We start from the raw sequence: 72089 nt of genomic DNA on the forward strand, positions 1-72089 counted from the left end.
TTTTTAAATTTTTTTTTCAACGTTTTTTTAAATTTATTTATGGGACAGACAGAGACAGAGCATGAACGGGGGAGGGGCAGAGAGAGAGGGAGACACAGAATCGGAAACAGGCTCCAGGCTCCGAGCCATCAGCCCAGAGCCTGACGCGGGGCTCGAACTCACGGACCGTGAGATCGTGACCTGGCTGAAGTCGGACGCTTAACCGACTGCGCCACCCAGGCGCCCCAATTTTGTTAAAATCTTAATACATACTGTTGCATATATTTATAAAGGATATTGGTTGATAATTTTCTGTTCTTATAATATTTTTAAAGAGTTTTAATATTAGAGTAACACTGGCTTCATAAAAGACATGTTCCTATTTCTTCAATTTACTCGCAGGCTGTGTAAAATTGGTGTCATTTCTTCCTTAAATGTTTGGCAGAATTCACCAGTGAAACTATCTGGGCTTGGATTCTTGTGTATGTGGGAATATGTATACCTGAAAAATCAATTTTTTTAAATATCAAAATATGTTTTCTATTTCTCCCATAGTGGGATTTGGTAGTTTGGGTTTTTTAAAGAAATCTGTCGGGGCGCCTGGGTGGCGCAGTCGGTTGAGCGTCCGACGTCAGCCAGGTCACGATCTCCCGGTCCGTGAGTTCGAGCCCCGCGTCAGGCTCTGGGCTGATGGCTCAGAGCTTGGAGCCTGTTTCCGATTCTGTGTCTCCCTCTCTGTCTGCCCCTCCCCCGTTCATACTCTGTCTCTCTCTGTCCCAAAAATAAATAAACATTGAAAAAAAAATTAAAAAAAAAAAAAAAAAGAAATCTGTCCACTTCTTCTAAGTTATTCAATTCACTGGCATAGAGTTGCTGTGGTATTTACTTTACTTTGGTATTTACTAAGATGTTAAGGAGCAGTAGTTATATTCCCTCCTTCATGTTTCTCTCCTCTTTCACATCTTGATCCTTTGGAGCCAACTTTTATTTATTTTTACCATAGTTTACATATTTTCTATTTCATTTAGGCTTCTCTTTATTTTTGCTATATACTTATTTTAGGTTATGCTTAATTTGCTCTTTTCTAGTTTTTTAAAGTAGACCTTTCGTTGTGTCTATTATAAATATTCAATGCTAGAAATTCCTTAAATCTGTTAACCCAATTCAGTGTACTTTTATTTTTTTAAGTTTATTTATTTATTTTGAGGTGGGGGGGAGGGGAGAGGAGGGACAGAGAGAGAGGGAGAGAAGAATCCCAAGCAGGCTCCCAATATGGGGCTCAAACTCATGAACCATGAGATCATGACTTGAGCTGAAATGAAGTCAGATGCTTAACCAAATGAGGCACTCAGGTGCCCCCAGTGTTCTTTTAATTGCATGTATTGCACTTTTTAATGTCTGGAAATCTAATTTGTGTGTTCACAAAATCTGTTTCTTCTGTCTTTGTGCTTTGTGCTTCCTTCCGCCTTTTTGAACATATGGAACATATTTATACAGGTTTTATAATTGACCTTGCCCGTTAGTCTCATTATATCTAATTTCTGGTAATGTTTCTATTGAATTTCTTTTTCTATCTATAGGTCATATTTTCTGACATCATTGTATGACTGGTTTAGACTGGATGTTGGATTTTCACTTCTGGTTATTAGATGTTGTGTCAGAATGAAGTTAGTTGGGATAAGTTTTATACCTATAAAATTACTTTTTTTTAAATGATTGGTCCAGAACAGTCTTTAATTGAGGGCTAATTTAGTTATGCTATTAAGGATTCTTACCTTATGTTTGGGGTTCTTACCTGATACCCCTTATCTTCCAGTATCTTTCCATTCCATCCTATGGGGAGGTAAAGTCGCCAAAGCCCTTGGAGAAATCCATGAACTATTCTGTGTACTCTTTGCACATGGTTCTTTCCCTGACCTTGGGTGGTTAGTTTTCATATATGCTCAGATCAGCACTTAGTCAAAAATCCAAGAGGAATCCTATGTAGATCTCTGGAACTCTTTTTGTGTGCATTTACCTCTTTGATGGTATGCAATTTCTAGCCTCTTCAAACATTGATTTCCATCTCCTCAACTTAATGAGACTAGAAGGCTCTGTTATTTCCTCTGCTTGTGCTACAGCCTTGAAAACACCATCAGGGAATCATATGGGTGAGATTGTTAGAATCTGCCTTATTTTTCTGCTCCCAGGAATCACATCCTAATGAATTAACGATGTGTTTTCATATATTGTCCAAGGTTTTTAGTTTAAGAGAGAAGTGAAAACCTAGTCCCTATTACTCTGTTTGGGACAGAAGCAGTGGTTTCAAGGATGTTATTTGTATCTGTCATCTACCTGATCCTTTTGTCTAATGTCTGAAAAAATTTTAAGTGAGAAATATGGGTGCTGTTTATTTGGTCTCATTCAAAGAACTCAATGATATCCCCCCAATTTGGAAATGTAAACTGTAGATAGTTTGTGAAAATAAAATTTTCACCATAAATTAAAAATAAGAGACCCTTAGTCACACTGTAGTATTTCAAATTTTGTGATAACCAAAACTTACCCAGACGATAAATGCACTTAGTTGTTTTGCTTTGAGTTAAGGTATTTATGGTTCAATATGTTTAAAAAAATTCTATTTTAGATTGAGAAAAATATTCTAAAGAAGTCTAAATATCAATTTGAAGTATAACAAATAAGACACTCGAGAGTTGCTTAAGGAAAGATACTGTCTGTCTTTGTAATATGGGCTGGACTCCATTGGGCTCATATTCACATGATATGTAAGGTTGGCTCGGGCACGGTTGGTTTAGAAGGTCTTCAGACAGGGAAGCTGGTCTCTCTTCCATGTGGTTTTCTTTTTTTTTTTTTTTAATTTTTTTTTTTTTTCAACGTTTATTTATTTTTGGGACAGAGAGAAACAGAGCATGAATGGGGGAGGGGGCAGAGAGAGAGGGAGACACAGAATCGGAAACAGGCTCCAGGCTCTGAGCCATCAGCCCAGAGCCTGACGCGGGGCTCGAACTCACAGACCGCGAGATCGTGACCTGGCTGAAGTCGGACGCTTAACCGACTGCGCCACCCAGGCGCCCCTCTTCCATGTGGTTTTCATCATCCTCTTAGCTAGTGTGGACTTCTTACATGGAAAATTGTTTCCAAAAATAGCAAAAGAGACAGAAGTCCAACGTGCAAGCTCTCTTCAGTCCTTTGCTTGTGTCAATTTTTCTGATGTTCTATTGCCCAAAAAGTTACATGGCCAGCGAACCTCAGAATTGGAGCAGGAAGCAAAAACACTATACAACCTTAGGATACATTTCAAATTTTTGTGCTCTTTTTTGTAACTTACCACATGGGTCATTATATTGTTTTCCTCTTAAAAAATCCTTAGTGACTTAGGGGCGCCTGGGTGGCTCTGTTGGTTAAGCATCTGACTTCACCTCAGGTCATGATCTTGCAGTTCATGGGTTTGAGCCCTGCATCGGGCTCTGCACTGGTGGTGTGGAGCTTGCTGAGGATTCTCTCTCCTCCCGCCCCACCTCTTCTCCACTTGTGCGTGTGCGTGCTGACTTGCTCGCACGCGCTTCTCTCTCTCTCAATAAATAAATAAATAAATAAATAAATAAATATCCTTAGTAACTTGTAATCACCTCCCGGATGAAGACCAACTTTGACATTCAAGACAATCTATGTCCTTGACACTAACCCCTAATCTCTCTCCTATGGACCAGACTCCAGTTCATTATTTTAGCTGATAAACTAGGCCCAATGTAAAAGCATCCATTTTCTTAGTGACTACATATGTTCTTGGGGTGAATAATGTCTTAACTCATCATGAAGCCATCTTTTTCAACACTTTTGGAGTGTACTTTATGATCATTCATTTAGCAGTATTCACCAGATCTCAACTTTGAGTAATTTAAATGGAGGGTGTATAATAAAGAAAATGTTTTCTTCTGATTTCAGAAGCAAATCATTTTTATAGACGTATAATTTCTCTTACCTCTGCCTACATATTACGTAGAGTTGGCCTAACCATGACTATGGATATTTATAATCCATAATAAAATAAGAAATACCTCTTTCACATAATATCCATTGCTACAATTATTTGAACAAAGTATGCCAAGCATTGTGTTAAATATACTACCTGCATTGGTTCATTGATGTCTATAACAATCATGGAGTATAAAAGTATTGTATGCTTATTCTTACAAATGAAGAAACTGAAGATAAGAGATGTTATCTAAAGTCCTATAAATATCAAATTAGGGATGCTGGGGATGGATCCTAGACCTCATTCCAGAGCCTGTGCTCATAACCACCAAGTCTTATTAACTTTGCCTGTCTCTTAGGCTGTATTAATTTTCTATTATTGTGTAACAAGTTACCATAAACTTATTCCTGGATTAGAAGACTGGGTACAGTTTAGCTTAGTTCTCTGCTTTTGGTCTCATAAGACCATAATCAAGGTATTGATCAAGGGTGTCTCATCTGCATTTCAGTGTCATCTTCCAAGCTTATTCATGTTATTAGAATTCAGGCCCTTGAAGGTAATAGGACTGAGGTCAGCATTTTCTTGCTGGCTATCAGCTCTCAGTAACTTGAACCCTTCCTCAGATATGACCCATGTGGTGCACTCATGGTCAAATTATATGGCATGGTTTGGTTAACAAACCGTAAAAGCAAAGTTTCTCTTTCTAAATATATAGATGGGGCAACTGGGTCAGTCAGTGAAGCGTCCAACTCTTGATTTTGAGTCAGGTCATGATCTCATGGTTCATGAGATAGAGCCCTGAATCAGGCTCTGCACTGATAGTTTGGAGCCTACTTGGGATTCTCTCCCTCTCTCTGCCCCTCCCCTGCTCTTTCTCTTGTACTTGCTTGCTCTCAAATAAATAAACTTGAAAAACATTAAATACATGAATAAGGACTTATGGACCTTTAAAACGAATTGATTTACTTTCTTTGGAGGGCAATTTGGTAATGTTTACCTGTGTTTACCTACCTCTTAAGAAGTTTTCTTACAGATATACTCACATATGTGTGTAAATATGTATAAAATAATTTTTCTTGCATCATGATTAATGGCAAAAGACTAGAAGCAACCTAAATGTGGGTAACAGAGAATGTTTAAATAATTTATAGTATATTTATATAATGGCATATTATATACCTACTGAAAATAAATGAATCATTATATGCTGATAGAAACTTTATACATTATAAATTGTTAGAAAAGGAAAACCCATGGCATATAACAGTGTCTACCCTCTTAAATGTTTTTTTTTTAATTTTTTTAACATTTACTTATTTTTGAGAGACAGAGGCAGAGCATGAGCAGGGGAGGGGTGTGGAGAGAGAGACACAGAATATGAAGCAGGCTCCAGGCTCTGAGCTGTTTGTTAGCACAGAGCCTGACTTGGGGCTCGAACTCACTAACTGTGCGACCATGACCTGAGCTGAAGTTGGACACTCAACCGACTGAGCCACCCAGGCGCCCCACCTCTTAAATGTTTTTTAAAATGATAGATAGATAGATAGATAGATAGATAGATAGATAGATAGGGTGCCTGTGTGGCTTAGTCCATTAAGTGGCCAACTTCCACGTAGGTCATGGTCTCACAGTTTGTGAGATCAATACTCGCATTGGGCTCTGTGCTGACAGCCTGGAGCCTACTTTGGATTCTGTGTCTCCCTCTCTTTCTGTCCCTCCTCCACTTGTGCACTGTATCTCTCTCTCAAAAATAAACATAAAAAAGTTAAAAAGGTATGTATATAAAGGTAAAAACATTTGTAGGTGTAATACTATTTCTTGGAAGAATAAACAAACTTTTTTTTTTTTTTTTTTTTAAATTTTTTTTCAACGTTTATTTATTTTTGGGACAGAGAGAGACAGAGCATGAACGGGGGAGGGGCAGAGAGAGAGGGAGACACAGAATTGGAAACAGGCTCCAGGCTCTGAGCCATCAGCCCAGAGCCCGACGCGGGGCTCGAACTCACGGACCGCGAGATCGTGACCTGGCTGAAGTCGGACGCTTAACCGACTGCGCCACCCAGGCGCCCCATAAACAAACTTTTTAAAAAAATGGTTATTTATTTTGAGAGAGAGAAGGTGTGTGAGCAGGGGAGGGGAAGAGAGGGAGAGAGAGAATCCCAAGCAGGCTCTGTGTTGTCAACACGGAATCCAATGTAGGGCTTAATTTCATGAAGTATGAGATCATGACTGAGCCAAAATCAAGAGTAGAACGCTTACCTCACTGAGTCAGCCAGGCTCCCGTAAGCAAGAGATTGTTTGTAGTAGTTGTTGCTTTGTGGAAGTAATTTGAAAAAACACTTAAATTTTACTGTAGATTTTTTTCATTCTCTTTTACAGTCTTTACCAAGTATATTGGTTACTATTCAAGTAAAGATGATAATACAAAACTTAAAAATGTTTGTTCAAAGTGCATCCAACAGTGTGTGCAGTGGTAAAGAAGAGGAACATAATTCAAAATATCTGTACTACAGGGGCGCCTGGGTGGCTCAGTCGGTTAAGCGGCCAACTTCGGCTCAGGTCAAGATCTCGCGGTCTGTGAGTTCGAGCCCCGCGTCGGGCTCTGTGCTGACAGCTCAGAGCCTGGAGCCTGTTTCAGATTCTGTGTCTTCCTCTGTCTGACCCTTCCCCGTTCATGCTCTGTCTCTCTCTGTCTCAAAAATAAATAAATGTTAAAAAAATATATATGTACTACAAAACAGTCAACAATACTTGATATGAGGCATGTGTAATTGATTCACAATGGGGCTGCAGAGAAGGTAGAAATAATTATCTTAGTTGGGGAAAGTGAGATGACTTTCATAAGATGACTTTTTAAAATGGAGCTTCATGTTAGAGATAAAGGAGCAGGCCAGGAAGTGAAAATAGTGTGGATGATGGAAAGACCTAGCAATGTGGAGCATGAAGCTGTGGATTAGGATGTAAAATTCTAGTTTAAGTGTTTACCCCCCTTGACAAAATTTTTACTAGAATGTTTAATATGCTAATGATTTTTCGATTAGAGTGGTGGAAATATTAAGGACGAGAGGAAATTTAGAAAGTGCTTGCTATATGTAGGATGCATGATGGAAAATAATGGCTTTGGCTGAACCGGACAGATACATAGGGTGAGGTAAGACATTGAAATAGGTGGGGAAGGGGTGCCTGGGTGGTTCAGTTCATTAAGCCTCTTACTCTTGATCTGGGCTCAGGTAATGATCTCACAGTTTGTGAGGTGGAGCCTCAGGCTGGACTCTGTGCTGACAATGTGGAGCCTGCTTGGGACTCTTTCCCTCTCTCCACCTCTCCCTTGCTCATGCATGTTCTCTCTCTCTCTCTCTCTCTCTCTCTCTCTCAAAATAGATAAATAAACATTAAAAAAACAGGTGAGCAGAGCACTGAATGGAAACATGAGAAAGATCTATAATCAAATTGTTTCTAAGTTAAAACCTTGACCTTGGGTTCAGAGTTAGCCGGTCTCAACCATTTGGATGATTGTCCCAAGTGCTAGCCCTCTGAGACTCAAGTGAGAGGAAAAATCTAGACCTTCACATGGGGCCTATGCAGGGACTGCTGCTCCTTCATTAGTTCAATGGTCCGAGAAAATTGGCAATCAGAGGAAGTGTCCCAAGGCTACCAATGTAGTTGCTTTCTACTCAATCTGCTGACTCTGTGACTGTTATCTTTGTTCAAGCTGTGCTTCTGGGAGTGCTAGGACAAACATGCCAGCCCCTGGAATTCATTGCAATCCAAGTAAGTACACAGATGGTGAACACATTCCTATATAACACAGGGGAAATGGAAGACAAAGTCTGTGACTTACTACAAAAGCTACAAATAAGGTCACCTCCAACAGGTGAGAAGAAGCTTTATTCCTACAGAAGTTGGTTTTGTTAACTATTAACTGGGAAATTGTATGGGATAGGATGATTCTCTGCTGTTACTTCAGCAAATGAAGTAACATTTTCTTGAAAATGATACCTTCAAGCATACATTTAATAACAGGTATAGTTAAAACATGAGGCTATCCATGGTTCTGGACATGATGAAACTCTTTTTGGAAAGTTTTGCAAATATTTTAGTCATATAACTTGTTTTCATATAGTTTGATCAAGAAACTATATGATATTAAAGATATGAATTTAACTATATGATATTAAAGATATGAATTTAACTATTAAGCTATTGTTCCTTGAACAGTGTGAGGGTTAAGGGTACTGACCCCCCACTTTACAACTGAGAGCCATGTGTCTTTGATTCACCGAGAAATTAACTGCTAATAGCCTACTATTGACTGGAAGCTTTACAGATAACATACAGTCCATAAACACATATTGTATATGTATTATATACTGTATTTTTACAATAAAATAGGAAAATGTTAAAATCATGAGAAAAATATTTACAGTATGATACTGTATTAAAACAATCCATGTATAAGTGGACCCACACAGTTCAAGCCTGTATTGTTCAACTGCAAATTTCAAAGCTGCAGCAGTAGTAAGTATGGTAAATCTTGCCTAAATTTCCATCTATTTTCAAAATTCTGTTTAGTCTATGATCATGATTTCCTCCTGAGACTGGCATGTTAAACTGAGATGTAGTTTCTTGCCTTGTAAGAGAAGAAGCTGTAATGCAATGAATGAAAACTTCATAGCTCCCTCAAAACACCTTAAAAACATTGATTCAAGTACAGGCTCTAATATCACACCTCTAGTAGGATGAAGAGGGCTTTAAATTCTTTGCTATTTATGTTAAGAAGTAGAGTCTAATTCTTCTTTGTATCTGATCTGACTTAGTGACATGTTTGAGTAAAAATATGTGAACAGAAGTCACATTCTGGAACTTCCAAGATCAGATTTTAAGAGTTTCCAGGTTCTACCCAGGCCTCTAGGATTACTTTCTAAAACCCTGAGAGCACAGGTAAGAGAAGCCCAAAACAGGGTTTTCGGCTGGCATTGTTTAGAGCAGCCTGTCCCATCTTCACCAAGATGCCGAGTGTTTGAATGAAACCACCTTGGACTCAAGCCAAGGTATTGACCAGCTTAATACCACAAAGTAACTTCCACTGCTACAGAAGATTCACCTGAGCTACATGCTACCTGAATTTTTAACCCACAAAATCTTGAGGCATAATAAAACAATGGTTGTTTTAAGCCAATGAGTTTTGGGATAGTTTGTTACACAGCAATAGATCATTTAGATAATGCTTACAATGTATGTGCTTACAGCTAGGAATACAGCTATAATCTGAAAATGTGTGAAGGTGATATTACTGATAAGGTTTCTGGGGAAAAAATGAGAAAGTAACACAGACTTAACTGTATGTGTTCTCTAATTGATGCTCACACCTTTCAGGAACCAAGTATGTTCATAATATTTATCCTGATTGAAGTCTCTGGTATCAGATACTTCCCTAATAATATGAGGCATTTGAGATTTTTTTTTTAATGTTTTTATTTATTTTGAAAGAGAGAGTGGGTGAGGACCAAAGAGACAGATAATTCCAAGCAGGCTCCACGCTTATCACGGAGCCTGATGCGGGGCTCGATCTCACAACTGTGAGATCGTGACCTGAGCCAAAACCAAAAGCCAGACGCTTAACTGACTGAGCCACCCAGGCGCCCCGAGATTTTTTTTTAAATCAAAAGCACTTACCTTTTGAACTTCCCTTTGACTTAGGGATAAAAATAATTGTTTCCCAAGAAGGCAATTTTAGGAATTGGCTGAAAAAGAATTCAAGGGAAAGATCTACTCAATTCTGAGAGTGCTTTGGTGTATCCATGTTATTCCATGGCACACTTCCAATTCAGTCACGATTCTGAGGGAGTTAAATTCATCTGTGCTGCTGATGTCTTGCTTCAAATTGTGCCACCCATTTTTTTCTTACTTTACCTCAGGGGCTTTTCTGTTGTGCTGCAATATTGCTGGCCCTGCATACTAGAAAATCCCAGAGTGTGGGGTTGTTAATGCTTCCAGATGGGATTCTTGAACAACTGAGGATCAGAGTTGGGATAAATCTTAGAGCTTCCCGCCCATCAGGTTAACAATTCCTGGGGCATTCTATATAATTCTAAGAGGTCCCGGCAGAATTGAAGTCTCCTAACTTACAACAGAAACCTTGTTAATGCACTACCTCTCCTGCTCTTTGTTGCATGTATGCTCTTTCTTCTTTTCCTTTTTCTTCTTCTTGTTTCTTCTCTTCCTTCTCTCTCTCTAATGCATACTTCTTGGAATCCCATAGCAAATAACCTTCGTGCACCCAAGTCCTTTCCTCTGCAATGTTTTTGGGGGAAATCCAAACTAAATGTCTTGACATGGCATTGTTTAGAAGATATTCTACTCCATTTGTCCTGGTTCTCTTACTGATCCAACATTCATAGGGCTTAAAGTGGAAACATTTTCAGATAAGAATGAGAATTTTTTATGCAGTTATTAGCAATTCTCCAAATGACAAGACACCTGCATTTCACGTTTCTGACTGAGGTTGACAGTAATATATACAGTTGGATTCCAGTTGATTAAATCTAAGAGGTCAACCTCATTAACATCTCATTACAAATAAAAAGCCTGAATATATACTTCTTGCTGTGTGGTTCAAGATGTAGTACATTGTCTAGGGCCACCACTAAATTTGATAGAATTAAATGGCAGTGTCATTCCAATGTAAGAATGGATTTAAGATAACACTGATAGGACATATTTTTAAATGTTATAAGCTTATTTTTTTAAATAACAAAAAATGAAGCATTGCATAACTATATCAACTAACATGAACACTAATAACTGGACTCTAATTCCATTTTAAAGATTTCATTTGAACCACAAGATTAAGATTATATTCACTCTAAAACCAGATGAAAGCCACTTTCTCCTTTGTGGTTACTATACTAACTTAAGGACAAGAGAAAGCAGAACAATTGTTCTGACCTGAAAAGAATAATGCCCACTCAAACACTGAATTTTGCAGCAAAAATGAACTCAATTAAAAATAGTAAAAATATGGCAAATGTGTCTTTTTCTGACAAAGAATATATAAATGCCAACTTACCAGTAAAGTTCAGGGATAGCCTGCAACTGACCCACTAACAGAAAACTCCTTACAGTGTAAATATTTTCAAACATGAAGGAAAACTTTCAGTATAAATATCAGAGCTTTCTATAAAAATAAAAATTTTGTTCTGAATTAGGGTCAGAAGTGGCTCTGAATTATCTCTGAAATGCAACTTGCCTGGGACCACAGATTCATTTAGTTTAATACATAGCTTCATATAAGTGTCTCAGAGATGGGCTATGGAAACCAAAACCTCATAATAAAATTCCACTGACTTCAAGAGAAAATAAGGAACTCAGGCCACAGTTCCAGAAAGAAGTTGAAGTGTTTTTATGAACCGTTGACCTTACTGTGGTATACAAAAAAAAAAATCATTTCTCTGGTAAGAGCAAAATATCTCAGATTTTCTCTGAGAAACAATTGTAGTGATATAGAAAAAAATGTTTTGTCTGTGTGAGTATGTGTGGTAAATGGAAATGACAGTGAGGAGGCTGAGAGAAAGTAGTTACAAACTACTGTAACTCTTACACAGTCACAAGGACATTATAGTCATTACTTATATTTATGACAGCCACACTAATATGGGAATTCTCAGTTTTACAGTGAGATCTTGAAACAAAAGTCAGAGCTGGTACATTATTGAAGCAAGATTCAAACTTGAATGTCTTTTAGCTTCTAAATTCTCGTTTCTCATTCTACGTACAGCAAATAAGTTTCCACGTGACAGATATTTTCAGCTTCATGGCACCATTTCCATAAGACGTATATTTTTAGCTGAGCTGCAGTTCTTTTTAAGTTAATAGTACCTATCTATATTCTGAGGAAGTATTTGGAAAATTAAAGGAGGGCATGGAGGCTTTTGTATTCCTGCGTTAGAGCAATCACATCTGTCTGAGGAAATTTTGCAAGAAGAAAATGAGCAAAGCAGGAAATAAGTGAGAAGATTTGAGAGAATATGGACAGGAGTAGAATGAAGATACTCTGTCTAGTCTTCCTTTGATTAAATTATTAGTTCTTCAAAGGTCTCGATTTTTGCAGTGCTGGGGAACTGAAACCATATTCACCAAGCTAGCTCTTGGCTTGACAAATGTCCTCTATCATCTGTAAATAATACCAATGTCAAGATTCTCCACCTAGAAACAACTTGCTAGTAATTTAACTTTCTCTTTGCATTTTTTTCCCAATTGATTTACTACATGACATGTGAAGCTACATGTAATACTTTTCCTATATGATCTTTTATCATATGACCCTTTATCAACAGTAACCTATGTACTTCTGGGTTGTTTACTCAGTTGTCAGACTCTAATATCTATCCTTCCTCCTCCAACCAGCCCAGGTCTGTTAGTTATCTACTGCTACAGAACAAATAATTGCCTGTAAGCTTAGGAGCCTAAAACACATATTTGTTGTGTCAGTTTCTATGGGTTAGGAATCCGGCCATGATGGAGTCCTCTGCTTCAAGATTTCTCACAAGGCTGCAATCAAGGTGTTGGCCACAGATGAGGTCCCATCTGAAGACTTAACTGGGATGAATACACTTCCAACTTCACATGCTCTTTGGCAGAATTCAGTTCCTCAAGGGTTGAACTGGAGTGCTCCTCAGTACTTATCTAGGTCTAAGTCTGAAGGCTGGTTTCTATTCCTTGCCATATAGTCTTCTTCAACATCACCGACTGTTTTCATCAAAGTGTACAAGCTGAGAAAAGTCTAGAGAGCATCTCATGAGATGATAATATAAGAAGTGATAGTCACCAGATGTGTGGAAGTTACACGTTAACGTGTGTATACCACCACACACACTGTATCAGAGTCCCAAGACTGGAGAGATCAGAGGGGCTGGCTAGAGAATAGTTTAAATAGGCGGTACTTCAAACTGACCTTGAAAATATAGAAAGACTAGGCAGTTCTCGAAAGGAAAATATGTTCTCAACCAGAAGAACTGGCAAAAGCAAAAGTGTGGTTGTATGAATTCAAATGGCATGCCCTAAGGTAAAGGAGAACACCAGGCTACTGGAGGTAGGGAAAATATTTGGGGAGGTAATAATTATTTGTATTTACACAGATCTGTCTGCATGACAGACCCTGCTTTAAATGCTTGGCGTACATTAATTGATTTAATCCTCATGATAACCTTTGAGATAGATAATTTTATTCCAACTTGCAAATGAGGAAAGTTGGTCCTGGGAGTTTAAGTGACTTGACAAGTTTACACAGCAAATAACTAATGGAAATTGGATTCAGGGCAGGTATTCTGGTTCTATAACTGAAGCTTGTAAAGTAGATTAAAGCCAGTTTAGATAGTTCTATGAACGCAGATCTTGGTAATTTCCCCCCGTAACTTTGCTGGTCACAGAAACTGTAGATTTTAATTTCTTCTTCAAATTATGAAGGTTGGAATAGGTCATCCTACAGTTCCCCTAAGCATGGAATTTCTAGGTTTTAAGTAGATTTTTGACCTACACACATCAGGGCATTAACTTTTCAGAGTAGCCCTGTTCCAAGGAATATTTTAATACCTTATTCTGAAAGGAAGTGCTACAGAGACTGGTTTGGAGGAAGAATACAGTTGGGAGACCAGACTGGAGGGCATTTATTTTAGCCCAAACCAATGTGGTAGTCAGAAATGAAGAAAAAAAAAAAAAAGCAATGTAAGGGGCATTACAAGGGACGAAGTTCAAGGGTTCAGTAGAAGACAGTGGTGGTGCAACAGCAATCTCACTACCATATCAGACAGAGTTGGATTATTTCCTGCATCCGTTGCTAACTGATCCAGGTAGGGTTACTTACATTTTGTAGCCTTCAGTAAGATGGGGATAGCACGGTATGTTTGTTATTGACATGCCTATGCTGAAGTAAAAAGCAGTGCTCATATAGCAGTAACTTCATACAATAAAATATTATGTTCAAAACATGCTCAGATTCTAGCTGACCTCTGTGTGGTGATTAGTGATCTAGGCTAGTTTGATCCGTGACTCCATTTCCATCACAAGCCTCCTAGAACTGCAACAAAGGAGGAAAGCAGGTTATGCAGGGGCTTTTTACTGCCTCACCTTGTTATTTCCTCTTGCTGTGGATTGGCTAGAAATATGATCCTGCCTAATCTGAAAGCCTAAGTTGTATCATCTTATGTCCAAAAAGGAAAGGGGAACAGACATTGGTGGTCATTAATGATGTCTACGGAAAACATCCAAACTAGCACGCCTTTGGTGTCTTGACAAGTGATTTCGTTCATTTAACTCTTGATAAACTTGGGTGTAGTGGAGGAGGGGAGAATAAAGAAAAGCAAGTTAAAAACTCCCAATATCTTTAAAAATATATCTTTTTCCTTTCTGCCTCTGTCACGCTCTCTCTTTCTCTTTCTTTCTGTCCCTTTCGTGTGCACATGCTGGTGTGCATGCACACACAATAGCTGAATTAGGGAACCCAGTTATATATACGCTAACTACACCAGATCAATCTAGTTTAAGTTTCAGCTAAATGCCTGTGGATCTAGTTATTAAGATTTGTGGAAGTGCTAAATCCAACTGGACTTTCCAGGTCTGTCCCTCAGCTATTTCCTTATTCTTGTATTTTGAGGGGTCAGAAAACTTGAATTTATATTTACGTCCACTAAACTTCATTTCTTTCATTCCAGATCTATGATTTCCCACTAGGGGGTGGTTGTCATTTTAGGCAAGATAGTTCCTTGTTGAGCAGGGATGTCTCTTATGTTTGGGCAGATTTCATCTCCAATCACTGCCTCGGAATTCTTCAAGACCTTCAATCACTCTGACAAATTTGCTCTGCGCTTTCCAAATATCCCTGGTTTTAAAGTACTCTCCTGGTTGGGAGAGTCTAAGACTAAGGACTAGATTTTTCATACCTCTGATTGATACTCTGATAGATAGGTATCAGAATAGGATGCAGGGAAGAGAACATGAGTACATATGATGTATTAGGTGCTATGGTCTTCATGCTCAGACCCCTTTTAAGTTTCAGCTAAATAAGAGGAGACTCTTCCCTGGAAATCAAGAATCTGCAATGTTTGCAGTATATGCCACCTTTTAGAAATCGACATTTTATGCCTAGGCATAATTAATTCACTCATTCAGCAAATATTTTAGCACTTTGATAGTTGCTGAGTAACTAAGATGGAAAACTTAGTCATCCACAATAATAGGAAAGCCTCCTCAATACAAATACCATCTGAAGAAAGTGGTGAGTTGAGACAGCTTTAAAACTTTGCATAAATCACTGAATTTGTGTCACTTACCTGAAAGTGATCAGTTTATTATATTTTATTCCCATTCCCATGGAATTACCTATATTTTGATTCTGTGCTCAAGCAACCTTGTGGTTCTTAGGCTTCCCCTGAACACCGCATAGAGGAAAGAATGAAAAAGGTAGATTGGTGAGTATTTAAAGTATTTATTCATTACTTTCTGTTTTTGCAACTTTACACATTTTACATTCTTTTTTTTTTTTTACATTGGTGTCCTTAAAGTTGTATTAATGTGAGTCAACATTTTTAGTACCATCAATTTTGGGATCCTGAATAAATTACTTCTTAGGGTCTTATAATACTGAGAACCAGACATCAGACTGTAGTAAATTCAGCAGAGAGAAGCTACCTTGTGAAGTGTACATCCTCTTCTTGTGAAGCCATGACTTGTCTGCAGGATTTTTTTTTTCCTTTTATTTATACATTAGCACAGATTTCTCAGAGGGCTATGGAACAATGTATCCAACAGCTACTACACAGACTAATTGGACCACATCCACATGTCCCTAAAACACCTATCTAAAATTGATTGCTCTTTTTTCTTTAAACTTGTTTTTCTGGTTTCCCTGTATTAGTTAAGACTCTGTCAAGTTATCTAAGGCAGACGTTTAGAAACTGGCCTCGTCTCCTCAGTCTAAGTCTCCAATACGTTAATTTTGTATCCTTCGACTTTGCTGAATTCATTTATCAGTTCTGGCAGACTTTTGGAGTCAGTTGGGTTTTCCATGTATAATATCACGTCCTCTACAAAAAGTGAAAGCTTGACTTCATCTTTACCAATTTTGATGCCTTTGATTTCCTTTTGTTGTTTGATTGCTGATCCTAGAACTTCCAACGCTATGTTAAACAACAGTGGTTTATACTTGGCAATGACAAAGAATGAAATCTGGCCTTTTGTAGTAACCTGGATGGAACTGGAGAGTGTTATGCTAAGTGAAATAAGCCATGCAGAGAAAGACACATACCATATGGTTTCACTCTTATGTGGATCCTGAGAAACTTAACAGAAGACCATGGGGGAGGGGAAGGGGAAAAAAATTAGGAGGCAACCCATGAGAGACCCTTAAAAACTGAGAATAAACTGAGGGTTGATGTGGGGTGGGAGGGCGGGGAAAGTGGGTGATGGGCATCGAGGAGGGCACCTGTTGGGATGAGCGCTGGGTATTGTATGGAAACCAATCTGACAATAAGTTTCACATTTAAAAAAGTCTCCACTATCTACTCAATCAATTCACTGAAGATGTGCTGCTGAATCTGTTCATAAATATATTTTCAATATATCTTTTTACATCTTTGCTGCCAGTGCTATAATTCAGGCTCTCACTATTTTGATGGCTGTCAGAGTTGATTCTCTCTACTTTACCCTCCTCACAGCAGAGTATTTTTTTTTAATTTTTTTTTAATGTTTATTTATTTTTGAGACAGCATGAATGGGAGAGGGGCAGAGAGAGAGGGAGACACAGAATTGGAAGCAGGCTCCAGGCTCTGAGCCATCAGCCCAGAGCCCGACGCGGGGCTCGAACTCTCACAGACTGTGAGATCATGACCTGAGCCGAAGTCGGACGCTTAACCGACTGAGCCACTCAGGCGCCCCCAAAGTAATTTTTTTAACCCAAAATACAACCATGATAGTTTTCCAGCTTATAATTATCTCAGTGATCCTAAAAGTATCAATAAAATATTCAAGCATTTTAGCTCAGTACTTGAGCCCTTCAAAATCTGACCACTGCCTTTCATTATCCCCCCAGTTTCTGCCACCCCCCCCTCCAAACACAACTGCTTTTTCATCTACTAGAGTTCTATGCCCATATTCTGTGTTGGTGGGTCTTGTATGGAGTACAGTATATACTTACATATATAGTATATAAGGTAGAGTATACAATATATAGTATAAAGATAATATTAACCTCTTATATGTATAGTATAAAGATATATAGTATATAATATAGTAAAAAGTATATATATATAGTATAAAGATAATTTTTACCAAAATTTTTACCATCTCACTGTCTAAAGTCCTGGATATTTTTCTCTCATGATGGTATACAAACTATATAGTCTTACATTACAAATGGCATAGGTCCTTTTAACTGTAGAGAAATTGCTAGTGGGTTTTTGTGTACCTAATAGAGTCCTGCAGACCCACTTCTAGTATATTTGCTTAGAGGAAGAAACCTAAGCTTTGGTTTTGGGTTTAAATTCAGACTCAGCTACTTACCAGTGGAATGGAATTAGGGAATGCTATTATTAACCCCACTTCTTTCTACCTGTGGAAGAATTATTTCACTTGTATGGAAACCTACCTGGCTGAGGCTTTTTGTGACATTCACTGGTTATTCTAGACTAGCATCTGAATTATGTTGAGTGTTCAATAAATATTTGCATAGTAAATGTAGACTGAGTTACAAGCTAAATTTCAGTTTTAAAGGATATATGCAGCAGGCCACTAAACCTCAAAGTTTGCAGTGTTGGTCACCTGGAAATTTCTTTCGGATTTTCTATTTGTGGAGCACTTTAGTTGTTATAAAGGAATTAGTCTTCCAGGGTAACTGCCCTCATCTCACAGAGAGCTTTTTTATGACTCCCTTCTTAGAGAAGGAAGCAACTAAACTCTTTTGAAAGTCATGGCCATAGTTTAGTGAAAGGGAATGGAAGTGCCTTGGTAATGTGAATATTTCTGAGGGCTTTTCACTTTATTCCTAACTGATATGCTTTTTGTGCACACTGATTAGTCTTGGTGGTTTTATCTTCTGGTTATCTCTAGCTAATTGCTCAACTTTTCATCCTCTGATTCATTCCTGCAAAGCCCTATGCCCACAGTCTCTGGTCTCTCCCAGGATTTTGAGCAGTTCTTCAATACAGCCTAAAGTTGCACAGAATGACCTCTACAGAAATATTTTTCACAGAGAGCCATTACCAAAGATGATTGAGAACCAAGTTTAATGTCACGACTCTTCTCTCTGTAAGAAATTTCAGCTCTATGACGTTCGGAATATCTTCACAGATAAAAAACCTTCAGTCTGCTCTTTCTAGAGAGTTCCTCAAGAGCAAACAGTGGCAAGTCCTTTTTCTAAGACCTCGAGGACTGCTTCACCACTTTGAGTCTCTCTCAGCCCATAAGGCACTGGCACCATATTAAATTAAGTAAAATAACTGTATCGTAAGAGGAAAAGAGAAGTAAGCTGGCGGGACAGAGACGATAATGGCAGCAAGTAAACAGGTTCTGGAAGACAAGCACAGGAGGACATGTATTTGTTAGGAGAAACACTAGGTTGCCTATTATTTCCAAAATGTTTTTGAAATTGACAGTCACTGCATGTTCCTAGCCATTTGCTATATATAAACATAAACACACGCATTAAAGGGCCTCTGTAGAACCTGAAAAACAACTATTTGAGAGTCTAAATATCTGCATTTTATTTTTATGGTACTGTTTTAACTCATTATCCAGCTTTTGGTTTTCAGCTACTTTTTATTCGCTCAATTAGGAATGGTAGGTATACTGTGTTATAGACGCCTGTGCTTTTGTATGTGGCAGTAAAAATGAAAATGCTTATCTGCTAAAGATATATTTGTTCCACTATGTTCTGACCCAGCAAAGAGGAGATAGTGTCATACACAGCTGTGATCCACAGAGATGCTCACAATAAATGCTGAAAAAATGTAGCATAGTCCTTCTGCTGGGAAGGAACTACTTCAAGGAAAAGACAGATAAGTCAAAAAGGTGCCATGTTGCGTTCGCCTGATATATGTGCTTATGGATTTAGCCAACATCCTTCTCCAGTAGCTACATGCTGGTGACAAGCAGCTGAGGGCCTGCCACAGAGTAGTTTTTTGCTACAGGCTGTTTTGGGAACAGTTTGTTATTAGGACAATTAAGACCTGACTATTCTGGAAGATGACATTTAGTATAACGCTGGTTGGGTCAAATTGCCTGCAACATGGAATTAAGACCCAAAGAGAGAAGGATTTCTATTTGTTTCCAGGCGAGCTAAGGAAGAAACCTGTCAGAGTTAAGAGTAGTAAAAAAGAATCCTTAATTCTGTACCAACCTAAAGAGTTTTCTGGCAATTTCCCAAACTAGGGTAGTGTTTGTAGAATAGTGATGCTCTGTAGGAACAATTTATGAGTTGCATATTTCTGAAAATCCTGTTGAATTCTGTGGTCTTTATTTACATAAAGCAGACTGTGTAGAATAAAATAGACCTGAAAATGTCCCTTGAGGTTTACTGCACATCAAAATGTTTTTTGTTCCCTCCAATTATCCCCTGGTTCTTGAACCTTAATCCTAAATTCTTACTCAGTTTTAGAAATAAAGAATCCCTGGTAATTGGCTCCTAAGTATATCTGGGAAATACAGAAAGGCTCTAACACTCTCCCAAGTATAAATTTTCAGATATAGTGGAGGAGAACACTGATAAAAATTCAGTGGGAAGGAAACTTGATTCTCATTTACCCACAGGAAAATAAGTATAATTACAGTTAGTATAGTACTTTGTGTTTACAAAAGAGAGTTCCTGCCCTTAGAAGTTATGTGATCTTCACAATAAACTTATAAGGCAGAAAGGACAGGTTTTATTATCTTTGGGAACTGGGGCCCAGAGGCCTTATCCGACTTGCCTAAGGCACATGTTATGCATAACGAAATCAATATTTGAACGCAGTTTGTCCTCATCCAAGCTCTGTGATCTTCCACCAGCTTCGCTGATGTGGAGTTTTGGACAGCTATTTATTTCATCAGGCTGAATGCCTTAGCCAGCTTTCAAAGGAAACACCACCCACTGTGTCAGGAAATGCCCTGAGCAAAGCCAAACTGTCTCTCTTCCAAGCCTCAAGGTGGGTCCTTCAGGGAGTAACTGGCCTCAAAATACCATTTGCAGTAACTGGTTGCTTGCTGCAAACTCAGGTCACTAACTGCCACTAACTCATCCACACTATGTTGAGATAGTACTGAAGACAAAACAAATCCTGTTCTAGCACTTGATAATACCCTTCATAACAAGGTTTATAGTTTCATACCTACATGCACAGGCTTGGGTGTTGTGATTTAATTTCTGTCACCACAGTGGGGCACTGTAGCTGTCCCCGGTGCAGCGAGGACACCAGTGGGGGTGGGCCTAGGCAGGAATGTACCCTAGAGCCCAGAGGCCTCTGGCTCCGTAGATCTCTCTCACTCAGTAGGCCGCTCACAAATGATAGCAACTCAAAACGAGGGTCTTTCCTCACTGCCTGCTGGAGATGTCCTAGTCCTTCCCACTCCATCTCCGTGCTTGTGTTCATGTTCTGTTCTCCAACTTTTCCTCCCCTCCAACCATGGAAACTCTGTTCTTCCTCTAAGGCTCCATTTAACATTCCCTCATTTTCAAACACTTCACCTTACACCTTACATTGGTCTCTCTCGTTTTGCTTTGGAAATACGATTGTGTTTCTAGTTCCTAAAATGTAGTGTTGGGGCTCTTTTTGTTGGCTTGCTATTTTTACATATTAATGTTTTTGGGTTTTTCATTTTTTTTTAACGTTTATTTATTTTTGAGAGAGAGGGAGACAGAGCATGAGCAGGGGAGGGGCAGAGAGAGAGGGAGACACAGAATCCGAAGCAGGCTCCAGGCTCTGAGCTGTCAGCACAGAGCCCGACACGGGGCTCGAACCCACAAGCTGTGAGATCATGACCTGAGCTGAAGTCGGATGCTTAACTGACTAAGCCACCCAGGCACCCCAATTAATGTTTTTGTTTTTATTCATTTTAATTGTTTGACTAATCTTTCCCAAATCTAAAATCTCTAAAGAACAGTGCGTCCTTTTCTAAGTACTGAATTGCCTCGCTCAAAGCTGAGCACATCAAGGTTACAAACCGATGATTGTTCTTAAATTTGCATGTTCTGCCTATTCGTGGGAGATCCATCTTAGGACTGTGCCCAACATAGAGGTTGCTTAAAGTTTACTCCTTGGATTCAATTAAATAGATCTTTTCCAGTTGCTTAATAGTAGTTTCATGATATTTAGGCAGGTCTCCTAGAGTCTTTACAGAGATCTATCAAATTTCACTACTTCTTACATGTTTTATATACTATGAAAATCTATATGGAGAAAAAAGTATTTGATATAATCGAAAGTATTATTTCGATATATCGAAAGTATTCGATATAATCTTGGTATAGTAATAAAAATCGCCAGATTAAGCTAATTAAGTATGGATTTTTCTGTCATACAGTAATGTGTCTTTTTAAAAATACTTCCCTTTCCGCAATTGCACAAGTTATATTGTGGTATTCTCATGATTTAAGATCTGGCAGGAAAGAAAACTATTAACTTGTTTTATAATTTAAAAAATATATACATATGTAAGTTTCTTGTCCCTGCTGCTTTAGCCATGAAATGATGCTGAATCAGAAAAAAACAGTCCAGAAAGGCCCATTAGCACATCTCTTTTGTCACTATCAGAACATTCACTGTAATGCATTCTCTAATGTGATGAGGAAATGAGTCAGCACTCTTACACGGAGGAAAATGTCCCAGGTCTGCTTTTCTTGTTGATTTACTGTCAGCTTCTATTTGAATTAGACTTTGGTCTGAATACACATAGAACCATATTCATCCCCCTAATGACCATTTCCTGGATCTCAGGCTGGCTGTTTACTGCTCAGTGCAAGAGGAGACAGATTAAACAAAAGATAGCAGAAAGGACTCCTTAAGACATGTGCAGATAGACATGTGCATCCTCCCACAGACACGTGCACATGTTCACTCTCGCACAGACACACACACAGGTGCACTCGCACACAGAGACGTGTGTACCACTTGGATACAGAAGGGCACCCGTGCACACTCCACAGCCTGGAAATTCTACAGATGTAGTGAATTATTTTAGAGGGTGTGAAGTACAGAACTTTACAGAAGAATTGAAAGATACATAGAGAGCTTTTGCAAGGATTGTTCCGAGTCTATAGGATACTTGCTTGCTGCCGGCTCCCTCACTGCCCTTCAACACAGAGGGAAGTAGAGTCAAGTAGAATAGAACCAAGTGGAGTAGGTTTTACTTTGCAAAGATGGCCAAATCCTCTTTTACACCTGCCAGTCTCCTGAATAAGATAAAATCTATTTCTCTCCCCCTTGAGCATGGACACGATTTTTAACCGTTTCATCAACTGAAATGCAGGTGAAATGACACTGATTTCTATGGCTAGATCATAAAATGAGATAGGACTTCCCCCTAGACAGCCTTTCCTCTCTTCCTGCCCCCTTCCCCGCGCGCACACACACACACGCACACCTCTTTGGAGGTCAGCCAACAAGCTGTGAGGAAGTTCAAAATGTGGAGAGCATGTGGAGAGCAACAGAAACCACATGCAAAAGACCGTATCAACTCTCAGACATGAGTGGATCAGCCTACAAAGAATTCTAACTTTTAGCCTTACAGTCTTTCAGCTGAAAGCAGGGAAACAGAAGAAAAAAAACAAAACTATCTCTATTGACTTGCACTACATTTTGGAGTAATTGACACCGTGAAGAGTAAGTGGGGGGAGGGTGAGTATATTTTATATGTTAGAGGGATGGAGATTGTTGGGACAGATGGTAGACGGTGGCAGATTATGTTTATAAAAATGACCACAGCAATATTCCAGGGCGAGATTGTCTTCCAAAACTTTGCCATTCCCCTTAAGAAGTGGAATCTATTTTTGCTTCTGACTATAATTAATGGAATGTGGGAAAAGAGATACTGTGTGATTTGTGAGGCTAGATCATAAAAGGTGATAGGAGTCTACCTGCTCTTAATCTTCACTTCCTTGTCCTTGGACTCCAGCTGTACTAGTCCCCTTAGAAAAACCACATGCAGAGTAACTGAGGCTGCTTACCATCAGTCAGAGCAAACCTCTAGATACATGAGAGAATGAGCCTTTGGATCATTCTAGGCATGAAGGTTTGCATCTAGTATCTGAAGCCCCAGACATAGTGGGACAGAGACAAGATGTCTCTGCTGTGCTCTGTCCAAATTCCTGTCCTACAGAATCCCTAAGTAAGAAATTTTTTTTTTTTCTGACACTAAGCTTTGAGATACTTTGTTACAAAGAAATTGTATCTGGAATGCTAAGGAACCTAAGATCCCTTATAACCCATCCATCCATATAGAGTAGAGGGAATTCAAAATCCAATGCGCCCATAGTCTTTAATATTTGTAGATTGTCACCAACTGAGACAGATTTCCAACACTTGCTGTTCTCATAAGACTCTTGGATGCCCTTGGTTTGTACTCAAATTTAGAAAATTACTTTTCTAAAATATGACTAGATTGTGGGCCCAGCTATTATATTTTCTTAGTACAAAAATTTTCCTCTGGAAGAGGATATGATAAGCATTTTTTTATTTGAAGGCTAAAAATAGAAGCCAACACTTTCAGTTCAAGATAATGGAGTAATTGCATGAGGGAACATAAGTTTCCAGGTCCTAACCACCCCACACCCTGCTTATTCTAAGGTGAAGTCTGTCAGACCATGCACACACCGCTTACTGTCAGCCACCCAACTTAGGAACAAGACTCTTGGGGCTGAAGGGATAGGTTAGTGCATTTTCAGAGGAAACCTCCAACATCCTGTATTAACCTGCATCGTCTTTTATTAATATGTATTGACCACTTAAGATCACTAGACTTTTGGGAAAGGCAAGTAGTGCGAAGAGAAACAACAGGAAGAACAAATAATCACTAACACCCAAGGAAAATGATAATTAACGTAAAAGAAGAGAAATATAAAAATACCTAATTAGTAGGCTTAGAGACATTTGAGTGAACAATGACTCTATAAGCTAGATGGAAATTCTTTGGGGAAAAAGGAAAGACTGGGAAAGTAGGAGCATATAAAATATAAAAACATGTTAATGACAAAACTAAAAGAAATGGAAAAGAACAGAAAAAAATGTTGAAGAGTCATATAATAGGCATTTTAGAGAAAAGAAAACATAAAAGATTTCACATTTGGAAATATTGTCATAAAATTTCTATAGTCTAGCATGAAAATGAAGATTCCATGGTTTCTGAGGGAGAGGACCAGGGTACAGGATATCATTAAAGGGGTTAGGAGACCATGTAATGAACAATATTTAATTGGTACCAAACTTCCCTGAAGTAGCAATGGGTGTTGGAAAACAACATAGCAATGACTTTAACCCTCCAATGCTCTGTCCAGGAAAACTACTAAATGTTAACAAGAGAAATAGATACTTGCAGGAAAGGTATTCAAATACTCTCTCTCGAACGTTATCTGGAAAAAAGAGAATATATATACTAGCAATGCAAATACTCTGAAAAGGATGATGCCATGGCCCTCCAGAAATCGTGGATCTCGCTTTGGAAAATAAACCGAGGGATGACAAATGGATATACGAGACCACCAATTGGATTAACACTAGAAAATCACAGGATTCTAACGTTAAGAAACTGCAGAAGGCATATTCTCGTACTAAAAAAAAACTTTGTAAAGGAAAAGCTAAAGAGACAACAAGAATTGAATAAAATATCTGGGGTACCAATACGAAGGAGAAAACGTGCAGCATGATTTTAATCACTTGATAAAATGAAAGAAATTTCAATGTTTGTTTTTGGAGGCAAGGAATATTCTGAATGAAAAGGATTATTTGGAGGCAGGGAAAAGCATATGTTTATCTATAGCTCCGATCTCTACCTCACAATATATTTATTCATTCTATGAAAATGATGACACAATTACAATCTTATTAGATATATTTTTGGAAGCATTGTAAAATGAAGTCAGATTTTAGTTATGTAACAAAATTAAAAGGTGATTTTGTTTTACTTGTACAAGTTATGCTGTACTGGATTATAAATAGGAAAGTTGGGGGGAATATCCAGAAGTGAAGTGTAGGCACTGATATCCTCATATTTATATTTTGAATGAATTAGTATTCTGTAAATTTTATTAATAAAGAGTGTTAGTACACTCAATAGGAAAACCATTAGAAGTTATATAACTAAAAATTTGATGACGGGGGAAAGCAGTTTGAAGTGTACTGAATTTATCATCTTTTCATAGGGTAGATTATACAGGTCAAGAAAGAGATGTGTATTGAAAGCAATAAAAGTAAGCATTTTTTTTCTTGAATGTATTTTGGCCCTTAATATATGTGGGTAAGGTAGTCATAAAAAACTAAATAGTAAATATGCCTTTATACCAAACATCATGTTTACTAAATATAAAACATCAAAAATAGGGGCGCCTGAGTGGCACAGTCGGTTAAGCGTCCGACTTCAGCCAGGTCACGATCTCGCGGTCTGGGAGTTCGAGCCCCGCGTCGGGCTCTGGGCTGATGGCTCAGAGCCTGGAGCCTGTTTCCGATTCTGTGTCTCCCTCTCTCTCTGCCCCTTCCCTGTTCATGCTCTGTCTCTCTCTGTCCCAAAAATAAATAAACGTTGAAAAAAAAATTAAAAAAAAAAAAACATCAAAAATAATCTCGAAGTATATTGCTTACTAAATGTATAAACTCTTAGTAATACTTTGTTTTTTTTTTTAATTTCATAGTATTTATTTATTTATTTTTACATTTATTTATTTATTATTTATTTATTTATTTATTTTTTTATTTATATATGAATTTATTGTCAAATTGGTTTCCATACAACACCCAGTGCTCATCCGAAAAGGTGCCCTCCTCAATACCCATCACCCACCCTCTCCTCCCTCCCACCCCCCATCAACCCTCAGTTTGCTCTCAGTTCTCAACAGTCTCTTATGCTTTGGCTCTCTCCCACTCTAACCTCTTTTTTTTTTTTTTTTCTTTTCCTTCCCCTCCCCCATGGGTCCCTGTTAAGTTTCTCAGGATCCACATAAGAGTGAAACCATATGGTATCTGTCTTTCTCTGTATGGCTTATTTCACTTAGCATCACACTCTCCAGTTCCATCCACGTTGCTACAAAAGGCCATATTTCATTTTTTCTCATTGCCACGTAGTATTCTATTGTGTATATAAACCACAATTTCATTATCCATTCATCAGTTGATGGACATTTAGGCTCTTTCCATAATTTGGCTATTGTTGAGAGTGCTGCTATGAACATTGGGGTACAAGTGCCCCTATGCATCAGTACTCCTGTGTCCCTTGGATAAATTCCTAGCAGTGCTATTGCTGGGTCATAGGGTAGGTCTATTTTTAATTTTCTGAGGAACCTCCACACTGCTTTCCAGAGCGGCTGCACCAGTTTGCATTCCCACCAACAGTGCAAGAGGGTTCCCGTTTCTCCACATCCTCTCCAGCATGTATAGTCTCCTGATTTGTTCATTTTGGCCACTCTGACTGGTGTGAGGTGATACCCGAGTGTGGTTTTGATTTGTATTTCCCTGATAAGGAGCGACGCTGAACATCTTTTCATGTGCCTGTTGGCCATCCGGATGTCTTCTTTAGAGAAGTGTCTATTCATGTTTTCTGCCCATTTCTTCACTGGGTTATTTGTTTTTCGGGTGTGGAGTTTGGTGAGCTCTTTATAGATTTTGGATACTAGCCCTTTGTCCGATAGGTCATTTGCAAATATCTTTTCCCATTCCGTTGGTTGCCTTTTAGTTTTGTTGGTTGTTTCCTTTGCTGTGCAGAAGCTTTTTATCTTCATAAGGTCCCAGTAATTCACTTTTGCTTTTAATTCCCTTGCCTTTGGGGATGTGTCGAGGAAGAGATTGCTACGGCTGAGGTCAGAGAGGTCTTTTCCTGCTTTCTCCTCTAAGGTTTTGATGGTTTCCTGTCTCACATTCAGGTCCTTTATCCATTTTGAGTTTATTTTTGTGAATGGTGTGAGAAAGTGGTCTAGGTTCAACCTTCTGCATGTTGCTGTCCAGTTCTCCCAGCACCATTTGTTAAAGAGACTGTCTTTTTTCCATTGGATGTTCTTTCCTGCTTTGTCAAAGATTAGTTGGCCATACGTTTGTGGGTCTAGTTCTGGGGTTTCTATTCTATTCCATTGGTCTATGTGTCTGTTTTTGTGCCAATACCATGCTGTCTTGATGATGACAGCTTTGTAGTAGAGGCTAAAGTCTGGGATTGTGATGCCTCCTGCTTTGGTCTTCTTCTTCAAAATTCCTTTGGCTATTCGGGGCCTTTTGTGGTTCCATATGAATTTTAGGATTGCTTGTTCTAGTTTCGAGAAGAATGCTGGTGCAATTTTGATTGGGATTGCATTGAATGTGTAGATAGCTTTGGGTAGTATTGACATTTTGACAATATTTATTCTTCCAATCCATGAGCAGGGAATGTCTTTCCATTTCTTTAAATCTTCTTCAATTACCTTCATAAGCTTAATATAGTTTTCAGCATACAGATCCTTTACATCTTTGGTTAGATTGATTCCTAGGTGTTTTATGCTTCTTGGTGCAATTGTGAATGGGATCAGTTTCTTTTTGTCTTTCTGTTGCTTCATTGTTAGTGTATAAGAATGCAACTGATTTCTGTACATTGATTTTGTATCCTGCAACTTTGCTGAATTCATGGATCAGTTCTAGCAGACTTTTGGTGGAGTCTATCGGATTTTCCATGTATAATATCATGTCATCTGCAAAAAGCGAAAGCTTGACTTCATCTTTGCCAATTTTGATGCCTTTGATTTCCTTTTGTTGTCTGATTGCTGATGCTAGAACTTCCAGCACTATGTTAAACAACAGTGGTGAGAGTGGGCATCCCTGTCGTGTTCCTGATCTCAGGGAAAAAGCTCTCAGTTTTTCCCCGTTGAGGATGATGTTAGCTGTGGGCTTTTCATAAATGGCTTTTATGATCTTTAAGTATGTTCCTTCTATCCCGACTTTCTCAAGGGTTTTTATTAAGAAAGGGTGCTGGATTTTGTCAAAGGCCTTTTCTGCATCGATTGACAGGATCATATGGTTCTTCTCTTTTTTTTTTGTTAATGTGATGTATCACGTTGATTGATTTGCGAATGTTGAACCAGCCCTGAATCCCAGGAATGAATCCCACTTGATCATGGTGAATAATTCTTTTTATATGCCGTTGAATTCGATTTGCTAGTATCTTATTGAGAATTTTTGCATCCATATTCATCAGGGATATTGGCCTTTAGTTCTCTTTTTTTACTGGGTCTCTGTCTGGTTTAGGAATCAAAGTAATACAGGCTTCATAGAATGACTCTGGAAGTTTTCCTTCCCTTTCTATTTCTTGGAATAGCTTGAGAAGGATAGGTATTATCTCTGCTTTAAATGTCTGGTAGGACTCCCCTGGGAAGCCATCTGGTCCTGGACTCTTATTTGTTGGGAGATTTTTGATAACCGATTGAATTTCTTCGCTGGTGATGGGTCTGTTCAAGCTTTCTATTTCCTCCTGATTGAGTTTTGGAAGAGTGTGGGTGTTCAGGAATTTGTCCATTTCTTCCAGGTTGTCCAATTTGTTGGCATATAATATTTCATAGTATTCCCTGATAATTGTTTGTATCTCTGAGGGATTGGTTGTAATAATTCCATTTTCATTCATGATTTTATCTATCTGGGTCATCTCCCTTTTCTTTTTGAGAAGCCTGGCTAGAGGTTTGTCAATTTTGTTTATTTTTTCAAAAAACCAACTCTTGGTTTCGTTGATCTGCTCTACAGTTTTTTTTTAGATTCTATATTATTTATTTCTGCTCTGATCTTTATTATTTCTTCTTCTGCTGGGTTTAGGCTGCCTTTGCTGTTCTGCTTCTATTTCCTTTAGGTGTGCTGTTAGATTTTGTATTTGGGATTTTTCTTGTTTCTTGAGATAGGCCTGGATTGCAATGTATTTTCCTCTCAGGACTGCCTTCGCTGTGTCCCAAAGCGTTTGGATTGTTGTATTTTCATTTTCGTTTGTTTCCATATATTTTTTAATTTCTTCTCTAATTGCCTGGTTGACCCACTCATTCGTTAGGTAGGGTGTTCTTTAACCTCCATGCTTTTGGAGGTTTTCCAGACTTTTTTCTGTGGTTGATTTCAAGCTTCATAGCATTGTGGTCTGAAAGTATGCATGGTATGATTTCAATTCTTGTAAACTTATGAAGGGCTGTTTTGTGACCCAGTATATGATCTATCTTGGAGAATGTTCCATGTGCACTCGAGAAGAAAGTATATTCTGTTGCTTTGGGATGCAGAGTTCTAAATATATCTGTCAAGTCCATCTGATCCAATGTCTCATTCAGGGCCCTTGTTTCTTTATTGACCGTGTGTCTAGATGATCTATCCATTTCTGTAAGTGGGGTGTTAAAGTCCCCTGCAATTACCACATTCTTCTCAATAAGGTTGCTTATGTTTATGAGTAATTGTTTTATATATTTGGGCGCTCCGGTATTCGGCGCATAGACATTTATAATTGTTAGCTCTTCCTGATGGCTAGACCCTGTCACTATTATATAATGTCCTTCTTCATCTCTTGTTACAGCCTTTAATTTAAAGTCTAGTTTGTCTGATATAAGGATGGCTACTCCAGCTTTCTTTTGGCTTCCAGTAGCATGATAAATAGTTCTCCATCCCCTCACTCTCAATCTACAGGTGTCCTCAGGTCTAAAATGAGTCTCTTGTAGACAGCAAATAGATGGGTCTTGTTTTTTTATCCATTCTGATACCCTCTGTCTTTTGGGTGGCGCATTTAATCCATTTACATTCAGTGTTATTATAGAAAGATATGGGTTTAGAGTCATTGTGATGTCTGTATGTTTTATGCTTGTAGTGATGTCTCTGGTGTTTGTCTCACAGGGTCCCCCTTAGGATCTCTTGGAGGGCTGGTTTAGTGGTGACAAATTCCTTCAGTTTTTGTTTGTTTGGGAAGACCTTTATCTCTCCTTCTATTCTAAATGACAGACTTGCTGGATAAAGGATTCTCGGCTGCATATTTTTTCTGTCTAGCACACTGAAAATCTCGTGCCAATTCTTTCTGGCCTGCCAAGTTTCAAAAGAGGGATCAGTCACGAGTCTTATAGGTCTCCCTTTATATGTGAGGGCACGTTTACCCCTTGCTGCTTTCAGGATTTTCTCTTTATCCTTGTATTTTGCCAGTTTCACTATGATATGTCGTGCAGAAGATCGATTCAAGTTACGTCTGAAGGGAGTTCTCTGTGCCTCTTGGATTTCAATGCCTTTTTCCTTCCCCAGTTCAGGGAAGTTCTCAGCTATTATTTCTTCAAGTACCCCTTCAGCACCTTTCCCTCTCTCTTCCTCCTCTGGGATACCAATTATGCGTATATTATTTCTTTTTAGTGTATCACTTAGTTCTCTAATTTTCCCCTCATACTCCTGGATTTTTTTCTCTCTCTTTTTCTCAGCTTCCTCTTTTTCCATCACTTTATCTTCTAGTTCACCTATTCTCTCCTCTGCCTCTTCAATCTGAGCCGTGGTGGTTTCCATTTTGTTATGCATTTCGTTTAAAGCGTTTTTCAGCTCCTCGTGACTGTTCCTTAGTCCCTTGATGTCTGTAGCAAGAGATTCTCTGCTGTCAGCTATACTGTTTTCAAGCCCAGCGATTAATTTTATGACTATTATTCTAAATTCACTTTCTGTTATATTATTTAAATCCTTTTTGATCAGCTCATTAGCTGTTGTTATTTCCTGGAGATTCTTCTGAGGGGAATTCTTCCGCTTGGTCATTTTGGATAGTCCCTGGCGTGGTGCGGACCTACAGGGTGCTGTGGTGTATAACTGGAGTTGGTGGGCGGAGCCGCAGTCAGACCTGATGTCTGCCCCCAGCCCACTGCTGTGTCCACAGTCAGACTGGTGTGTGCCTTCTCTTCCCCTCTCCTAGGGGCGGGATTCACTGTGGGGTGGGGTGGCCCATCTGGGCTACTTGCACACTGCCAGGCTTGTGATGCTGGGGATCTGGCGTCTTAGCTGGGGTGGGTAGGCAAGGTGCACAGGGGCAGGAGGGGCAGGCTTAGCTTGCTTCTCCTTAGGTGATCCACTTCAGGAGGGGCCCTGTGGCAGCAGGAGGGAGTCAGATCTGCTGCCGGAGGTTTGGCTCCGCAGAAGTGCAGAGTTGGGTGTTTGCGGGGAGTGAGCAAGTTCCCTGGCAGGAACTGGTTCTCTTTGGGATTTTGGCTGGGGGATGGGCGGGGGAGATGGCGCTGGCGAGCGCCTTTGTTCCCCACCAAACTGAGCTCTGTCGTCCGGGGGCTCAGCAGCTCTCCTTCCCTTTGTCCTCCAGCCTTCCCGCTTTCTGAGCAGAGCTGTTAACTTATGACCTCCCAGACGCTAAGTCGCGCTTGCTGTGGGAACACAGTCCGTCAGGCCCCTCCGCTTTTTGCAAGCCAGACTCGGGGGCTCTGCTTGGCCGGCGAGCCCCCCCTCTGCCCCGGCTCCCTCCCGCCGGTCCGTGGAGTGCGCACCGCCTCGCCGCCCTTCCTACCCTCTTCCGTGGGCCTCTCGTCTGCGCTTGGCTCCGGCGATTCCGTTCTGCTAATCCTCTGGCAGTTTTCTGGGTTATTTAGGCAGGTGTAGGTGGAATCTAAGTGATCAGCAGGACGCGCGGTGAGCCCAGCGTCCTCCTACGCAGCCATCTTCCCTCTCCCCCTCTTAGTAATACTTTGATAGGAAATTTGCTTAAAGGAATTGTATTCTTCATGTAAATGTCATAGAATAAGATACATTGGATAAACTTATTGCTGCTAGAAATGTAAACAAATCCTATGTGAAGAATGTTGTGTAGAATCTATAAAGTAAAGTGTATGTGCTTTCTGAATTACAAAGAAAATGCATTATCAAATTTTTAATCTTGATATACATTATTCACATATTCAGGTGAGAAAAGTGATTAGACAGGAAGAAATAGAAAACCTGAACAGACTATTTACGAATAAGGAGATTGAATCAGTAATTAAAAACCTCACAATGAAGAAAAACCCAGACCAGATGACTTCATGGGTGAATTTTATGAAATGTTTCAATGAAAATTAACACCAATCCTACTCAAACTCTTCCAAAATAAGTCAAAGAGAAGGGAACACTCCCAAAGTCATTTTATGAGGCCAGGATTATCCTGATATCAAAACCAGAAACATACAGGCCAACATCCCTGACGAATATAGATGCAAAAATTCTCAATAAAATACAAACCAGATTCAACAGCATATTAAAAGATCACTCACCATGATCGAATGGGATTTATCCCTGGACTGCCAGCATGGTTCACCATATGCAAATCAATAAATGTGATATATCACATTAATAGAATGGAAGGAAATTATAGAATTAACAGTTACAGAAAAGTACATGACAATATTCAATAGCCATTTCTGATAAAAACTGTTAACAAGTTAGGCATGGAAAGAAATATCTCAACATAATGAAGGCCATATAGGACAAGCCCGCAACTAACCTCATACTTGATGGTGAAAGATTGAAAACTTTTCCTGTAAGATTAGGAACAAGACAAGAGTGCTTACTCTTAGCACTCCTACTCCCCATTGCATTAACTAGGACTTCTAGTGCTACCAGGCAAGAAAAAGAAATGGTATTAGAATTGGAAAGGAAGCAGTAAAAGTATCTCTCTTTTCAGATTACATAATTCTTTGATTAGATCCAACAGTTTGTTTTTGTTGAGTCTTTAGAATTTTCTATTTAAAATTAAGTAAAGTTGTAGGATAGAAAATTAACATAAAAATCAATTGCATTTCTATACACAAATGAATTTCCTGAAAAAAAGTCTCATTTACAATGGCATCAAACATAATAAGATACTTAGAAAAAAATTTTACAGTGACTTCTGTCAAAGTATAAGACAATGATGAAACAAATGGGAAAAAGGACAAATGCAAAGGCATCCTATGTTGAATGAATTAATATAGTTAAAATGTCAATACTACCAGAAGTCCTCTATGAATTCAATGTAGTCCCTATCAAGATGTGAATTTTTTTAAGGAGAAAAAGCACTTTTAAAACTTCTATGGAACCACAAAAGATCACAAATAGTTAAAAAAAAAAATCCTGAGAACAAAACAGAAGGCATCATTATCATACACTTACTGATTTAAAGCTATACTATAAAGCTATAGTCATTAAAACCATATGGTACCGGTGGAAAGAGAGATCAAAAGATAAATGAAACAGAATCAAGATTCCAGAAAATAAACACATATAGCCGTCAAATAATAGTTGATGAAGGAACCAAGAATATTCAAAGGAGAAAGTGCTGTCTTTTCAATAAAAGGTGTTGGGATAACTTGATATTCACTTATAAAAGAAAGAAACTAAACCCATCTGTCATACCATTCACAAAAATTAAGTCAAAATGTGACCTAGACTTAACTCTTAAATGTGAGGTCTGAAAGCATGAAAGTCCTAGAAGAAAACCTAGAAATAAAGCTCCATGACATAAAGCTCCATAATAATTTCTTAGATATGACATCTAAATATAAGCAGCAAAAAAACCAGTGAGACTACATCAACTAAGAAACTCGTACATGGCAAGAGAAACCATCAACAAAGTGAAAAGACAACCTATGAAATGGGAAAACATGTTTGCAAATGATATATCTGATAACGGATTAATGTGCAAAACATACAAAGAATGCATAGAACTCAATAGCAAAACAAAACACAAACAAATGGGCAAAGGACCTAAATTGATATTTCTCCAGATATTTCTCCAAAGATGTAGGAAAGACCAACAGGTACATGAAAAAATGTTCAATGTCACTAGGGAAATGTAAACTAAAACCGCAATGAAATATCACCTTATACCTGTTAGAATGACCATAAGAAAGACAAAAACGGGGTGCTCAGTCCCTTGAGCACTCGACTTTTGATCTTGGCTTAGGTCTTGATCTCATGGTCCTGAGTTTGAGTTGGGGTTCTCACTGGGGATGAAGCCTATTTTAAAAAGGTAAAAAACAAAAGAAAACAAAAAAAAAAACCCACAACAAAGGCTAAGGAAACTTTTGTGCACTATTGGTGGGAATGTAAATTGGTAGAGCCATCACAGAAAACAGCATGGAGTATCCTCAAAAAAAATTAAAAATAGAACTAACACATGATCTATGATTGTACTTCTGGGAATATATTTTAAAAATATTAAAATGGAAGGTGGTAGGATGGTGTGTGGTTAGGCTGGAGGAGACTCCACTGTCTTGAAGGTAAAGACTGCCTGATGGCTGTGGCCATTTGGCTCTCCTTGGCCAAGGAGGAGAACTGCCGCATCTCTGGGAAGACCTTTAATGGCTGCTGCCAGGAATGCGAGGTGCCATGCAATGATCGCCCTTCGGTGTGGGGTCAGGGCTCCCACTGCTAGCGCATGCACTGTGTTCTCAAGTTGTTCAATGCACAACAGGTGCAGAAGCATTGCCCATGTGCTGCCGCGAGTGGAAGTTACAGGAGCAAGACAGCCCTGTGCCTGTTCACATTTGGGCTCCCAACTGCAGGACTCCTCACCATGGTTTCCCCTGGGGGATGGAGCCCTTTGAGCTGTGACAGGGTTGCAAGGAGGACCGGGGCTGCATTTGTTTTTCCATCAAATGTCAATACTTTTACCCAATAAGTAAAGCTCATTAAACTGTCTGACCCTAAAAAAAAAAAAAAAAAAAAAAAAGGCATTAATGTTCTCGTATTCATAGTATCATTATATATAATAGCCAAAACATGGAAACAATCTAAGTGTCTATCTGCGGATAAATGGATAAAGAAATTGTGGTACATGTATATACAATAGGGTATTGTTTCCCCTTTTAAGGAAATCCTGTCATTTATGACAACATGGATGGACTTGAAAGCATTATGCTAAGTAAAATAATACAGGAAGATAAATACTGTATGATCTCACAGATGTAGTATTAAGAAAATCATAAAAAGAGATCAGACTTGTGGTTATTAGAGGTAGAGGGTAAGGTAGGGTGGATTGGAAGAAGGTGGTCAAAAGGTACAAACTTCCGGTTAAAAGAGAAGTGAGTTCTAGGGCTTTATTGTACATGACTGTAGCTAACACTGCAATTGACATATAGGAAAGCTAGAGTTGATTCTAGGAGGTCTCATCACAAGGAAAAGGTTTTCTTTTTTGTTGTATTTATAGGATTGTTAGCTGAACCTATTGTGGTAATCATCTTGTGATATATGTAAATCAAACCATCATGATGTATGCCTCAAACATACACAGTGAAGTACGTCAGCTATTTCTCAATAAAACTGCAAAAAAAAATTGTTACAAAGATTTAGAATAGGGTTATCTTATTGAAAGTCATATAGTCATTAAGCAGTGAAATCCAATTTAGAATTCAGGCTTGCACTTGAGTTTGTATCTTCAGATAAACATCTGGGCACTTTTCAGTCAACATTTTGTGACTTGACATTGGACCACGGCATTTGCTGTGACACTGAGAAGAGAATTTACATAATTCCTCAATAGATGGCAAAACAAACTATCTCCCAAATTAAGTTAACCTACATATATTCTCTTGTGATTACTAAGCACACTTACACAAATATATAAGCCAACTGCAGACTTAACATTGTCTCTTCAAGCATAAAGTTGTAGCTCCAAACTTAAAATCTTAAGTGTTATTTAGGGATATAAGTTAAAGGATTTGATGAAGCCAGATTGTCCTGCATCAATAGTTTTGACTGATTCCACACCAATAGTAACTCACAAAACCCTCCACCTAAAAAATCATCCTAATTTGTGATATGAGACAATAGCTACTAAACTGGTCTTAGAAAAGTAGAAATGGATGAATATTAGGTTTTTATGTATGACAGGAAAGACAACAGCTTAACTGGAGAGTTAAGCTGAAGTAGTTAACCTTTCCTGCCCTGCCTAATGTTCCAGTAATTTTAAAAGGTTATGTAGAGGATGCATTAAATGTAAAAATACTTTGCTTTTATAAGGAGATCCCTGATTATACTTCCATTGAAATTCTGAACTTGCATCCTCTTAAGATTCTGTTCAGTGATATTTGACTTTCCTTCTTAAAAAGTAAGAAAAAAGTGAATTCAGGAGATACAATGGTTCAATTTATTTAGTAAACTTCCCTTATCTCTGAGCACCTAACTGTCTCCCACCATCCATGTCTATAATAAAGTTTCTCCTGACCATAAAACTTGGCTACTTGTTTGATGTCTACGCAGTGCCTGAGGTGGTCTCTAAGGTCCAAGCGCTAAGGTATTAGCTGGAATCTTCACAATGAGTACAATGCTTAAAGCTTAGCTCTCACTCAGTCATGGCTGAGTGACATTGTCAGAACTGTAACCTAAGAGTTTTATTTATTTATAAACTTCACCATAACTCTTGACAGGTGGTTACGATTTCCCTCATTTTGTAACCAATGCAAATGAGACTCCAACTGGCTATTAACTGGCCCCAGAATATTTGTTACTTGGTTCTCTTGTATTAAGGTTTAAACTGAAATACATCTGACTTTCAAGTCCTTGTGCTTCTTTTAATAAAATAAATCATGGGGTGCCTGGGTGGGTCAGTCGGTTGAGCATCCAACTCTTGATTTCAGCTCAGGTCATGGTCCCAGGGTTGTGGGATTGAGCCCCGCATCAGACTCCATGCTGAGCATAGAGCCTGCTTAGAATTTCTCTCTCCCTCTGCTCCTCTCCCCCACTGGCATGCTTTCTTTCCCTCAAAGAAAAATAAAAAGAAAAAAAATCACATGTGTTTTTTAAAATTTTTTGTAAATCATAATATCCCATATTCATTTAAGAAAATCCTCCCAAAGTTTTATTTTTATGATGTGAACCATTGTTACTTTATCTCTGAGCATCATTCCTTTCTTTAGTTGTACTGAATGTGTTAAGGATAAATGTCCTCTATTTCTAGAGATAGAATGTGTGCGTGGCAGAAAAATATATACAAGCATGTAATGTTTCTTTATATATGTATATATATGCATATATATTTATATTAAAGGGACGTAGCCAGTATGATGTAGATAAGATGGTGTAGCACAAACTTTTTATAGCTTTAGCCAAATTTTGATCAACAAATAAAATGTGTTTTTGTTGCCATTCAGGCTATAGCTATATATATACAAAAAAATACATATATATATACCATACATATGTGTACATATATGTATGTGTGTGCATATATATACGCATTTTATGGCAATGCCTGTCATAAAAGTCACATTGCTGAATGAAGCAGAGGACATGCTGCAGTTCAGGAACCACTTGTGAACCTGAGAATTAAGACACATGCCATCAAGTTAACCGCAAAGAAATATGTTGGAGAACTTTGTCTCTTGATTATATAGTAGAAAACAGTGACAGATTTCACAGATCTCAGGAATAGTCCATTGCAGAGCATGATGACTCTGGATGGCTTTATAGAATTCTAGATACTCCAGTAGTATCTTAGGGCAAGTAAATTTTCAAAATGCATCTGCAGTTATTTTAATACAAAATGTGGCATAAACAAAAAAAAATAGGTTGAAAAATCACTGTTTCACTTATATGCTGTAATGATACCATGTGCAACTCTCCCTTCATAATTCTATTTTAAAAATATAGGATACGGGGCGCCTGGGTGGCGCAGTCGGTTAAGCGTCCGACTTCAGCCAGGTCACGATCTCGCGGTCCGGGAGTTCGAGCCCCGCGTCAGGCTCTGGGCTGATGGCTCAGAGCCTGGAGCCTGTTTCCGATTCTGTGTCTCCCTCTCTCTCTGCCCCTCCCCCATTCATGCTCTGACTCTCTCTCTCCCAAAAATAAATAAAGGTTGAAAAAAAAATTAAATAAAATAAAATAAAAATATAGGATACATACCTGTCTTCTGTAGGAATGGTCACAACATTCTTCCATTCTTCAGGGAACATAGCAATGTTTGCAGGTGTGATGCAATGGCATATTCCATGCTTAGAGTTGTAATAACTGCCATTGTGTGCTCTAGTCTCTAGACAGCCCAAAGCAATCTTCCTTAAAATTTGCTTTCTTCATATGCCTTTGGGTAATTTATCTTTCCAAATGATTTTCCATTTCTTACGAGAAAAATTCCAGACACTTTGAGATATTTTGGGGAATTTCAAGTTCTTACTCAACCCTATGTTTTCAGTATAGTAGCCAACTTCTCAGCTTACCAAAATCTTTGCTACAGTCATTATTGCTTACTTAGGGCCACTTTGGGCCATATTATCTCTATCAAACTTTCATATCTTTCTTTCTCCAAACCAAAAGTGACCTGTTTCAGTTTAAAGTCCAGCTTAAAATCATTATCAATTCCAGATTCCAGTGCTCACCTTATTCTGACCAACTGTAGAATTTGCTTTCTCAACACTTGGGCATCCCATCAAGTTCTCCTAAACAATGTTTTCTTCTATTTTTAACATTTTTCTATGTTTAACATTTTTCTCTATAAACATAGCATCAAAGTGTTCATTTTCATGGTGAGAGTTTCTAGCTCTCACTTTATTTAACACAGTGGCCTGCACACAGAGGTTGATATACAATCCAAAAAAGTCCTTTGTTTATTCATTCATTTAGTGCCACAGAGCATGGGTTGTCTCTTGTGAAAAATATTACTCAGCCTCAGAAAACAATTACTTAAACATAAAAAAGGACAAATGTCTTATGACATTAATAAAATTACAATTTATGTGACCAAAGAGAAATAAAATGGGATCTGAAGGGAAGCCTTCATATCTCATGGTTTCAAGATACAATGATTCTGTTAAGTGATAAGGGATTATTATTTTTGTTTCTTTGGGGGTGTAAGAGAATTTGTAAGAGAATAAAGGGCTGATATTTCTTTGTTTTTATGTTTATGTATTGTGAAAGAAAGAGAATCCCAAGGAGGCTCTATGCTTGATCCCCCTAAACCATGAGATCATGACCTGAGCTGAAATCAAGAGTTAGAGGCTTAAACAACTAAGCCGCCCAGGCACTCCAAAGAACTTATATTTCTATACATGTCATTGACATTCACCAGGGTTCACAGTTCAACTAGCACAGCTTTATTTCTTGTGAAGTGACAGGAATAACAATGGAGAAATAATCAGAATTTAAAAAGTCTTGTGATAATTAGATTTTTGAAGAAAAGAGTAGAGATAATAGAAAAAGTGTGCAGAAGACAGGGAGTAGTGTCAGAAATTTCTATTCGTCCTCATTACCAATTTCTACCTGTTGCAAAATTATTATGTGATCTACCAAATCATGTTGTATAGAAAATAAAGTAGGTTTTTAAAATTTTCCTTGTTTAAAGTCCCCTAGGGGCGCCTGGGTGGCGCAGTCGGTTAAGCGTCTGACTTCAGCCAGGTCACGATCTCGCGCTCCGTGAGTTCGAGCCCCGCGTCGGGCTCTGGGCTGATGGCTCAGAGCCTGGAGCCTGTTTCCGATTCTGTGTCTCCCTCTCTCTCTGCCCCTCGCCCGTTCATGCTCTGTCTCTCTCTGTCCCAAAAATAAATAAACGTTGAAAAAAAAAATTAAAAAAAAAAATAAAGTCCCCTATATTGTGTTAATTATCAATTCCGTTTTATATATTTGGGTGCTTCCATATCTGTGCATAAATATCTACCATTGTTATATATTCTTGTTGGATTGTCCCCTTTATTATTATGTAAATGATCTTCTTTGTCTCTTTTTGCAGTCTTTGTTTTAAAGTCTAGTTTGTCCGATATAAGGAGAGCTACCAAGGCTTCCTTTTGACATCCATTTGTGTGATAAATGTCTCTTTACTCCCTAACTTTAAATCTGCAGGTGGTTTTAGATCTAAAATGAATCTATTATAGGCAACATATAGATGGATCTTATTTTTTTTTAAACCATTCTGACACTATGTCTTTTGATTAGAGTGTTTAGTCCATTTACGTTCAGAGTAATTGATAAATGTGTATTTAGTGCCATCTTCTTACTTGCTATGTCATTGTTTCTGGAGCTTTCCTCTGATCCATTTTTGTCTTTGTCACATTTGGTCTCTCCTTTCCACTCAAAGAATCCCCTCTAATATTTCTTGCAGGGCTCCCTTACTTCTTCTTTGTCTAGGGAACAATTATCTCTCTTTCCATTCTGAAGGTCAATTTTGCTAAGTAGATATATTTGGTTGCAGATTTTTCCCATTAAGTACTTTGAATATATCATGCCACTACCTTCTGGCTTGCCAAGTTTCTGTTAAGAAATCTACAGCTATACTTGAGGATTTTTCCTTTTAAGGTAAGGACTTTATCTTGTTGCTTTTAGGATTTTTCTTTATCACTGTATTTTGAAATTTTAATTACAGTATGCCTTGATGTTTGCATGCTTTCCTTGATTTTGATGAGAGTTCTCTGTGCCTCCTGGATTTGAAAGTCTGTTTCTTTCCCAGATTAGGGAAGTTTTCTGCTATTTTTTCTTGAAGTAAATTTTCAGCCACCTTTTCTCTCTCTTCTTCTGGGACTCATAATAACACAAATGTTATTATATTTGATGAAGTCAGAACATTCCATTCTAAAACAGCAGAATGTACATTCTTTTCAAGAGCACATGGAACATTCTCCAAAGTAGATCACATATTAGGTCATAAAACAAATACAAAAAGACTGAACTAAATACCATGCACATTTTCTAACCAAAGAAATATAAAACTAGAAGTCAACTACAAGAAACAATTTGGAAAGACCACAAATACATGTAAGTTAAACAGCATGCTACTCAACTATGAAGGGGCAACCAGAAATTCAAAGAAGAAATTTAAATAAATACATAGAAACAAATGAAAATGAAAACACAATGGTCTGAAACCTTTGGGATGCAGTAAAAGTTGTCAGAAGAGGGAAGTATATAGCAATATAGGCTTACATCAAAAAGCAAGAAAAGTTTCAAACAACCTAACCTTACAACTAAAGCAGCTAGTAAAAGAAAAACAAAGTAAGCCTAGAGCCAGAAGAAGGAAGACATAACAAAGATTAGAGCAGAAATAAATGATATAGAAAATAAAAATGCAATAGAACAGGTCAATGAAATGAGCTGGTTCTTTGAAAGAATTCATGAAATTGATAAATCTCTGGCCAGATTTTTCAAAAAGAAGAGAAGTGGCTCAAATAATAAAATCACGAATTAGAAATAATCAGTGCCACAGAAATTCAAACAATTATAATGTAATGAGAAACTAGATGCAAACAAACTGGACAACCTCCAAAATTCGTAGACACACATAAACTACCGAAACTGAAACAGAAAAGAATAAGAAAATTGAACATAGCCACAACCAGCAAAAAAAAATTGATTCAGTAATCAAAAAACCCCCAACAAAAGTCCGTGACCAAATGGCTTTACAGGTGAATTGTACCAAACACTTAAACACTTGAGGAGTTAATACCTATTCTTCTCAAACTATTACAATAAATAGAAAGGAAATAACTTTCAAATTTATTCTGAGGCCAACGTTACCCTGATATCAAAACCAGAAAATACACTATTGAAAAAGAGAACTATAGGCCAATTTCTCTGATGAACATAGATACAAAAATTCTCAATAAAAATCTAGCAAACTGAATCCAAAAATACCTTAAATCATTACCCATGATCAAGTGGGATTTATTCCTGGATTGCAAGGATGGTTCAATATTTGCAAATCAATCACTGTTATACACCACATTAATAAAGGAAAGGATAAGAATCATATGATATCAATGGATACAGAAAAATAATTTGACAAAATACAACATTCATTTATGATAAAAAGTCTCAAAGTTGAGACAGAGGGAATATACTTCAACATAATAAAGGCCATATATGAACAACCCACAGCTAATATCCTAGAGAGGGTAAAATGGAAAGATTTTCCTCTACAGTCAGGAGTAAGACAGGGATGTCCATTCTCACCACTGTTATTTAACATACTACTGTAAGTCCTAGCTACAGAAATCAGACAACAAAAAGAAATAAAGGACATCCAACCTGCAAGGAAGAAGTCAAATGTCTATATATGGGTGACATGATACTATATATAGAAAACCTGAAAGACTCCCACCAAAAAACAGCTACAATTGATATATGACTTCAGTAAAGTCACAGGATACAGTATCAATTTAAAATATGCTGCAGTTCTATATGCCAATAATGAAGCTGAAGAAAGAGAAATTAAGGAATCACTCCAATTTACAGATGCACCCAAAATAATAAGATACCTAGGATTAAACTGAACCAAAGATGTAAAAGATCTCTAGTCTGAAAACTATAAAACATTGATGAAAGAAATTGAAGATGACACAAGGAAATGAAAAGATACTTTACCAGAGCAATCTACACATTTAATGTAATCCCTATCAGAACACCACCAGCATTTTTCACAGAGCTAGAACAAAAATCCTAAAATATGTATGGAACCACAAAAGACCCCAAAGAGCCAAAGCAATCTTGAAAAAGCAAAGCAAAGCTGGAGGCCTCACAATTCTGGACTTCAAGTTATATTACAAAGCTGTAGTGATAAAAACAGTATGCTACAGGCACAAAAACCAACACAGAGATTAATGGAACAGAATTGAAAACCCAGAAATGAATCCACAACTGTATGCTTGGTTAATCTTGGACAAAGCAGAAAACAATATTATCTCATGGGGAAAAGACAGTCTCTTTAACAAATGGAGTTGGAAAAATTGTACAACTCTCTTATACCATACACAAAAATAAATTATAATAACATTATTTCTGTGTCTCAAGTTTTTACTTCAGTTTTAGTTAACATATACAATGTTTTTCAAGAACCGATGTTATATAACACCCAGTTCTCATCAAAACAACTGCCCTCCTTAATACCCAATACCTATTTAGCCTACCTCCCTTCCAGCGCCCCTCAGTTTGTTCTCCACAGTTAAGAGTCTCATATGGTTTGCTTCCCTGTTTTTTTATTTCCTTCACCTATGTTCATCTGTTTTATTTCTTAAATTCCATTTGAGTGAAAACATACGGTATTTGTCTTTCTCTGACTGACTTCTTTCACTTAGTATAATACACTAGCCTTGTACACATCATTGCAAATGGCAATATGTCATTCTTTTTGATGGCTGAGTAATATTCCATTGTGTGTGTGTGTATATATAACACTTCTTCTTTATCCATTCATCAGTCAATGGACATTTGTGCTCTTTTAATAATTTAGCTATTGTTGAAGATGTTGCTATAAACACCAGGGTGCGTGTGCTCCTTAAAATCACTATTTTTTTTTTATCCTTTGAGTAAATACCTAGTAGTGCAAATCCTGGGTCATAGGGTAGTCCTGGTTTTAACTTTCTGAGAAAACTCCATACCGTTTTCTCAAGTGGGTACACAAGTTCGCATTCCCACCAATGGTGTGAGAGGGTCCCCTTCCCTTTACAATTTCACCAACATCTGTTGTTTCCTGTGTTGTTAATTTTAGCCAGTCTGACAGCTCTGAGGTGGTATCTCAGTGTGGTTTTGATTTGTATTTCTGTGATGATGAGTGATGTTGAACATCTTTTCACATGACTATTGGCCAACTGTAGGTCTTCTTTGGAAAAATGTCTATTCATGTCTTCTGCCTATTTCTTAACTTGATTATTTGTTTTTTTGAGTGATGAGTTTGATAAATTCTGTATAGATTTTGGATACTAACCCTTTATCAGATAAGTCCTTTGTAAATGTCTTTTCCCATTCTGTAGGCTGCCTTTCAGTTGTATTGATTTGTTTCTTTCACTGTGCAAAAGGTTTTTATCTTGATGAAGTACCATACTTACTTTTTGCTTTTGTTTCCCTTGCCTCCAGAGATGTGCCTAGTTAGAAGTTGCAGGGGTGCCTGGGTGGCTCAGTTGGTTGAGCATCCAACTTCGGCTCAGGTCATGATCTCGCAGCTCATGGGTTCGAACCCCGTGTCAAGCTCTGTGCTGACAGCTTGGAGCCTGGAGCCTGCTTTGGATTCTGTGTCTCCCTCTCTCTCTCTGCCCCAACCTACTCGCATTCTGTCTCTGTTTCTCTCAAAAATAAATAAACATTAAAAAAATTTTTTTAAAAAAAGTTGCTACCACCAATGTCAAAGATGTTGCTGTCTGTGTTTTCCTCTAGGATTTTGATGGTTTTCTGTCTCACATTTAGGTCTTTCATCCATTTTGAATTTACTATTATGTAGGGTGTAATAAATTGATCCAATATCATGCTTCTGCATGTTGCTGTCTAGTTGTCCCAACACCATTTGTGGAAAAGATTTTTTTCCCCATTTGTTGTTCTTTCCTGCTTTGTTGCAGATTAGTCGACCGTACAGTTGTGGGACAATTTCTGGATTTTCTATTCTGTTCCATTGATCTATGTGTCTGTGCTTGTGCCAGAGCCATACTGTCTTCATGACTACATCTTTGTAATATAACTTAAAGCTCAGAATTGTGATGCCTCCAGCTTTGCTTTTCTTTTTCAAGATTGCTTTAACTATCTGGGGTCTTTTGTGGTTATATACAAATTTTAGGATAGTTTGTTCTGGCTCTGTGAAAAATGCTGGTGGATAGACACGTTCTTCCAATCTGTGAGCATGTAGTTTTGCCATTTCTTTCTGTCCTCTTCAATTTCTGTCATAAGTGTTCTATAGTTTTCGGAGTAGAGATCTTTTACCTCTTTGGATCAGCTTAATCCTAGGTATTTTGTTTTTGGTGCAATTGTAAATGGGGTTGATTCCTTCATTTCTCTTTCTGCTGTTCTTCATTAGTATAGAAATACAACAGATGTCTGTTTTGTTGATTTTTGTATCCTTCAATTTCGCTGAAGTTGTGTATCAGTTGTAGCAATTTTTTGGTGGAATCTTTAGGGATTTCTACATATCCTATGAACTGCAGATAGAGAAAGTTTGACTTTTTCCTTGCCAATTTGGATAGATTTTATTTCTTTTTGTTGTCTGATTGCTGTCGTTAGGACTTCCAGTACTATGTTAAATAATAGTGGTGAGAGTGGACATCCCTGTCTTGTTCCTGACCATAGAGGAAAAGCTCTGTTTTTCCCAATTGAGAATTATTTTATCTGTGTCTTGCATATATGGCTTCTATGATGCTGAAATCTGTTCCCTCTGTCCCTACTTTGTTAAAAGTCTTTATTAAGAATGGATGCTGTACTTTGTCAAATGCTTTTTATGCATCTATTGACAGGATCATATGGTTCTTTTATTAACATGGCATATCATGTTGATTGATTTGCATATATTGAACCGCCCCTGTAGACCATGAATAAATCCCACTTGATCGTGGTGAATAGTTCTTTTAATATACTGTTTGATTTGATTTCCTAGTATCTTGAGAATTTTTGCATCCATGATCATCAGGGATATTAGTCTGTAATTATCCTTTTTAGAGGAGTGTTTGATTTTGGAATCAAGTAATGCTGCTCTTATATAATGAGTAATGAAGTTTTCTTTCCATTTCTTTTTCTTTTTCTTTTTTTTTTTTTTTTTTGGAACAGTTTGAGAAGCATAGGTATTAACTCTTCTTTAAATGTTTGGTAGAATTCATCTGGGTAGCCATCTGGTCCTGAACTTTTGTTTGCTGGGAAGTTTTTGATAACTGATTCAATTTCTTCATGGGTTATCGGTCTGTTCAAACTTTCTATTTCCTCCTATTTCAGATTTGGCAGTTTGTTTCCCAGAATTAACCATTTCTTACAGATTGCCCAATTTATTGGCATATAATTTTTCATATCATTCTCTTACAATTTTTTTTTTGTATTTCTGCAGTGTTGGCTGTGATCTTTTCTATTCCTGATTTTATTTGGGTATTTTTTCTTTTTGTAAGTATGGCTAGGGGTTTATCAATTTTACTAATTCTTTCAAAGAACCAGCTCCTGGTTTCATTGATATGTCCTACTGTTTGTTTCTGTATCATTTGTTTCTGCTCTAATATTTATTATTTCCCATCTGCTGCTGCTGGCTTTAGGTATTATTTGTTCCTTTTTCTAGCTCATTTATGTGTAAGGTTAGGTTGTGTTTTTTGAGACTTTTCTTCTTGAATTAGACCCATAATGCTATCTATCTACTTCTCTCCTATCACATTTTTTGCTGCATCCTAATGGTTTTGGACTGTCATGTTTTCATTTTCATTTGCTTCCATGTATTTTTTTTAATTTTTAATTTCCTGGTTAACCCATTTATCTTTAGTAGGATGTTATAGAGCCTCCATGTATTTGTGGACTTTCCAATTTCCAATTTTGTGGTTAACTTCAAGTTTTATAGCACTGTTGTCTGAAAAGATGCTTGGTATGATCTCAATTTTTGCAATCATTGAGATCTGACTTGTGACCCAGCATGCGATCTATTCTGGAGAATGTTCCATATGCATTCAAAAAGAATGTGTATTCTACTGCTTTAGGATGAAATGTTCTGAATATATCTGTGAAGTCCATCTGGTCTAGTGTGCCTTTCAGAGCCTTTGTTTCCTTGTCGATTTTCTGCTTAATGATCTGTCCATTGTTGTAAGTGGGGTGTCAAAGTACCCTACTGTTACTGTCTTCTTATCAATGAGTTCCTTTGTTATTAACTGATTTATATGTTTGGGTGGTTAGAGTTGGGGACACAAATATTTAAAATTGTTAGATCTTGTTGGAAGACCCCTTTATTATGATACAGTGCCCTTCTTCATCTCCTATTACAGTCTTTGGTTTAAAATCTAGTTTTTCTGATATAAATATGGCTATCCTGGTTTTCTTTTGATGTCCATTAGCATGATAAATGGTTTTCCATCCCCTCACTTTAAGTCTGTAGGTGTCTTTAGTCTAAAATGAATCTCTTGTAGGCAGAATATGGTTGGGTATTTTTTTTAAATCCATTCTGATACCCTATGCCTTTTGATTGGGGAATTTACTCCATTTATGTTCAGAATGTTTACTGATAGATATGAATTAAGTGCCATTGTATTATCTCTAAAGCTGTTGTTTCTGGAGATTTTCTCTATTACTTTTTTAGTCTTTGTTACTTTTGGTCTTTCTTTCCCAAAGTGTCCCCTTTAATATTTCTTGCAGGGCTTTTTTAGTGGTCATGAACTCCCTTAGTTTTTATTTGGGAAACTCTTCTCTCATTGTATTCTGAATGACAGTCTTGTTGGATACAGTATTCTTGGCAGCATATTTTTCCCATTTAGCATGTTGACTATATCATGCCACTACTTTCTGTCCTGTCAATTTTCTGTGGAGAGTTCTGGTGCTAACCTGATTTGTTTTCACTTGTAGGTTAGGAATTTATTTTCCTTTACTGCTTTCAGGATTTTCTTTCCTTATCTCTATTTTGCAAAATTTGCTATGATATGTCTTGGTGTTAGCCAGCTTTTGTTGATTTTGATGAGAGTTCTTTGTGCTTTCTGGATTTGGATGTCTATTTCCTTCCCCACATTAAGGAAGATTTCATCTATGCTTTGCTCAGATAAACCTTCTTCCCCTTTTCCCCTCTCTTCTTCTGGGACTCCTATGAATACAAATGTTATTACACTTTATGGAGTCAGTTCTCTAAGTCTACATTAATAATCCAATATTTTTCTTTCTCTTTTCTTTTCAGCTTCATTATTTTCCATAATTTTATCTTCTGTGTCACTCACTCATTCTTCCACTTCTTACATCCTTGTGGTCATAACACTAGTCAGTTTTGCATCTAGTTATGGTATTTTTTATTTCAGTGTGACTAGTTCTAGGTCTTTTATCTCTATGGTAAGGGACCCCCCCTTCTATGCTTTTCTCAAGCCCAGCTAGTATCCTTCTGACTATTTTAAGTTCTGGTTCAGGCAATACCTATATCTATTTTGATTAGATCCCTTGCTGTGTGACCTTTTTTGTTCTTTCTTTGGGGATGAATTCCTTCATCTTGGCATTTTGTCTACATCTGTTTTCTTTTCTGTGTTAGGAAAGCCTGTTATATATCATGATCCTGAGACTAATGGCTATATTAGGAGAGGTCACATACTGCCTAGGGTCTGGCACTTCAGGAAGTGTTTCTAGTGTATGCCTTGTGCACTCTGTTGTTGTGTTTTGGCTGTTCTTTCCCTCAGGTTAGTAGTTGGCAGAGTTTCTCCTTGCCTGTACTAGGGAGTGTTTGGACCTTGTCCATTGTGTGTCAAGTTTCAACTAGATGTGTTTTGGTTTGCTTGTTAGAAGATGCTAGATCCTATTTCCCTTATAGCTGGAGCTATAGCACTCTATGGTCAGTAGACTTGGTCCATGAGGGGATTTGTGCTGTTCTTCTGGGGGAACTGGTCTGCTCTGGCTCTCAGACACACTTGGCTTAGTAAAAAAGCACTTGCAGAGCACAGGGTAGGCAGGGCTTGATGTAAGTGGCTCAAAGCCTCTGCTGTGTGAACTCTGATGCTCACTAAAGTCTGTGCTGATGGGCAGAGGGGGAAAATGGTGTCAGCCAGCTCTGTTGTCCCCAGAGAAGAGAGTTCGTGCCCTCTACTGTTAAGGAGGCTGTCAGAGAAGAGTGAACAGTCTCCCAGTGTGTGTTCTAGATGTCCCTCCAATCCCTGCCTTCAGCCTGTCTGTGCCCAACCTGTGTGCCCACCAAGCAGTGCAGTGCTCCTGTGTTTTACCTCTGGCACACTGGCTGGGTTTCAAAACTCCAGATTTTAGGGACCTTGAGAGTCAGAGACTCATGCTGAACTTTTGAGGGAAGGTCTGGCCATGGTGTTGCTAGTGCTGGTTTGTCCCAGAAGGGCAGGTACACAAACACATGGGGGCTTGGTGTTTGTGGTCAAGTGCAGTGAAAAGCTGGATCTAGGTTAGCTGTCCTCAGCAGGTTTCACTACTCCTATGATACAGGACAGCACAATGGTGACTATTAACTCTTTTGTCCCCTGAGAGGCAGTGCCACCTCTTCCAAAGCACTCCAAGAAGGGGGACTGTCTCTCCCAGTGTGACCCAGGGGATCCTCTGACCACACTGTCTGCTTATGGGCCTCCACACTCTTTCTCCACAGAAGCACTGCTATGCCTGTCAGGCTCCACCGTGGCAATGGCACAGACCTCTCAAACTTTAGTCTTTGAGTTCTGCTGCTTGTACTAATTGGCAATAATCAGATCCTCTCATTTTCCCTATCAATAATTTTGGGGACGTATTTTTCTTGTGCAATCCCCTACATGTTGTGTCCTCCCTCTCTCTCTCTCTTTCCCCCTCCCTCCCTCTCCCTCCCTCCCTCTTTCTCTCTCTCCCCACCCCCCCCCACCTAAATCTGTGATCAGGGCTCCCTCCCCTCCACTGCACCCGTGATTCCTCTGCACACCTCCTACCCTCCACAATGTGCCCCTTATTTCCCTCCAGGTATGCAGTTTATTCTCTCAGTCCTCAGGTTGATATCTTGAGTGTTCAGATTGATTTGGTATTTATGTAGCTGTGTCTGATGGATGAGGCAAGCATAGGGTCCCCCTACCACTCTACATTCTTAATTCCTCCCCATATGACAATATGATCTAAAATAGCCAAATTATGGAAACAACCCAAGTACCCACAGACAGATGAATGGAATATTACCCATAAAAAAGAATGAAATCTTACCATTTGCAGCAGCATGGATGGAGCAGAGCTAGAGAGTACTATTCTTTTTTTTTCTTTAACATTTATTTATTTTTGAGACAGCATGAACAGGGGAGGGTCAGAGAAAGAGGGAGACACAGAATCCAAAACAGGCTCCAGGCTCTGAGCTGTCAGCACAGAGCCCAACGCAGGACTCGAACCCACGGACTGGGAGATCATGACCTGAGCCAAAGTCGGACGCTTAATCGACTGAGCCACCCAGGTGCCCCTAGAGAGTACTATTCTAAGTGAAATAAGTCCATCAGAGAAAGACCATATGATTTCACTCATCTGTGGAATTTAAGAAACAAAACAAATGAGCAAAGGGGAAAACAAGAGAGGCAAACCATGGAACAGGTTGTTGTTAACTATAGAGAACAGACTGATGCTACCAGACGGGAAGTAGGTAGGGAGGATTTGTAAAATGGGTGATGGGAATTAAGGAGTGCATTTGTACCACGTGTTGTATGCAAGTGTTGAATCACTGTACTGTATACCTGCAAATAACATTACACTGTAGGTCAGCTGGAATTTAAAAACTTAAAGAAATTTTGCATATTTTAAGTTACACAATTGTGTAATTGTTTCAAACATAAAGAAAACTCTATAAATACAATTTGGAAAATGAAGTAGGATGTAAAATAACATCACCTTTAATCCCATATTCAAAAATGAATATTTAACATTTTAGCCTTTTCCTTCTAGCTTCTATATAATGCATTTATGTGCTAAATTGAATATGTACAACTTCTGTCATCAGAATATCATTGTAGTGTAAACCCGATGTTTTTGTATTGCAAATGGCTGACTTAAGCTTTTGTTGCAGAGGTATTTCTCTTCAAAGATGGCTATCTAGAATAAGCACATAGCCAGCCACACAGCTAGATTGAGAGCCAGCCCTTACAGCTTCATCCTTTGAGGAGCGTTTGTCTTAGAGATCCTGGTTGATTTAGATAACTGGCCATTTGAGCCATTTGTTTTTCTCTGTCTGTGCTTTAAATTCCCACTCTTATATTTCATGTTTAAAATTACCAGTTTCTTTTTAATGGAAGCATAGTTGGCTAGAGTGTTACATTAGCTCCACATGTACAACATAGTGATTCCACAACCCTATATATTATGGTTTGCTTATCACAAATGTAGCTGCGATCTGTCAGTATAAACACATATTATAGTACCATACCATTGACTATATTCCTGATTCTGTACTTATCATCACTGTGACTTAATCATTCTGTAACTGGAAGCCTGTACCTCCCACTCCCTTCCACCCATTTTGTCCACCCCCGTCCTTCTGGCAACCATCAGTTTGTTCCCTGTACTTATGTCTCTGTTTCTGGTCTTTGTCTCTTGCTTGGTTGGATCTTTAGATTCCACAAATAAGTGAAATCATGTGATCTGTCTCTCTCTGCCTTAATTCAATACCCTGTAAGTCCATCTAGACTGTTGCAAATGGTAGGATCTCATTCGTCATTATGGCTGAGTAATATTCCATTCTATAAATATTTTATTGTAAATATACACAAATACTATTTAAATACATAATATATACGTCATATCACATCTTCTTTATCCATTCATCTAGACAAGTTATTTCTTTTTACATTTTTTTTAACGTTTATTCATTTTAGAGACAGAGCATGAATGGGGGAAGGTCAGAGAGAGAGGGAGACACAGAATCTGAAACCGGCTCCAGGCTCTGAGCTGTCAGCACAGAGCCCGATGTGGGGCTCGAACTCACAGACCGCGAGATCATGACCTGAGCCGAAGTCGGTCACCCAACTGACTGAGCCACCCAGGTGCCCCAAGACAAGTTATTTCTATATGTTGGATATTATCTACAATGCTGCAATAATCATAGGGATGTATAGCTGTTCAAATTACCGCTTTTGTTTTCTTTGGATAAATACCCAGTGGTAGAATTACTGAATCATACGGTGTTATTTATATTTTTTTAAATTTTTTGAGGAACCTCCATGCCCTTTTCCATAGTGGCTGCATCAATTTACTTTCCCACCAGTGTGCACCAGCATTGCCTTTTCTCTCCATTCTTGTTGACACTTGTTATTTCTTGTCTTTTTAATTCTAGCCATTCTGGCCGGTATGAGGTGATAACGCATTGTGGTTTTGATTTGCATTTTTCTGATGATTAGTGATGTTGAAAATCTCTTCATGTATCTGTCGGCCATCTGTGTCTTATTTGGAAAAATGTCTATTCAGGTCCTCTGTCCATTTTTTAATTGGATTAACTATTTTGGTTTTGAGTTGTACAGTTTCTTTAAATATTTTGTATGTTAACCCCTTATCAGATATTTGCAGATATCTTCTCCCATTCAGTATATTGCATTTATATTTTGTTGATGTTTTCCTTGCTCTGAAAAGCTTTTCATTTTAGTGTAGTCCAAATAGTTTAGTTTTGCTTTCGTTTCCCTTGTTTGAGGAGATCTATCTGGAAAAAAATTGCTGCTAAGGCCAAGGTCAAAGAGATTAATAGCTATGCTTTTTTCTAGGAGTTTTATGGTTTCAGGCCTCACATATAGCACTTTAATCCATTTTGAGTTTATTTTTGTGTATGGTATAAGAAAGTGGTCCAGTTTCATTCTTTGTATGTAGCTGTCCAATTTTCCCAACACCATTTGTTGAAAAGACTATCCTTTCTGCATTGTATATTCTTGCCTCCTTTTTATTCCCTCCATCCTGTCCCATTCATCTATGTGCTTTTGTGCCAGTAACATGCTGTATTCTTTAGCTTTGTAATTTATCTCGAAGTCTGGAACTGTGATACCTTCAGCTTTGTTCTTTCTCAAGAGTGCTTTGATGGAGGTTTTCTGTGTTTCCCTACAAATTTGGGGATTATTTGTTCTAGTACTGTGAAAAAGGCTATTGGTGTTTTGATAGGGATTGCATTGAATCTGTAGATTTCTTTGGGTAGTTTGAACATTTTAACAATATTTTTCCAATCCATAAGCATCATATATTTTCCCATTTGTTTACATCTTCATTAATTTCTTTCATCAATGTTTTCTGATTTTCAGAGTACAGGTCTTTTAACTTTTTAATTAAGTTTATTCCTAGGTATCTTTTTGTACAATTGTAAACAACCTTTCATTAATTTATCTTTCTGCCATTTTGTTATTACTATATATAAATGCAATAGATTTCTGTATGTTAATTTTTATCATGCAACACGTAATTCAACTATTCAAATAGTTTTTCATTGACATCTTTGGGGTTTTCAATGTATATCATTATATTATTTACAAATAATTGTCTTCTTACCCATCTGGATGCCTTTTATTTTTCTTGTCTGATTTCTGTGGCTAGGACTTCTAGTACTATGCTGAGTAAAAGAGGTGCCAGTGGACCACATAGCTGCTGATCTTGGAGGAAATTCAGCTTTTCACTGTTGAGTATGACGTTGCCTGCGGATTTTTTATAGCTGTGGATTTTTTATATATGGTTTTTATTAGGTTGAGGTATATTCCCTCTAAACCCACACAGAGAATTTATATCATGAGTAGATATTGTATCTTTTCAAATCCTTTTTCTACATCTATTGTGATAATCAGATGATTTTTATCCTTAATTGTGTTAGTGTGGTGTATCATGTTGATTGATTTGAGGATATTGAAACATCCTTGCATTATGGGAAATAAATGTCACTTCATTGTGGTGAATGATCCTTTCAATGTATTGTTTAATTCAGTTTTTAAACTATTTTGTTGAAGATTTTAGCATCTATATTCATGTCTATGTTTGTCAGTAATAATTGACCTTTTTTTTTTTTAAATAGAATCTTTGTTTTTGGTATCGGAGTGATGTTGGCCTTGTAAAAGTATCCTCTTTTATTTTTTGAAATAGTTTGAGAAGAATAGGTATTAATACTTCTTTAAATGTTTGGTAGATTTCATGCTTCTAGTGATGTCTCTGGTACTTTGTGGTCCTTGCAACATTTCACACATAGAATCCCCCTGAGAATCTCGTATGGGGTTGGTTTAGTGGTGATGAATTCCTTCAGTTTTTGTTTGGGAAAACCTTTATCTCTCCTTCTATTCTGAATGATGACTTGCTGGATAAAGGATTCTTGGCTGCATATTTTTTTCTATTCATCACATTGAGATTTCCTGCCGTGCCTTTCTGGCCTGCCAAGTTTCAGCAGATAGGTCTGCTACTATTCTTATGTGTCTACCTTTGTAAGTTAGAGCCTGTTTATCCCTCGCTGCTTTCAGAATTTTCTCTTTATCCTTGTTATTTTGCCAGTTTCACTATGATATGTCGTGCAGAAGATCGATTCAAGTTACATCTGAAGGGAGTTCTCTGTGCCTCTTGGATTTCAATGCCTTTTTCCTTCCCCAGATCAGGCAAGTTCTCAACTATGATTTGTTCAAGTACACCGTCAGCCCCTTTCTCTCTCTCTTCCTCTTCTGGAATTCCTATTATGTGGATATTGTTCCGTTTGATTGCATCACTTAGTTCTCTAATTCTCCCCTCATACTCCTGGATTTTTTTTTTATCTCTCTTTTTCTCAGCTTCCACTTTTTCCATAATTTTATCTTCTAATGCACCTATTCTCTCCTCTGCCTCTTCAATCCGTGCTATGGCCACCTCCATTTTATTTTATACCTCATTTATAGCATTTTTTTTTTTAGCTCCTTGTGACTATTTCTTAGTCCCTTGATCTCTATAGCAATAGATTCTCTGCTGTCCTCTACGTTTTTTTCAAGCCCAGAGATTAATTTTATGACTATTATTCTAAATTCTTGTTCCATTATATTGCATAAATCGTTTTTGATCAATTTGTTAGCTGTCACTACTTCCTGGACTTTCTTTTCAGGAGAATTCTTCCATTTTGTCATTTTGGGTAATCCCTGTGGTAGCTCTAAACTGCAGGGCACTTCCCCTGTGCTGTCTCGAGTACTTGTGAGTAAACAGTTCTCTAAAGAAGACATCCAGATGGCCAACAGGCACATGAAAAGATGCTCAACGTTGCTCCTCATCAGGGAAATACAAATCAAAATCACACTCCGATAGCACCTCACGCCAGTCAGAGTGGCTAAAATGAACAAATCAGGAGACTATAGATGCTGGTGAGGATGTGGAGAAATGGGAACCCTCTTGCACTGTTGGTGGGAATGCAAGCTGGTGCAGCCACTCTGGAAAACGGTATGGAGGTTCCTCAAAAAATTAAAAATAGATCTACCCTATGACCCAACAATAGCACTACTAGGAATTTACCCAAGGGATACAGGAGTGCTGATGCGTAAGGGCACTTGTACCCCAATGTTTATAACAGCACTTTCAACAATAGCCAAATTATGGAAAGAGCCTAAATGTCTATCAACTGACGAATGGATAAAGAAATTGTGGTTTATATATACAATGGAATACTACTTGGCAGTGAGAAAGAATGAAATATGGCCTTTTGTAGCAATGTAGATGGAACTGGAGAGTGTTATGCTAAGTGAAATAAGTCATACAGAGAAAGATAGATGCCATATGTTTTCACTCTTATGTGGATCCTGAGAAATTTAACAGAAGACCATGGGGGGAGGGGAAGGGGAAAAATTAGGGAAGGCAGCAACCTGTAAGAGACCCTTAAAAATTGAGAATAAACTGAGGGTTGATGGGGGTGGGAAGGAGGGGAAAGTGGGTGATGGACATTGAAGAGGGCACCTGTTGGGATAAGCACTAGGTGTTGTCTGGAAACCAATTTGACAATAAATTTCATATTAAAAAAAAAGAAATATTCTAAAATCTAAATACATGGAGAGACAGTATGTTATTTAATTGGAAAATTAAAAAAAAATAAATGTTTGGTAGAATTCATCTGTGAATCCATTTGATCCTGAACTTGAGTTCTTTTATTACTGATTTAATTTCTTTACTAATAAAGAAGCTTGTGTGTTTCTATGAATTTAACCATTTTTTCTAGGTTGTCCAATTTGGTGTATAGTTTTTTTGTAGTGTTCTCTTATAATCCTTTTATGTCTGTGGTGTCAGTGGTTATATTTTGTCTTTTATTTCTAATTTTATTTTTTTTCTCTTTTTTTCCTTATGAGTCTGGCAAAGGTTTATCAATTTTGTCTTTCCAAAGAACCAGATTTTCTTTGATCTTTTGTTTTTTAAGACTCTATTTCTGTTTTGATCTTTATTATTTCCTTTCTTCTAACTTTGGGCTTTGGTGGTTTCTAGTTCCTTTAGTCATAAGGTCAGATTGTCTATCTGAAATTTATTCTTTTTTTATTTTTTTAACATTCATTTTTGAGAGACAGAGCATGAGCAGGGGAGGGGCACAGGAGAGAAAGGGAGACACAGGATCCGAAGCAGGCTCTAGGCTCTGAGCTGTCAGCACAGAGCCCGATGCAGGGCTTGAACTCATGAACCATGAGATCATAACCTGAGCTGAAGTCAGACACTTAGCTGACAGAGCTACCCAGGTACCCCTTGAGGTAGACCTGTAAACTTCCCTCTTAGAAATACTTTCACTGTGTCCCAGATATTATTGTGTTTTCATTTTTGTCTCTATGTATTTTTTTAATTTCCTCTTTGATTTCTTTATACAATTCATTGAACAATTCATTGATTGTTCAATAGCATGTTGTTTAGTTTCCACCTGTTTTATTTTCTCCAGTTATTTTTTTTGCCTCTGTTTTTGTTTGCCCTATGTTCATTTGTTTTGTGTCTTAAACCTCACATGAGTTAAATGTCTTGATTTGCCTCTTTTGTTCCCCCCATGTTCATTTGTTTCCTAAAGCCCACGTATTAAAGAAATACCTTGGTCTGCCTCTTTCTCTCTCCCTCTATGTTCATCTGTTCAGTTATTTTTCCTCATATAGTTCTAGTTTCATATTGTGGTCAGAAATGATGCTTGCTATAATATTAGCCTTCTTAAATTTATTGAAATGTGTTTTGTAGCCTAACATGATCTGTGCTGGAGATTTTTCCAAGTGCACTTAAAAAGAATGAGTATTCTGTTATTTTTGGATAAAATGTTCTGTATATATCTGTTAAGTCCATCTGATCTATTAAAAATATTCTGTTTTATTCTATTTAAGTCCATGTGTCATTCAAAATATTGTTTTCTTAAAGATTTTTTTTCTTTTTTGCATGGTTGATGTATTCATTGATGTAAGTGGGATATTAAAGTCCCCTATTGTATTAGTGTCCAGTGCTCTTTTCTTTCTGTTAATATTTGCTTTATGTATTTAGGTGCTCTAATGTGGGGTACATAGATACTTACAATTGTATCATTTTGTTGGATTGATCCCTTTATCGTTATATAATGCCCTTCTTTGTCTCTTGTTACAGTTTTTGTTTTAAAGCCTACTTTTTCAAAAATGAGAGGGAGGCAAACCATAAGAGTCTTAACTATAGAGAACAAACTGAGGGTTGATGGAGAAGAGGTGGGAAAGAGGCGAAATGGGTAATGGATATTAAGAAGGACACTTGTGAGGAGCACTGGGTGTTATATATAAGCGATGAATCACTAAATTCTACTCCTGAAACCAATAATACACTATATATTAACTAACTATATTTAAATAAAAACTTGAAAAAAATTATTTTGTCTAAGTATTGCTGACCCAACTTCTTTTAACTTCCATTTCCATAGAATAACTTTTTTCATCCTTTCACTTTCAGTCTGTATGTGTCTTTGTGTCTAACCTGAGACTTGCAGGCGCCATATAAATGGGTCTTTTTTTTTTTAATCTCTTCAGTTAGCTATGTATTTTTATTGGAACATTAATTAATTATATTTAAAAAAAAATTTAATGTTTATTTTTGAGAGAGAGAGAGACAGAGCATGAGTGGGTGAGGACAGAGAGAGGGAGACACAGAATCAGAGGCAAGCTCCAGGCTTTGAGGTGTCAGCACAGAGCCCAACATGGGACTTGTACCTACGAAATCATGAGCTCATGACCTGAGCCAAAGTCAGGCGCTTAACTGATTGAGCGTTCAGGCGCCCTGAAGCATTAATTATTGATAGGTATGTACTTATTGCCATTTTGTTGTTTTCTGGTTGTTTTCGTGCTCTTTTGTTGCTCTCTTATTGTGATTTGTGATTTTCTTTAGTGTTATGCTTTCTCTTTATTTTTTGTGTATCTGTGTTAGGTTTTTGGTTTATGTTTACCACTGAGTGCATATATAACATCCTAAGTATATAGCAGTCTATATTAAGTTGATGGTCACTTAAGTTTGAACACCTTTTTTTAAAAAAAAAAAAAATTTTTTTGAGAGAGAAAGAGAGTGTGAGCAAGGGAAAGGCAGAGAGAGGCAGACACAGAATCTGAAGCAGGCTCCAGGCTTTGAGCTATTAGCACAGAACCTGATGCAGAGCTGGAACCCATGAACTGTGAGGTCATGACCTGAGCCAAAGTCAGATGTTCAACTGACTGAGACATCCAGGTGCCCCTAAGTTTGAACACCTTCTAGAAGAAGTTCATTTTTACTCCCCTCCTCCTCTATTTATGTGTCTGTTGTCATATTTTACATCTTTTTGTGAATCCTCCTAAGTAATTTTTTAGATATAATTGATTTTGCTGCTTTTGTGTTTTAATCTTCACTCTAGCTTCATAAGTGATTGGTCTACTACCTTTATGTTTGCTTTTACTTATGGACAATTTTTCCTTTTTTTTTTTTTTTTTTTTTTTTTTTTTTTTTTTTTTTTTCCACTTCTAATTCTCACCTTTTCTACCTAAAGAAATCTTTTAAACATTTCTTGACTGGTGATAAACTCCTTTACCTTTGGGAATCTCTTCATCTCTCCTTCAATTCAGAATGATAACATTACCAGGCAGATTATTCTTGGTTGTAGATGTTTTCTTTCAGCACTTTCAATGTATCATGACACTCCCTTTTGTCCTACAAAGTTTCTTATGAAAAATCAGCTGATAGTTATATGCAGTTTCCATTGTACATAGCTGCTTGTTTCACTCTTGCTGCTTTTAAAATCCTCTATCTTTAATCTGTGAAATTGTAATTATTATGTTTTATGTGGACCTCCTTGGGTTCATCTTACTTGGAACTCCCTATGTTTCCTGATTGTTGTTGTCTCTTTCCTTTCTCAGGTTAGGGAAGTGTTCAACCATTATTTCTTCAGTTAAGTTTTCTGCCCCTTTGTCTCTTCTCTTTTTCATGCCTCACTAGTGCAAATGGTTGTTTGCTTGATGTTGTCCAAGAGATTCCCTTAACTTATCCTCATTTAGAAAAAAAATATATATATATTTTGTTGTTGTTCTTTAGCTTGGGTGCTTTCCATTACCCTTTCTTTCAGATTTCTGACCCATTATTCTGCATCTTCTAATCTAGTTTGATTCACTCTAGTGTATTTTTCATTCTAGTAATTGTATTCTCAAACTCTGATTCTACTTTATGTTTTATGTGTCTTTGTTGAATTTCTCACTGAATTCCTCTCTCTAGTCTGGTTAGCAACTTTATGATCATTATTTTGACCTCTGAATAAAGCAAATTTCTTATCTGTGTCATTTTATTTATGGAGGTTTGTCTTCTTATTTTTTTTTAATTTGGGGTATTATTCTGTCTCTTCATTTTGCTTTACTTTCTTTGTTTCTGTGACTTAGGAGGAACAGCTACTTCTAAACTAGAAGGAATGGTCTTGTGTATGGTTGTTCCCTGTGTAAATTGTGTGTACCTGGAAACTTTCGCTCACTGGCTGGCTGGTGCTTAGGCTTGTGTGGGCTTAGGGTTGTGGGGTACTCTGTGGGATGACAGAACTGAGATGAGTGCAGGTGAGGCCAATCTGGGGGCTCTCTGTACAGAAGATGTCCTGGAAGCACATCTGAAGCTGAAATGTGCATGGGCCATGGTAGTCCCAGGACTCTCCACCTTGAAGGTTCTTCATAGGACAGCTTGAGCTGAAGTAGGTGCAAGCTGGTGTGTCCCAGAATATTCCCTGGTCAGTTGTCTAGAGCCAAAGTGGCTCAGGCCTGGAGTATTTTGTGCCTGTGTCACCTTGGCAAGAAGTCTGGAGCTGTAGCAAGCCTTCACTAGGGATATACCAGTGTGTGTTATTCTCAGGACACCATTGTGGGGTTGTTAGGTCTGGTTTGATCTTCAGGCCCAGGAATCGTGGAGGCAGTGGGCTGGCTGGGTGTGTAGACCTTGTTCTCAACTGTGCTATCGAGGGAAACACAAACTGGGGTGCTCATCAGCTCCTCTGACCTGGAGAGAGTTCCAACAGCTCCCCCAACCCCATAATTTGACAGGGTTCTAGGGCTGGATCCTTTATATTCTAGAAGTTTTCTTTTTCCTGTGTCCCAGGTACCTGGGGATGGTGTGGGCTAGGGGCCCAGGGCTCACTGAGGCAGCAGGCTGGCTATGGTGCCTGGCCCTTGCTCCCGTATGTGCTGTCAAGGTGGAAGGGAAGCATGAACTGTGACATTTGCTGGACACTTAGACCTAGACAGAGTTGCAGCAGCTACCCCACTTCCAGACAGTGTTCTAGTGCTAGCTCCTTGATATTCTAGTTGCCCTTTATAATTGGCACAGAGCCCAACACAGGGCTTGAACCCATGAACCGTGAGACCATGACCTGAGCAGAAGTCGGATGCTTAACTGATGCCCAGGCACCCCCCTAGTTGCCCTTTTAAGCCATAGTGGGTTTTTGTTGTTGTTTTTGTTGTTGTTTGTTTGTTTGTTTTTGTTTTTTTCCTGGGCTCTAGGGCAGATGAACTGGTTTACAGTGCCTTAGTACTATTCCTCCCCATTGTGGTTCAGTGTCCTGGATAGAGGTAACCTTTGTTACTACGTCTCCATTTGTCTTGCTGTTGTCTGTGTGATCTATCTTGTATTGTGCAGAAGCTGTCCAGTCAGCCCTTAGTTGTTCTTCAGAAGGAATTGCTTTATAGAATGTTTATTTTTAAGAGAGAGAGAGAGCGCGTGCATGCGCATACACGCGAGAGGGGGCAGAGGGCAGGGAAAGAGAGAGAGAATCCTAAACAGACTCCATGCTGATAGTGGGGCTTGATCCCACGAACTGTGAGATCATGACCTGAGAGAAATCAAGACAGATGCTTAAGCAACTGAGCTACCCAGGCACCCCAGGAATTGCTCTATAAATGGGTGTAGATTTGGTGTGTCTGTGGGGAGGTCAGCTTAGGGTCTTTGTATGTTGCCATCTTGGACCCTATCTTCCTCCTTGTTCTTATCTTTTAAATTTACCAATGAAGAATGATTCTACAAAACTTTAGGTCCCTACCCTCCTTCCCAGTAAAAGCAGAACTCCAGGTCTATGCACTGCCTGTCTCTACCCTGACCACTGTGTGTTCTCAGGTATTCTGTACACTTCTAGGACTTGTAAGTTATTAATATTCTCCCCACTCAGCATTCACCCCCACCAAAGTTCCCTGATTGTTATTGCTGACAGCATCTTGCAATCATAATAAGAACCACAGGGCCTGGTCCAGCTACAATAGTGGTTATTGAAACACTGAGACTAGCACAAAACATTTTAATTTTCCCTCATTCACTTACAGTTTATTCAATAAGGAATTTTTTTTCCCAGCCATTGGGTAAAATACCATCAGGACTCTTGCCATTTTGTTCAATCTGAAGTACTAGTTTCTTCAGTTTGCAAATGCAGACCCTGCTCTTGAGTATCCTGTCCAATACAGTAAGCAGAATTCTAAACTTGATTTGGCACTAGTCATTGTCCCCATTCTACCTTATGTCTGCCTCAGCTGGGAATCCTGTAATGGATATTGGGAGAAGGGTGTCTTCTCATTCTTCTCCCAACTAGTTATCTAGATTTTAAGCCTTTCCTGGACTAAGATTTGGGAAAGGAGAAGAAACAAATAAATAGAACCTACTTGAAGTGGTGTCAACAAAAGCAAGCTCTGTGTTCTCTGAAGTCTGGTGGATATTTTAAGGCTGAGTTCCTTTTACCTGGAATCACTTCCCTTGACTTGAGTGAATACAGTTCAGTCTATGGTTGTTGCTTGGGGGCCTTTTTTGGGCCTTGGATTCTCACCTACATTTCTTGTTGCTGGGGTCCTGCCACGATTCTAGGTAGCTATAGATTAACTTACGCTAGCTTTGCTCTCTTGACTGTGGGATACATGCATGCATTCACATCTTGTGAACTTCTGAGTATTTCTTTAGGATAGTGTCTTAGTCCATTCAGGCTGCTATAGCAAAATCCAGAACCTGGAGAGCTTCTAAAGAACAGAAACATTTCGTACAGTTCTGGAGGCTGGAAGTTAGAGATCAGGGTGCTACCATGGTCAGGTGAGGACCTTATTTCAGGCCACAGACTTCTGGTTTTGTGTAGATATGGCAGAAAAGTCCAGGAAGCTCTCTTGGGCTCCTTACAATTTTATCAGCTCTCTAAGGCTCCACCTCCTAAATACCATTACGTTATGCGTTAAGATTTTAACATATTAATTTTGGGGGGACACAAACATTCGGACCTTAGCAAATTGGTTCTAAAACGTGGAAGAATTGAACTATTCATTTTGAAGTCTAATTTTCTATCTTTCTTCACTTAGGTACTGAGAATATATGGTATTTCTTTCATTTTCCCACGCTGTAATTTGTTCGACCTTATATTTGCTTAGATTAATCTCTGATGGAGATAACTTTATTTTTAAAAATAAAATCAAACTTTCTTTTATTTCATGGTTGTTTCTGCTTAAAAAGTCATCGGCATGCAGGCAACAGATAGTCTTCTGCATTCTAAGGTTTGTCCCCATCCTAACATCTTTTTCCCTTTGTGTGCATGACATTAAGTTCTCCTCATTTTCCTTCAAATTTTTTTTGGCTTCCTTAGCATCTCTTCCATCTGACCTCAATAATGGAATGGTGTAGTTTTTTGATGTTCTATTTGAGTCCCGCTTTCAATCTCCCAGGGTAGTTTCATCTATTCCAAGGAATCAGTTGCTATTCATACATAGATAATTATCAAATTTATATCTCCATTGCAGAGTTTTCTCTTAACTTCTTGATATTCATTTACTTTGCTATGTAATACCTTTGCCTGGACAAATTATATGTGTAAATTTTTTTAAAAATGATCTCTGCCCTTCCCTAACTTGTTCTTCCACTAGTGTTTGCTATTTCAGCAAATAACGCCACAAATACCTTGCTCCTAGTATACATAGAATTTGTATTTGACCCTAGATTTGTATCTGAGCCCCATATTCAATCAATTACCAAACATTAATTTCCCTGTATAAATATCTCTGGAGTCAATTTTTTTTTGCATTTCCTATCATCATCATAAGTCCTACTAGTGTCATTATTTACCTAAATTATTGTATCCTCTCCTAGCCTAGATGAACCCAGAGAGCTCCTCTTTCTCTTTCAAGATAATTCTCTACAATAGAATTAGAGACTTTTAAAAAATAACTTTATTTCATTCTTCTGTCTAAAGCTTTTTATCATCTGTTCTTATTAAAGGCCCAAAATATTAGCACTGCCCATACTCTATTGTCCACATTCAGTCTCTTACCCGTCTCTTTATAGGATACATTTTTACCCATAGGGTGACCCATTGTCTTTATCTTTTGTGTCCTTTCTCATCTCAAGGTTTTTGCCTACATTGCTGCCTTATCTAAATAATATGATACACACTCCCTTTCCACCCACTGACACACTACCTATACACACTCAATCCTTGTTTATTTAATGTCACACACCACCTTCCTCAGGGAAGACTTGTCAATTCCAGACAGGTTTGGTGTCGCTGTGAATTATATCCCTTGTTCCCCGTACTGCTCATTTATACCAGTTAGTTCAGTGTGTGTCTAATGCTGACTGCAGGGATATAGGCTATGTGCATTTTATTCATCATTGTTTGCCCAAAGACTAGAACAGTGTTTAACAGTGAGTGGGTACTTAAATATTTATTGAACAAACTACAGCCTTAAATAACCAAGTTATAGTTCAAGGCCAATAGTCTGAATAGGCAGAATAGGTACAGAGGTGAAAGGAAACAGTCCTTGATCCCGTTTCTGTAGCTGTTACAGGAACATACAGAGATGCTTCCAGAAAATTTTTCAGAAGCCGTGTGTGTGTGTGTGTGTGTGTATAAGTATGTGTGTTTTTTGTTTTTTGTTTTTTGTTTTTTTTTTTTTTGCTGGGTGACTCATAAAGTTCTGAAGTTAGAAAATTACATCTACTGTATCCTTTCCTGTAAGACAACTTCTTTCTTCACATGATGAGATTTAAGACTCTTATATGTTTATATGTTACTTTATTCATACAGCTAGAGAAATAGAGAAAAAATGAGAAGAAAGAATATTTTATTTAAAAGATGTTACCTCTGTGTGGTAGAATTTAAAGCACTTAAAATTATTCTTTATATTCTTGGTATTTTACTATGACTATTTTAAATTTCATAATCATAAAATATCACGTTAGGGGCAAAGTACTATTCAGCAAAAGTTTAGACCAATCCCACATTTACATAAATTTAACTGTTTATGAAATATTTTAGGTGTTTGATGCACATTTTTTATGACTTATTTTATTAAGAATTCCATTTTTTAGTCTCAGGAGATTGCCCAAGAAGTTGAGAAATTTCTTTTTCTATTCATGCTGTAATTATTCGGAGAAACAAAAGTTTCCATGCAGACATGTAATAGATAATCATTCTCAAAAATAAGTGTGCAAGAACCCAGTAGTTCCTTAAATTTCATATATATTTATTTACATTTTTAATAAAACCTCGGGCATGAAGACATCATTAAGTTGCAGTGTTGTCAAAATAAAAGGTAAATTTCCAAATTATGTTTAAAAAAGTCCCCCCAGATTGATGTATATTTAGCACTTATCAATAAGAAATTTGTAACTCAAAATGAACTGACATTGAGCAAATCATGATATTATTTTGTCTTTGCAATATAAATACATCTACAATTAAGAGAAAAGTGGGGCATTTCTCAAATATCCTCTACTTTCTTAAGTGAAATCCTGGCACACCACATAGAAGTTATGCCCTCTGATGAATAACAAAATGAATATAAAGGGGTATTGTTTTAGGATTGACATGTTCTATTTGGATAGAACTTGTTTAAAAACTAATGAGATGGGGCGCCTGGGTGGGTCAGTCAGTTGAGCGACTGACTTCGGCTCAGGTCATGATCTCACGGTTTGTGAGTTCGAGCCCTGCGTCGGGCTCTGTGCTGACGGCTCAGAGCCCGGAGTCTGCTTCGGATTCTGGGTCTCCCCCACCTCTCTCTCTGCCCCTCTGCCACTCATGCTCCATCTCTCTCTGTCTCAGAAATAAATAAACATTAAAAAAAAAAAACTCATGAGAAATATCAGATCATTTCTACTTTCATGTTAAATCATATTCAAAGATTAATGTGCTAGGCATCTATGGCATTGTCACTGTTCATATTTTCTCTTGGTAATCAGTATTCTGATTGTTTTAAAAATAATAGCTTTTAACATTGTTATCAGCCATGAGACACTTATAGGACTGATGATACTTTGTTTTTTAAAGATGAAGTTTAAGATATTCTATCTCATGTCTTGGCCAGTTTTTGTTTCAGGAATAGAGCAATAAAAGAGTAAAGAAATCAACATGTAATTATTCCAGAAGCGGTAGGTACAGTTGCGCACTTAGGACTTCTCATTTAGTATTTTCCTGGTATAGTGCTAGAAATGCTGGGGAACAGACTATCATTATTGTTCTTGCTTATTATGAAAAAAGAAACCTGTATTCCTGGGGATTTTTGATCATTATCTTTGCTTCCAAAGGGAAACCACCATTAGGATAAGCCGAAATTAAGGGGGAAGAGATTGAAAAGAGAGAAACAAAACAGGCTTTTGATAATATCACTGAGCCACAGATAGCATCTTTTCTAAAGCTTTATGTACTTGTCACTTGACTTTTGTGTTAGGCACTGGAATACGGTAACCTGTTATTTGCATCTTAAGTAATTAACGGAATAACCAAAGTTGTTCCTTCAACTTCAGCAAATATTAATTCTTTGTCATTAAAATACAAATGTTTTTTGCACCTAAAAATAGGTAATATGAACATATATAAATGAGATTCTCAACAAGTTACCTCAAGCCTAGTACATAAATTTAGTAAGACTGCTGGGGACACCAAGTATTCAACAAATCAAAAAAGTACTAAATAGTGACACATAGTTTTGGTCATTGTTCTCTTAATCTTAAAGTTAAGAGGAGATCTTTATTGTCTACTTAAAATTCAAAGTTACAGAATTTATTTTAATACAAGAAAGTTCAAAGTTTCATGACCTCTGATTCTACTTGTCATTTGGAAAGAGCAATAGCAACAAATAAGAATAATAAGTGAATATAAAAAATAATTCTAAGCATCAGCCAAAAGATAATTTATAATTAAATAGGCATCAGCCAAAAGATTAAAAAAAAAGTAGGTAATGCCTTCAAATTCCAAGGAGTGATACAGCAGAGAGTAAAGAAAATGTCACAAGATACATGAAGTTCTTGCTATAAATAAGATTTATGCTTCTAGCACAGCAGTATCCAGCAAAGTCACTTAGGAAATGAACCACAAGAACAAACAAACTGCTGAACTTTGTGGCTGCAGTGCACCTTTTCTGATCTACCTAGAGCATCCCTGTCCAACTGGAGGTAGAAATGGCAGCAAGATAAATCACCTAAGAACTAGAGCTCTTGAGTAGTGAAGAGGCAAATATAAGGTTAACCCATCCATGTAAACCCATTTCTGGTAATAAAGTCCAAATTCTATTGTCTGTTGGATATCAAAGCACATTGCCATAACTAGATGAATTCTCCTCCTCAAAAATGGATCAATGATCAATAACATTTAGGGAGTAGATTTTCACACGCTCTGCACCTGTCTATTTTTATACATGAAGTAAAAAAAAATTAGCACTAAATACAATGAAGATTTCCTTGATAATTGATTATACACAACTAGTTAAAAAAACCATTGCAAATGATTACAGAACTGTAGTTGATGGTGATGCCTTAGATATTCTCAAAAAAAGAAAGGAAAATTCATTATGTGGATTGACCCAATGAGCAATGTATCAGAGTTGGAAAAATCAGGAGGAACTGTATCTTCCTTTGTGGGTCTTCTTTATACACAAGGAGTTGCTGGATTTACTGTACTAGATTTTTTGTACTGATTTTATCTTGTTCTCTTCTACAAACTCCTGAAAAAAGTCTGAAAAGAAAGTAAATGTACAGGTATGTAGCCATGGTTGTGAATTGTGTTAGGCAATGAAGAAGCCCCTCCCTAGTTCTACCTTTGATTCTAACTTCCCATCGATTATTAACATTATTTTGAAAATGTAATTTGAAAAATATCAAATTCCTGAACCCTTTTCTATACTGTGATTTGATAAAACTCCTGATATTATTTTACATGGGTTAGAATATTGGGTGAAAAGGACTTGATAGAGAAAATTAACCATGTAAATAGTTTTACTAAGTTTCTATTGGAGAGTCCATACTATGATGACAGAAAAATTTGTAGGAAGGCACTCATTCACATAATAAATGTTTAACTTTTACTATGTTAAACTACAAGTATCTGGATGAAACTACAAGTATCTGGATGAAACACTAGATAACATATGGTCTTTGACTTTGAAATGCTTACTGTCTAGAATGAGACAAATGTGATGGGAACCAAGATAGATATGTGAATAAGAATTCTGTAGTGACAAAGTTTTCCTTGAAAAGTTGTCTGCTAGCTGAATCTTAAGTCAAGTGGGCATTTTCCAGGTGGATAGAGGTGAAGGGGGGTCAGAGACTGAGGAAAGGTCCTTCTAAGACCAGAGTATTTTGGCATTCCACCTAGTTAAATGGCAAGGAGACACTATATAAGCTCACGTGATATTGGCAGAGCTTCACCACAGCTAAGAAATGTAGAACCCAGCTGTGTGCATGTTATCCTAGTGACAATTCTATATTAAGTTAGGGGAATCGTGAATTTTGGTTAATTCTTTCATTAAGTTAGTCTATAGGTGGTAGCTGTTGACATACATATGGAGGAAATAATTTAGAAAGAATATGTAATGCGAAAATTGAAGAGAGTCAAGGACAGAGTTTTGGAAGCATCAGTTGTCATAAAGCAAGGTGAAGAAGCAGCCACCGAAGATAGTTCAAGAGGAAGGGATTGATGAAGTGTCAAATGCTGCAGAGAAGTTGAATAGGGTGACAAACAGCCTTTGGCAACTAAGGAATCACTGGAGTAGTACCTATGGTGGCTTGAAGAGGAAGTGAAAAATGAGTAGAGTGATCGATAATATTTTTGTCTTGAACCTTTTACAGCAAAGAGAAACATAGATTGGTCGGTAGAACCAATGTGGGGCCCCCTTTTTTTTTTTTTCATTTTTCTTGGTTCCCCTACCACCTTGTTATATATGGAAGAGAATGAAGTACAGACAAAAACAAAGAAGAAAAATTAGCACTGCCAGGTATTCCCAAAGGAAATGAGAGATTATTTTAAAGGTATGTAGATGTTGTGGGATGCCTGGGTGGCTCCGTTGGTTAAGCGGCCGACTTCGGCTCAGGTCATGATCTCGCGGTTCACTGGTTCCAGCCCTCCATTGGTCTCTGTGCTGACAACTCGCAGCCTGGAGCCTGCTTCATATTTTGGTCTCCCTCCCTCTCTGACCCTTCCCCACTCACGCTCTGTCTCTCTCTCAAAAAATAAACATTTAAAAAAATTTTAAAAACCTCATAGATGTTGAGGGTGCTTGGGTGGCTCAGTCAGTTGAGCATCTGAATCTTGGTTTCAGCTGGGGTCATGATCTCACGGTTTTGTCAGTTGGAGCCCCGCCTGGGACTCTGTACTTACAGCATGGAGCCTGTTTGGGATTCTTTCTCTCCTTTCCTGCCCCTTCCCCATTCATGCTGTCTCTCTCTCAAAATAAATAAACTTAAAAAAACACATAGATGTTAAATAATCAGTCTTGAGCAAGAGTAGCTACAGGTTCCTCTAAGGCTGCAAAAGGACATAGTAGGTAGTGCCAATAACTTCTGGTATGATAAACAGATGTGCTTGATGTGCTTGATGTTCTCTCTGTGAAATAGATGGTAGGGTCCTTTGTTGAGTGAAGGAAAGGGTATCAGTGCAGGCATGAGGGATATGAACTTTGGTATACTAGATATGGAAGGGAGAAGTGGTCAAAAAGAAAGATTGGTGAGCAAGAATGAATATTTGGCTCACGTGGAGACTGAGAATGAAAGAAAAGATTTGAAACGAGGGGCACCTATTTGGCTCAGTCTGTTGAGCGTCCCACTTCAGCTCAGGTCGTGATCTCGAGGTTCATGAGTTTGAGCCCCACATTCAGTTCCCTGCTGTCAGCCTGTCAGTGCAGAACCTGCTTCACATCCTCTTTCCCCTTCTGTCTGTGCCTCTCCCCCACTTGCACTCCCTCTCTCAAAATCAATCAATCGATCAATCAAACAAAAGACTTGAAATCACAAGACATGGAATGGAATTTGGACTCTGCATAATGTTAGCTGTTCACCTTATGCAAATCAGTAAATATTTCTGAGTTTCAATGTTCACAAAAAAAACGAGAAACAGTAATGTCTGTTCTGCCATTTGTATTTGATTATTTGAATGTTACATAATGATGTGTAAAAGTAGGTTATAAATCAAATTTATGATTAGTTTTCAATCAATTAAACCTCTAAAATAAAAAGTAAATGATGGATATGTGGATGATCAGATAAAAAATACAATACTTAGATAAAACCATAGGCTGGAGAGTAAATGTTCAACTTGTATTGGTGTAATTGCTGATTTCACTTTTGATTCACTACCTTTATGAAATAGGCCTACATTTCATAAGATAGGCTATATGTAAGTGCTAGCAGGTCAAATTTATCTCACTTGCTAAGTATGATAAAAGAATGTTCCATAAAATTCTGTTTTTGCAAAGGCTAAAACTGCAAATAAATACAATGTAAACTTAATCTGTTCTGTTTATAGTCTCACTGTCATTTCAAGGTCCTTTAGGGATGCCATATGGGCTGGTTTATTGCTTAGATGAGGTTTACAAATATGAATGAATAAATTTTTGGAGTTTCTGCTAAGTCAAATTAAGTGGGATACAATGTCAGGCAAACAGCACATACCGTTATTTCACAAAGAAATGATTTATTATCACTGAGGAAACGAATTCCCAAATTACATTTTACTGGGTGTACAAAAATGCTTACATCCACTGTACTTCAAATCTGTCACTTATTTGAAGAGTCATGCTTTTTACTATAATTAATAAATTATTTCCCAGCGAGTTACTGTGTTTTCTAATATGCTTACTGATTTTATTCATCCTATTGAATGTTCACTAACAAATAGAACCATGAGGCATTGTTTTTCTTTCCTAATATAAAGTTCTGAGATGGAGAATAAGGTAATTATTGACAGGAACAGCTTCCAGTTTCTTTAATAGTGACATATTCAAGACAAGGCAGCCAAATGTTCTTAAACAAAATTTAATTTGTGCTCAGGAAAGAAAGGATGGCCATCAAGTGATATTGAGCAAAGCTTTAAAAAATTTGCTTATCCCAAATGCATGTCTTTAGAAAGCCAGGGAACAAACACAAATCAGGAACTCATTATATATAAGCTAAGAAGTGTTTCATTAAATTGTAAAAAATAATTCAAGAAAAATACACAATGTTAGGTAGATATCACATTAAAATGTAGATATATGAACTGTAGATAACTTTAATACTGCATTTTCCTCCACACTTAATCTAGTATATAACGACCCTCTGACCTTTATATTTTAACATTTTAATATCATAAGATCTTCACCAGTTTTATTGAGCAATATCTTCTCTTTCTATATAAAAATGACTCAATGTTACTTAGGATGGGGAGATAGCATTCTTTTTAATGGTTATTCCTATGCCAACTCTAGAAAATAATCAGACTCTAATTCTGGTTTTTAAAAGGCCTTTTTTATGATAATCCAATGAAAGGAGATTCTATCTTCAAGATGGTCTTTAGGTATGAACATCAGAGTCCTTGATGAACTTGTATGAGAATTAACATATTTCCTCCTTCTCTCCTCTAATTCAACTAATACTCCAGGTTGATTCTGATATTCTGGTTATGATTCTGATTTAACATTAGGAGAAAATAATTGGAAATTTCTTCATTTGAATTATTTTTCAATTGCTATTATTTTTCAAACATTACAAAAATTCTAACTAGTGACTTTCTTTATAGATCAGTTGCTGAATCTCACAGCTTAGCAAATAATCATTTGCCTTATATTATTCATTGTAATTAAGAATGGTTATTTATAGGGGCGCCTGGGTGGCTCAGTCAGTTAAGCATCCGACTTTGGCTCAGGTCATGATCTCATGGTCTGTGAGTTTGAGCCCCACGTCGGGCTCTGTGCTGACAGCTCAGAGCCTGGAGCCTACTTCGGATTCTGTGTCTCCCTCCCTCTCTCTCTCTGACCCTCCCCCATTCATGCTCTGTCTCAAAAATAAACATTAAAAAAATGGTTATTTATAGATAATAAATCCAACATTTTCTCTTAGCATGTTATTGTTCAAGGAGGATGAAAGATCAGACCTGATGGTTTTAGTTGTTACTTGATGTGTATGACCTCACTTAGTTTCTTAATGTTATCAGCTCCTTGGAAAGAGAATTGTTGTATTGGAATATTTTCTCTAAGAAAGTAGGAAAGATATAATTTTCAGAATTTAAGGTTTGACTATATTGTTCACTTAGGGAAAGGAACTGAGAAACATAAATACACAAAAATTTCGTATTCTTCTTAGCTAGTTCCATGAAATGTGAGGCAACAATTATGAGTGTTCGGCCAAATATGTAGAAGAATAGAGTTGTGTTTTCACTCTATAGATGAGAGGAAGCAGGAAACCAAAGTTACCATAGCAGTAAAGCGTTAAAATGAACTGTTCACACCTATGTTGGGGATTTCCTTTGTAGATAAGTTTTAGGGATTTAACTACAGAATTTTTAGATGTAATTGGTGGAAAAGATGGGCTCTACTGAACTTATACCACCCTAGTGTAACTGGAATTATCCATATTAAATACTCATATTAATGGAAAAAAAGTGTTGTAAACCAATTACCTAAGATTCAAGGTTTAAATCTAGAAAAGAGAGAAAATTAAGTCCAAAGCAACAAGAAATAATATCAAAAATTAAAAATAGAAAAACAAAAAAATAAACCTTGGATATTTGAAACGATCAATAAAATCTGTTAAACGTTAACAAGACTGATCAAGAAAACCAAGGAAAATACAAATTACCAATTTCAATTAAAAGAATTATCATTATAGATATCCCAGGCATTTAAAGGAAAATGAGTTATTTTTAAAATATTCAAGAAATTTAATAATATAGAGAACAGAAAAAAAATTGAGAGCACCAAAAAGTTTTCCCCAGAAGTAGTAGATAGCCTAAATAGTACAACATCTTTTACAGAAATGAA

Source organism: Puma concolor, chromosome B2 (assembly GCF_028749965.1).
Source record: "Puma concolor isolate L17-30 chromosome B2, mPumCon1.1.hap2, whole genome shotgun sequence".
Lineage (NCBI taxonomy): Eukaryota > Metazoa > Chordata > Mammalia > Carnivora > Felidae > Puma > Puma concolor.